Source organism: Clarias gariepinus, chromosome 6 (genome assembly GCF_024256425.1).
Source record: "Clarias gariepinus isolate MV-2021 ecotype Netherlands chromosome 6, CGAR_prim_01v2, whole genome shotgun sequence".
Lineage (NCBI taxonomy): Eukaryota > Metazoa > Chordata > Actinopteri > Siluriformes > Clariidae > Clarias > Clarias gariepinus.
In genome coordinates, this window is record NC_071105.1 from 3,577,337 (window position 1) to 3,649,425 (window position 72,089).

The 72,089-nt window shown below is 38.8% G+C and overlaps 3 protein-coding genes across 4 annotated transcripts in view; all 3 read right to left on the bottom strand.

Annotated features, from left to right (window-relative positions):
• traf3ip2l (TRAF3 interacting protein 2-like) overlaps window positions 1-16,343 on the bottom strand; it is a 19,199-nt gene extending 2,856 nt beyond the window's left edge. The window contains exons 1-7 of one of the 2 annotated variants that reach the window (XM_053498429.1): window positions 16,182-16,343; window positions 9,647-9,748; window positions 8,163-8,800; window positions 2,593-2,635; window positions 2,401-2,465; window positions 1,759-1,856; window positions 1,417-1,485 (exon numbers count right to left, since the gene is read on the bottom strand). In XM_053498429.1, coding sequence (XP_053354404.1) covers window positions 1,417-1,485; window positions 1,759-1,856; window positions 2,401-2,465; window positions 2,593-2,635; window positions 8,163-8,800; window positions 9,647-9,693 — 960 coding nt within the window. In that variant the 5' untranslated portion in view covers window positions 9,694-9,748; window positions 16,182-16,343. Of the gene's footprint in view, window positions 1-1,416; window positions 1,486-1,758; window positions 1,857-2,400; window positions 2,469-2,592; window positions 2,636-8,162; window positions 8,801-9,646; window positions 9,749-16,181 lie in introns of both variants that reach the window. The other variant, XM_053498428.1, reaches the window with a different exon arrangement.
• Window positions 16,344-21,405: 5,062 nt separating this feature from the next.
• chd1l (chromodomain helicase DNA binding protein 1-like) lies at window positions 21,406-45,160 on the bottom strand. The gene is made up of 25 exons (XM_053498427.1): window positions 44,996-45,160; window positions 40,548-40,660; window positions 38,808-38,914; window positions 38,587-38,698; window positions 38,458-38,489; window positions 38,297-38,378; window positions 37,676-37,838; window positions 36,949-37,104; window positions 36,433-36,525; window positions 35,899-35,995; window positions 35,466-35,539; window positions 33,139-33,249; window positions 32,905-33,019; window positions 31,526-31,682; window positions 29,181-29,340; window positions 28,923-29,077; window positions 28,116-28,279; window positions 25,718-25,923; window positions 25,476-25,574; window positions 25,327-25,397; window positions 23,767-23,881; window positions 23,447-23,555; window positions 23,044-23,302; window positions 22,376-22,453; window positions 21,406-21,807 (listed from the first exon to the last, which is right to left on the bottom strand). The coding sequence occupies exons 1-25, from the start codon at window positions 45,087-45,089 to the stop codon at window positions 21,685-21,687; spliced, it is 3,045 nt and encodes a 1,014-aa protein (XP_053354402.1). The 5' UTR covers window positions 45,090-45,160; the 3' UTR covers window positions 21,406-21,684.
• A 552-nt stretch (window positions 45,161-45,712) lies between these two features.
• Window positions 45,713-52,436, bottom strand: sft2d2a (SFT2 domain containing 2a). Its single transcript, XM_053499231.1, has 8 exons — window positions 52,253-52,436; window positions 51,853-51,942; window positions 50,215-50,300; window positions 50,055-50,136; window positions 46,946-46,981; window positions 46,725-46,783; window positions 46,589-46,618; window positions 45,713-46,314 (listed from the first exon to the last, which is right to left on the bottom strand). Exons 1-8 carry the CDS (start codon window positions 52,319-52,321, stop codon window positions 46,263-46,265), a joined length of 504 nt encoding a protein of 167 aa, XP_053355206.1. The 5' UTR covers window positions 52,322-52,436; the 3' UTR covers window positions 45,713-46,262.
• Between the last annotated feature and the right edge of the window lie 19,653 nt (window positions 52,437-72,089).

Here is a 72,089-nt window from a genome sequence, read left to right on the forward strand (position 1 = left end):
CAGACTTCAAAAGCTTATGGCTTTCAACTTGATTGAGAATTCAAAGGTTGAATCAATGACTCAACTGAAATATAGAAGCGCATGACTCAACTCAACTTCAATGCTTTGATGACTCAGACTTCAAACTATGACTTATAACTCAAGTGACACTGCAAATTATCCGACTCAAAACATAACCCTGATTTGACAGTTTGTAGCTCTCACCAGATATTCAGTCCTTTAATATATATAACTCAAATTTCAATTTATTGAACTCTCTTGTAGACTCAGACTTTAAACTAATTCTAATTCATTGTTTTGTGATTTATTTTCTACATTCTAGAACAATACTGAAGATTTGAAAACTATGAAATAACACATATGCACCTAGGTAATTAAGGAACAACAACATTAACCAACAGTCACTTGTTATTTTAAGACATTAAAGTCAGTTGTTCCTGCAAGAACAGTCTTGTCAAGTGCATTTGCAAAACCCATCATGCACCATAATAAAACTAGCTCTTATGAAGATCATCCCAAGAAAGTACATTTCAAAGCTAATGATTCATAACTCAAGTTAGACTTCGAAACTTTTGATGTAACTCAACTTGGACCGGAAGCATTTTTACAGTGTTTTAAATGACAATAAATTAGCAACATCAATAGCACGACATTAGCCAAGATTTTGGGCTTAGACTGCAAAATACAGTAAGTCCCCAACATACGAACAAGTTCCGTTCTGAGAGCTCGTTCGTAAGTCCAATTTGTTCTCAAGTCCAACAAGCATTGCCTACGTACTAGGATACTAAGGCAACTGGCTGTATGCAGTATAAAACTAACACGTTTTTTGATCTTTAGAATCGGGCCGATGGTTGAACGATTCAAGTTAAAAGAATGAGCGATGTCTCCATTGTTACAGCTTTTTTACGACATCCTGGGTTGCACGCTGCAAGCACATGACAATGTAGACTGGACATGTAATCCAACTTCAGCGACTGAATGCATGTTTGTAGCTTTGAAAATTTGTATGCGGAGAACTTACTGTAAAATGAAAATGTTGTGTATTATATGGCTATAGTTAGTCTATAGCTTGTAGCACTACTATGACTCACAACTCAAATGTCAATGAGTATGAGTCACTATTGGGCTCAGACTTTAAATTAACTTTAATGAACTCATAACTTAACTTGGACTTGAAAGGCTTCTGACTTGGAACTCAACTTGGACTTACAAGAGGTTTCATTTTCACAACGTTTGAACAGCAGTCGGCCTGCATTTGACTGAGCAATAAAGTGGGAATGTTTCGCGTCATAGCTAGAAACTTAAAGTAAACAGCACAGAAAAGTCACCAAAACAGGGTTACTACTAGTTATAATTAGAGATAAAGTGGTGCAGAAGTGATCGAGTTGCTGTAAACTGAAAAATGACTAAACTTACCTCAGTTATGTACCGTTCCATGAAGTCAATCTTACTTATGCTTCTGAACTGCTGCTCAAACATGTCAATCTGCACACACACACACACAACTCTGGATTCACACTACTTTTCTTTGTAGGAATTAAATAAAAATAAAAAAAAACTGTCATAAAGTTAGTCCAAGGTTAAAATGTTCTTTTAAAAAAATTATTTTGCAGCCATCGTTAACTTAATGCTGATGCAATCTGGAGAAAAAAAAAAAATGACCTCAAGTATAAAAGTGGCTTCTGTGATGAAAAAGATGAATTATTCCTCATTCCCCAGCTTCACACCACTTTGAACTCTAAAGTGGTTCTCACTTACGTGGGTGTAGAAGCCGTTGTGTCTCAGCAGCGCCACAAAATTGATGACCTCCTTAACGTGGTTTTCGTTGTCGGCTTCGTAAGTCACAAAGACTTTCCCTGTAACGAGCAACGTGGAAAATATAACAACAACAAAAAGGGTTTACAGAAAGGTAAAGACACTCAACCCTAAAAAAATATATATACACACACACACACACACACCTCCATCAATCATTCATCTCATTTGTGTGTGCTGATTCATTTTCTACACTCGGTTTATAACAATTATTAACTCGCTTGTACTCGTGATTATTCGTATCGCTTGAGTGTTTTTAAATTAACTTCATTTCTCTTAATCTCAGACGATTCGCGGTGTGTTCAAGAAACTTTTTTCTGATGATCCGTCCTCAGACATCTACATCAATGATAAGTGAATTCAGAGCGAAAATGGGTTTCCTGTTTGTTTCTTAGTGCAGGAATTATCTGTGGTAATCTCTCTCACACACACACACTCACACACTCACACACTCACACACTCACACACTCACACACTCACACACTCACACACTCACACACTCACACACTCACACACTCACACACTTCACATTAGACTGAAAATCGCTTTAGCTTCGCTCTTGTTTAGAAGCGTAGAGACACTCACTCTGCTCTAATGAGAGGGGCGCGGTGCTGGGAACGCTCTTCGGCTGCGGGTGAAGCGCTTCGTGTCTGCTTTCAGAGGGAAGAGCGCAAAGTGATCACAAACACACAAAAGGGTCACGGTGCATAATGAATAATTACGCTTGCAGAACATGATCTACTGAGGGATGGATTTACACACGAGGGAAAACGTTACCTAGGAACGAGCTCGGGGTCAGACAGCTTGCTGTTACTGGTGCCTGGGAGGAGGAACAGAAAAACAAAAACACAATGGAATATGTGTAACACAAATAAACACCGAATGTGATTCAGAAAAAACTTTTGAAAATAACTCCAGAGCAGCTTTATTACACCTGATCATTCATGCCGTTCTCTAATCAGCCACTAATGACACCCAACAGTGACATAAAATAAAATCTTACAGATACAGGCCAAGAACTTCAAGAAAAAAAAAAAAAAAAAAGCAGATTTTTGGCAAACTGGCGTCAATTTGGATTCAGATTGATTTAACCAACAACACATCGAATCAGATTTTTGCAAATCGGATTCGAACCACATCCACATGTGGATCCGTGCAGGAAGTCGATGGACTGCATTTAAGCCAGGTGATCTTTCTGAAACCACGATTCATCAGGATGCACAAAAATTCAAGGGCGAGGCTTTTACACACTTTACGGTAATAAATAGCGGTCTGCTTTTTTATTTGTTGACTTGTAAGTGAAGTTCTTGGCCTGTATCTAAGATTTTATTTTATCTTGCACGAGTACAGGCAAAGCTAAAGGGAGTGAACAGAAACAGGGTGATCATAGTTGAGGAAATATCGCCTCTGGCGTCGTTTCCATGGCAACCAATGCAGATAGGTCTGAACAGGGCCAAATCTTAACTAACAGTGTGAATGGTCCGTCTCAAAGATCAGATTCGTGAAACAAATCGGATTTGCTTTCCGTCTAAGCGAGGCTGTTGTTGAGAGAAATCGGAGGAGAACAATCGGGCGTGTTCGAGATGAAAGGAAGTCTGTAGTAAGTTGAATAATCATCAATAACCACCGCAGAAAGGCAGTTCAGAATGAGCAAAACACTAAACCTGGAGGTGGATGAGCTACATCATCAGATCAGCACGTACTTCATTCTGATGTCTGATCTAAACCTGACGAGCTCAAGACCACACCCACTGGCTGATTAGATAAACGAGTCGCAATCTTTGAATAAACAAGCAGATAAACCTACAGGTATAAAGTGGAATCTTCCCATAAACACTATGTTTAGTTTACGAGTTTAGAATCACTGTGGCGGCAGAAAGCACATATTGAAATCTGCATTTTGTTCAGGTTGTAATTTTGTTTTTTCAGCTCCAAAAGGACAGCATGCCGATTTACACATTTAAAAACCGGGCAAGAGCGCACCCATGCTGGTTCTCTGAACCCGAATCAAAGGACTGGGGACTGCACGCTGCACTCGCTGCAGAGGAGCAACGTGTTAAGACCACAGTCAGAACTTCACGCTTCATCTCAGCTGTTACACACGACCTAGATTGAGAGTCTGATTTTGTGTTTTTTTTTCCCCCTTAAAACTGAATCGTTGCTTTGATTCCTTCAGGCACGAGATCACTGAAATCTGGTTCCCACAGATGTGTCGAAGCAAAAGGTCGTGTTTGTCGGTTTGGCCCCGGGATCGAGCGCCGCGTTTCTAACTGAAGGCATTGTTTCTACATAAATAAAGCAAAAAATAAACAAATAAAAGCAACGTGTGCGGTTATGCAGTGGTTTGGTATCTATAACCTGCGAACGTCAGTAAAAACATTTTGTTCACACTTTGTTCCTTTTCAGGCCTCTGTGGCAGTTTAAGGTTACACGAAATGACATTTTGAGCAACACACAAGCACGTGCTGTTAGTTACATCCGTGAGACTACGTACACACACACACACACGTTATTACGTCATTTACCAAATCATGCATTAATCCCGTGTTCTGCAACCTTTATGCTCCAGAAATACGTTTACTTTTGATATACATTTTGATCAGTTCAGAATTTAAATTGAACAAATGCTAATAAAATGGTAAGGACAGCTTTATTATTATTTATTATTATTTATTTTATTATATTATTATTTTAAAGCATAAAACTACATCATACTGTTTATAATAACCTGCAATCCCATCCAGAGCTTTATAGAATTTGGCACAGTACTATATGTGGCAAAAGTGTTGACACCCCTAAAAAGAATACTGTAATTAAATAAATACTTGTATGTTCTGAATAATTATTTCACTGTTTCCGTTCCTTACTATTTAATACAGCATTTTTATTTCAAATAAAGCAAAAAATAAACAAATAAAATAAAAGTTTACACCCTAAAATTTCCTTTCTTGTTATTTTGTGCCTTGGGGTAGGGCTAAGCGATGATATAATGTAATACGGAGGGTGTGGTGGCTCAGAGTCCTGTTTTCTGACAAACCCATCATTGTAAGGAGATTTAATGCACGATTTAATAAATGAGGCAATTTAAATCGATCTTTTGTTGGTTTCAATTTATTGAATCGGTAGGTTGGTTTTTTTCAATTTGAACTTTTTCAATTATTGAGGTCAACCTTCAAAATGTTAAATGTTCAAAAAGTGGAAAACTAAAGCACTAGCAGAAAATAAACAGCTTGCATCTTACGTAAATACTCATGTTTTGCAGGATTATAGCTTCTTTATCCTTATATAGTTTAGGGGCAGTTACCGCCACCTGTTCGAAAAAAGATCCTGACTTCGTACTAGACATTTAAACCCCTAAAAATACTAGAATACTAGAACTGTGACTCGCAGGTAGACTGTCGATTCAATTCAGGGTGATTTTCTGAGTATTGAGGTTTTCAGTTCAACAGCACCAATGAGTTCACTCTGGGGTTTTGTCCCAAGCGGCGGTATCCCGTACAGAATTTAAACTTATTAAAATCTACAAAAAAGCATCTAATACAACCTGAAATGCTGTTTAACGTGTTGAGTGTTTACATGTCATGTCTCATACCAAGCAATTATCTTCTTCCCCCAGGGGGTTTTGCACCGACGGCTCAAAGACTCCAAAAATACTCTCACGGAACATGGAAGCGGTTTGTCTTTTCTGCAGCTGTTGTGGTGGATTTCAAAGGAATTCGTCCATTTTAGAAAAATTTACATTTTAACATTAAAACAGACTCATGGGGACAACTGATTAAATTGATCTCAAAGCTCTACAAAAGACACAGCATTTTAATGATTATTAAATACTTCGACTTGTTTTTAGGTGCTTTACACATTATAAGGCCGTGGTTGTCAAAGTGTGTGGCGCCCCACTAGTGGGGAACACAGACATGACAGGTGGGGCGCAATGAACGGGAGGGAATTAGTGGAAAATAATACGGATTCATGTCTTTTCTTTATTGACACTAAAGATCGGACACTCGAAACTAAACAATCACACGCAAAAAAAATGGATCATTAATACAAGTAAATTAAAATAAAATCTGATAAAAAGTGGAACCATAGTGCAACAATAACGGTTTAACGTCGGCATGTTAATTCCAGAGGAACAATATATAAGGAAACATTCGGTATTATATATGTCATTTCATTTATTCCAATGTGTATGCTGATGTTTCTGTATTTGTGTTAAACATTATTTTATCAGGCAGTACTAGTCTGGCATTTCTAGTTTCCGGTGCGGCAACAAAGTTACTTTTTGATCCTTCAGGCGCTGAACAGAAGGGAAGATCAATATCGTTCTACGCTTTTTGTTGCTGTGCGGCATTTTGCGATGATCCCTAAATCATTCGTTGCGCCGTAGAGAATAATGGTGTTTATGCTTTTAAACATGTATAATTTAAGGCGGATGGAGCTTAAACACAATGTAGAGATGAAATATATCTGGGTATCTTATTTGCTGGTTTATTTACGCAGCTATTGAATTCGGAGATGAATATTAAACTAACTTTACTGCCGTCACAAACCGGGTCAGTAGCGTACTGTATGTAGTGAGCGTAATAACGTCAATGGATACATTTGTTACATGGACCACAAATAAGCAGGTGATTCAGCATCATCAGCCTAATTAACCAAAAAGCCAGCCGAAAGGAAAACATGGTGAAGCCCACTGTATGTTACGATTGTATTCATGGTGGGGATGGTGAGGGCAGAGGAGAGACCCGTGTGTGTTTTGTGTCTTAAATCCCTGGCAGCAGACAGCATGAGACCCAACAAAGTATGAACACACCCCAGTCACGTTAATAAGCCACTCGACTTCTTTAAAGGAAAGCTCTAGATAAGTGACGAAGTACGCCTGTTATAACAACTCCACGTGTATTTTATCTGTTTTGAACTTGGTGTTATTTGATCTTATTGGTTTAGAAATTGATAGTTCAATAAATAGTACACTTGGCCGTTTTCGTTATCATTTTCTTGGACAAGTGGGGCTTGAAAATTCGCCCACCGCCTTAAGTGGGGAACGACAGAAAATGTTTAAGAAGGAAATTAGCTGCTAAAGACGCTCTAAAATGAAATTAAATCAAATTCACAATTCGAATCAAATCCACAACCTAAATATGTTTCACAGCTCTATTTTTTTTGTTTATATTTTTTTCTTAATTGATAATAAAAATAACCATAATAATAATAATAATAACAACAGATACAAAATGTGGAAGGAACTGAGTTTTAGAATTATTAAGCCTTTAAACAGAACATTTTTATACTTTAAACCCCCCTCCAGACAAAAAACACAAATATCAAACTTTTTTGCTAAATCAACACTTTCGCTAGTTTGTTATCAAATCTGTAAATGATGATCCGTTATGTTTAAAGGTGGGGTTTGTATTTATTATAAAGCTGGTGGTCTGTAAGATATTTTTAAAACCCCCGTATCTCACACCTCCACTCATTTGGGTGAAATGTGTTAACCTCAGAAACAAAAACTAATCTGAATAATCTCAACAAAGCACCTATACACGAAAACGTCATTCGGTGCGTAATCTGATTCTGAATATGAGAAACTTTCCCTACATGAATATTAACTCAAGGGTTTATTTTGGTGTAAATTTTTCAAAAGTGCAAAATGTTGAGCAACATCAGTAACCATGGAGATGTTTGTGTTACAGACTTTATCTAAATAATGCAATACGAGGACACTGTTACTGTTAATAATAATAAAACACATTGTTTTATGGATGCAGTGAGAGCGGACATGAAGTTGGTTGGTGTGAGAGAAGAGGATGCAGAGGATAGGGTTAGATGGAGGCAGATGATTCGCTTTGCTGACCCCTGAAAGGGAACAGCTGAAGGACAAAGAAGAAGAAGAAATCAAACACATTCACTGTATTTTAAAGATGATGAACAGACTGGAAGCCAAACTCTTAAAGGCCACATTATAATAGCGCGCCTCCCAGGAGGTGCAGGAGAATAAAACAGGGATGGGTTTGTTTGAACTCTGCTCCTGCTTTTTTTACACTATAATTAACTTGACAAGGATCTTGGCGTTTACTATGTGAAATATGTTGTCTAAAACGTGCAGTGTTTTATCTGAAATCAACAAGAACGATGTGATAATCAAATACGTAAGCATTGCTAAATATATTCATCAGGCTGTAATCTTAAAATGCCTTTTTGTTTTTCACTCTTTATCGCTTCATCATCAACATAAATAAACGAATATCTACTGTACAGCTCCATAACGGACTTTCAAGCTGTTTGTTCCTCAACTTTTTTAAATATATAAATATCCAACAAGAAGAAGAAGAAGCATCTATACTTACAGGAAGACGAATACGGCACATGGTACCGCACATCTGGGATATGTGGTCTGGGATTCATCCAGAAGGCATGTTCAGGCCCTGGGCCGCAGCACGGCGCCCCGTGTGAGGCGCAGGGGGGCAGGTAGTAGCCGTGTGGCGCTAATTCCATAGGGATGGAGCGCAGCGAGCGAGGCTGCTCCAAGCTGGCAGGGTCAGAGCCGTGGCTGTCCGGCATCGGGTGCGAGCAGCAGGCCTTGCTCTGATAAGAACAGTAATCTCCAGACACGAGGCAGGACGGCCGTCCGTTGCTGGAGAACCCTCCTGAGAAAGAGCTGGCGTGGAGCCACTGGTCCTTCTGAGGCTGCAGAGTGCTGAAGGAGCTTTGGGCCTGACTGGGGAAGGGCGTCTGGGCGCCGTAGCCAGCCGGCAGACCCAGGCGAGGCTGGTAGGCTCCGTATACGGACTGCATGCTGCCGCCGCTGCCGCACGAGCTATCGCTGAAGTCGTGGAATGAGCCGCTGGGAGGCGACCGAGTCGTAGCCTGAGGGTCAGCGGCGCCGGCCTCGGGGGAGCGACCTGCGCGGAGGAGGGAGTCATCGTCGCTTTTACTCATGGTTTCGTCGTTCTCCTCCGGGAAGTTAAGTGACTGGAAATGAGAGCTGCAAAAGTCGACTAATTAATATTGTTGTTGATGAACACGTGTTATGATAATTGCGTCTCTTTTATTTCTTTAAATCTCTCTCTCTCTCTTTTGATTTGATGTTCTTTCCTTTTATCGTCACCTCCCTCTATCAGGAGGTTCTCCAGGAAGGGCCTGAGTGTGTGTGTGTGTTTGTGTGTGTAGGATTTCATTCCATCCAACCAGAAGACACACCTTTAAAGCTATTGAAAGCCAGGAACCACTAATTAAACAGGTGTAATCTGGTGTGGCTTCTGCTTGAGGGGGATAAAAACCTGAACACACACACACACCCTCTTTCTGCAGAATATTTGACACGATCGCGTTACAGTAGGAGCTCTAAAGAATAAAAATAAAATGGAAGACAATAATTAAGATCTCATGACATTACCACTAACAGGATGAACGAGTTTAAACAAAAGAATGATTTTACGCTGGTGAAATAATTAATTGATTAATTGATTGATTGATTGATTGATTGATTGATGTGAACAAAGCTTGCATTCTTGCATCTGATTGGTCAGTAAGGTGCGGCTTACTCTCGATAACAATCCAGCTGGAACAGAAGATCTGTAGTGAATGCACACGTTCTGATACACCCTCGTGTCTATTCACAGTGACTTTTACACGACCTACTTCTGAACTATTACCTTCAAGAGAGTGCAAGAGAAAGTGGAAAAATAGAGAGAGAGATTGTTGAAAAAAAAGACTGTTTATAGATATTTTAACGTTAAGTGATCACTGCTTCGTGACGGACATTCCCTCCTTATATCCTGAAAAAAAAGCAAATCCGTCAATTAATCAAGTTGAAAGCGACAGTCTGTACCTTGGGTTTATTGCCGTGGGCGAGAAGAGCAGATTGCGCAACATCATTCTGCCGGTCTCTAAATGTCCGACGCCATCTCAGGGCCTCGTTGGAGCCATGAACCTGCACACACACGAGCACGTTCCTGCATTATTTAAAGATCGGGTTAAAGTTGTGTTAAGCTTAAGATCTTTACTTACACCAATGTTTTTAATTTTAAATGACAGTGTAGCACATACGGTATCAGACTTGGGTGTCCCAAAGAATAAGATCTGAGGAATCTAGACCCTGAACTCTTTGCATGCGACACGGAGCACAAAACTGGTCATGAATTCATCTTTACACAAAATTTTGACAGCAGTAACAGTTCCATTCGCAAACCACACATGGGTATGTTGATTCTTACCGCTGATTGGACGAGACATCTGCCACTCAAAATATACAGGACGTCCTGCTGTCTCATGGACATTTAGATGTATTTTCATTTAAGGATTCATTTCAGTATTTTAGGATTATACAGCACTTTGGTCAACTAAGTTGGCTTCACTTGACTGTACTTCTCGTATGTCTTGAGTGATTGATGTCTCTTGCAATCGCGTTAAGTATTTAATTCGCCAATTATACCTACCTTTTCCGCTTTGACTGAATTGTCGTTTCTCTGATTTGCTATTTTGTATCTGGGTATGTTGTTGTGTTTTCTGATACTGTATGTTACTTTGTTTTGCACTTCTCGACCCCCGTATTCTGACCAATGTGAAGACAAAACCTTTCTTTTCTTTAAATAGATAATAAATGTCAGGTGAATTGATATTTTGTGCTTGATTGGTGTATAAACTATATGCAGTGCATCTAAAAAATTAAATAATTAAAAAACAAAATAAAAGATCCCCAGATTCTACATTAACAACATGCACAATAAGCCAGGAAATAACATTCATCAATGTCACAATTTAACATGCAAAGTGAAATATTTGAAGGCTTATTTAGTTTTAATTGAGATGATTACGGCTCACAGATCATGAAAATATAAAATTTATACTCTCAAAATATTTGAATATTTGCTAAGATCAATTAAAAAAAAAAAAAGATACATTGACACTACAAAACTTGTTCATTTACACACTCAGTATTTAGTCGAGGCTCCTTTAGTGTGAATTACTGCATCAGTGCAGCATGGAGGAGCAAATCATTTAGAAAAGCTTAGCAAGCTGGGTTTTCACGTAACTTCGCCCCGATATTTAAACTAATCTTTGCACACAAGCTAAGAACAGGCCTAACCCAGATTCTCAACAAAGCAGGTCACGTAACAATCAGAGGATACTGAGCAGAAGTGTAGAGCATCAAAGCAAACACAGTGATAAAGTCACGTATTACAGAGAGTCACATTGGTATAATATGATACGAGTTTCTGGAGCCGTGAAATATCAGTATTGTCGCTTTGAGTATGATTCGTATCAAAACCTGTCACGGCGGATTCGGTGGTTTCATCAAATGTCCAATAGTTTCCTTAAGAAGCGAAATTATATAATTGAGAAGACGCATAACAGAATCTTAATAAAAAATTTCAATGAAAGAAATTTTTGTAAAAAGTGTAATTAGATTAAAATAAATGTATACTTAGAAATGTTATGCTTAGTTTGTAGAACATAAAATATTTTTAAAAGATTAAAAACATTTTCTAACCGAACTGTACGGTGACAGCTGCAATAAAATACAGCTTAAAAAAAAAAAAAAAAAAAAAAAAAAGGTCTACATATATTACATTAAAATTATATGTTTTAAAATATAGTCAGAGGTCCAAATATAATAAACAGAATTTTAGGAGTAGAAAGGTAAAAATAAATAAATAAATAAATAAAAACAATAATAAATATACAGTCAGCAAAAAAAAAAAAAAAAAAGTATACATAGAAAAGAAATTTATATTAAATTCATTACTTTGCATTTTTATACTGTACTGTATATATACATACACATAATATTTCATTAAATCATTATTAAATGTATGTATATATATTAATATAATATATTAATACATTACAGATATGCTCACTGAATATAAACCTAACAGACCACTCAGATCGTTAGGATCGAGTCAGTTAGAAATACCAAGGGTTCACACAAAACAAGGAGAGTCTGCTTTTAGCCCTTATGCTGCCCGCAGTTGGAACGAGCCTTCAGAAGAGATCAGATGTGCTAAAACATTAGTCACATTTAAATCTAGACTTAAAACTCATCTGTTCAGCTGTGCATTTATTGAATGAGCTACGTCTGAACTGACTGCACTGAACTTTACGTTTATCTAACCTCCTAAACTGTTTTATTTTTATTTTAAATTATGCTTTTATTAGTTTTAATTAGTCTTTTATTTTTATTTATAATTTAATTTTAATTTTAAGTTTTGCTGCAAACTGTTTTTATTTTAATTTTAAATGAAATTTAAAAGTTTTGTTAAAAAGTTTTATTGCTAGTATCTTTTGTCATTTTATTTACTTCTATGTAAAGCACTTTGAATTACCATTGTGTATAAAATGTGCTATACAAATAAACTTGCCTTGCCCATATACACAAATGGAGTCGTAATCATTGGCCGATAACCTTCAGGCATGCGAGCAGCTTCACTTGACCTTTCTCTCGTACAGACGGGAAAGCAGTGAAAGTGATGTGAGTGAAAACTGATGAGTGAGTGGGGCTGAGGGGATTTCTCTCCCTGCTCTGATCTGCTCTGCTTCTAGCGCGTGATATCAGAACAGCTCACGACGCCGCTGGAAAGCACCTCGGGTTGAGTGGAAACTCAAAGGTGACATTAAAGCAACATACAGTAACAGCGTGTTTCAGGAACACAGAGCGTGAACACTGTAAACAGGGTCACCGGGGCCCAGGAGAACATGAAGCCTGCATCGTTTAAAGAAACTTGAGAGGGAACGACAGTCATGATGATTTTGACAATCCTCAAGATCGGAGCAGATTAATATTTGGTTGGTCGTCCCGCTCTTCCTAGTGACCGCTTACTGATCACTGGACACTTAGTGGAGACAGTGTTATGGTCTGGGGTCGCTTCAGTCGCTCAGGTCGAGACTCAGCGACGTTATGGGGCAAAGCAATGAAGTCAGCTGACCACCTGAATGTACTGAATCACCAGGGTATCACATCTACGGAGCCATTTTCCTGCACTCAGAGTGAGAGAGTGAGAGAGTGAGAGAGAGAGAGAGAGCAGCTCTGGGAGCACGAGGAATCATTTATCGTTTTCACACATGAACTCGACACCACAGTGTCTGTGTGTGCTGTAATCAAAGCCAAGGACGGTCAAATGTGATATTAAAGTGCGTGATAACTTCTTTTTTTTTTTTTTTTTGTATGTACTCACACACAATAATACACATTATAAGGAACAAAAGTAAAAAACCTGTTTTTCCATCTTCCGTCTGTCTGCGTCAAAGCAAGAAAACTATATTTAGAAAGAAGTGTCACGCTTACGCTCCGCAATATTGTGCGCATACAGTAGTGCAAAAGTTTGCACACCCTCACTCTACAGCGGCATTATCATCACATGATATTTTTAAGACTCGTGATAAGACTCGTTTCTCTACCGTTTCTGAATCTTTGGTTTTATTGTTGTTAAACGCTCAGATTGATATATTTTTTTATCTCCTACTTTGTCCGTTTGAAGAGTAAAAAAAAAAAACTCAAATTCAATCACAAAATTTTATGACACAGCTGTTACCATAACTTTTTTTTTTTTTTTACATTTATTTGTAGTATAATAGCATTTTATTATAATTTTTTTTAGTAGTACTTACATGGCCATGTTTGTAAAACAATTTGAATACGAACATAAATAAGGCTGCCTTTGACCTTTTATGTTTTTTCATACAGGATGCGTTTTGGTGTTTGCTTTAAGCACACACTTACAGGAGGATGGAAAATGGGTCACTTCACAAAACACGAAAAATTCACCCCTTTCCTATACCGTCGTCCTCCTCTGATAAAATCAGAGGTTTGCTCACTTCTTAGTACGCCGCAGGTTTTTCTTTAAAAAGATAAGAATCCGTTTCTGTGAGACAGTGCCGTACACCTACACAAAACGACAGGTCTTTCACTTTTATTAAAAAAAAACACACATATGTGTGTGCACACATATTAAATTAGTTTTCCCAAAATCTGCACCTGGGTACTTTAGGCTACTTTTTCCCCAAAAACAACCAAAGCAATTTTTAGCCAGAGACAAAGAGTTGCAACGCAACTGATTAGCACCGGTCGCTAGTGCTTGTTTTTTTTTGTCGGCAGGTAACAAGGCCTACGGTATATTTGTAGATACTCAAGTATGATGGATAAAGTGGTGCATAATAGAGACATAAATGGGGCGTGGTCGAATTTAATTTGCATGATTTTGCACAATTTTTACTCTGTCCATGTTGCTAGAAATAATATGTTTATTTCACAGTGAATATCCTTCAACAGAAATAAAAAAAGGTGAGAAAATCCTTTCTTTGCTGTTTAGTAAAAGAAAGAAATCTTATACAGCTGGTTATATAAATCCGTTTCCACAACCCCAGTGTGATGTCCTTTTAAATAAACAATACAACTTGTATATAAATAATAAATAAATGAATGCATTATTTTATAAACAGACATCAGATGAAAAAGGTTTTTGATTTTGCATTTAAACTGTTTTTGTGGGTAGGGGTAGTTTTAAAAATATGAAGTGGTTCAAAGTCTTTCCGTTCATGTTAGTGTGAATTATACGTACAAATAGAGTTTACAAAGGAAATCGTCATGATACCGTGATGATGCGGACATGTAAGGAAATTAAATTTCCAGCAATATATGTCGGGAAGTCTCCGTAAAGTGGGTGGAGCTTAAATCCCTCAAAGCTATTTGCATAATAATTTAGTACAATTTTAGCTCTATGATTAAACAATGATGTCATAACTTGATCCAAAAACCGTGCTTTGCTTAGATGCATAAAGCCCTGAAAAGTTCGGATGTGATTTCTCGAGCTCAGTCATAAGTCCTGGTATTAAACATGTTCTCTGTGGTTGGTTGTTCTGAAATTAAAGGTTTTTTTTGGTTTGTTTGTTTAACCATTTTATTTCAATTACTACTATAGGTAACCCTGCTGTGATTCCATTTGACTTATAAGGGGGCGTTCAAGTCAAACCGGGACGCAGTAGGATGGTGAGACTCTAAGCTCTCAGCTTAACTGCACACACAATCATTCACTAACACCACTTGCGCGTTACAGGAACTCGGCTGAGAGTTATTGCCACATCCCCTGTACGGTCCTGACCTCGCTCCAAGCCAGTTCAACATGGCCGTTAAAGGAGTTCCTGTGAGGCCGGTGTTTCTTATTATTATTATTATAATACCACCAATAGTAAAGCCTGTGTTATATATTTAATATGTAACTTTCACCTGAAAAAGCTGATTACAGTCGATTATTAAAATTACCTTTTGGTTCTTGAGATGGCTTTGAATTATTTAGCCTCAATCTTTAATAAATATATATTTTACATAAAATGAAACTATTATTATTATTATTATTATAGAAAAAGGTTTAATTCCTTGAGAAAGTGTTGTATATACGCATCAGTACTACATTTTACTTTTACGAAATTTTTACCTTTAAGGTGTATTGATATGCACCTGGAGATGTGTGTGCACAGTAAAAGTGGGTAAAAGTACAGTACACACACACACACACACACACACACACACACACACACACACACACACGTCTCCAAGTAGAAGTGAACTTTTCCTCCTTCACCTGGATTGTCCGGTTACTTTACCTGATGCTGAGAGAACATGTTTAAATACTTTAGTATACGTGTGTGTGTGTGTGTGTGTGTGTGTGTGTGAGGGCTGTAATCAATACAATGTGGCAACAATGTAACGAGTTGTTTCTCTGTTTGTTTGTTTTTCTGAGAGTGTATTATTGAGCCTCTCTGTGAGAGAGTAAATCATTACTGAGTGTGTGTGTGTGTGTGTGTGTGTGTGTGTGTGTGTGTGATGATCTGAGAAGAATGTGTTTGGACCTGAAGACTGAAGCAGGACGAACTGGTGTATCAACATCATCATCATCATCATCATCATCACTCGGTCTTATGATCAGTCACACTACACACTACACCAGCTTCCGCCCGCACGAGCCTTCCACACACACACACACACACACACACACCTGTTCACGCTGCCGTTTAACCCCAAACTCATTAATTACTGTCATTAATTCTAATCCGGAATCACACACACACACACACACACACGTAAAAGAACAGGAGTTAAAGTGTGTGGGCCAGGGGTAGCTTAGTGGTGGGCCAGGGGTAGCTTAGTGGTTAAGGCATTGGACTACGGTTCAGAAGATCCCAGGTTCAAACCCCACAACCACCAAGTTGCCACTGTTGGGCCCTTGAGCAAGGCCCTTAACCCTCAACTGCTCAGATGTATAATGAGATAAAAATGTAAGTCGCTCTGGATAAGAGCGTCTGCCAAATGCCTAAATGTAAATGTAAATGTAAATGTGTGTGTGTGTGTGTGTGTGTTACACTCTTACCGCTCAGCTCATCCACACACACACACCGCTCGAAACATCAGCGCGCGAAGTCCGGACTCCGGGAGTGAGATCAAAGCAGATCAAAGGCGAAATCCGGAGACAGAGCTACAGGTCCGACCGGGGAACACACACACACTATCTCACACACACACTATCTCACACACACACTCTATCTTACACACACTCTCATACTGTCTCTCTCTCTCTTTCTTTCTCTTTGTCATGCGCGTGCTCTAATTACGCACCACCTGCACTCCAATAGGTCCCGCCCCCTGAGTCATGATTGGCAGGCGCTCTGTCTGTCCAATCAGAGGCGTGTTTGTTGTAACACCAGACTTCAAAAAAAAAAAAAAAAAAATTCAGTTCTTAGGAATATTTATATTCTGGTTAATGCAACTCCTACTAATACTAATAATACTAATAATACTAAAAATAGTGGAATAAACAAAACAACAATTACAAGAACAAAAACAACAACAATAATAATAACAATAATAATAATATTATAAACGACAATTACAACAAAAACAACAATAATAAAATTAACAAAACAACAGCAATAATAATAATAATAATAATAATAATAAAAAGAATTAAATTATTGTTGCATAATATTATTATTGTTGTTATCGAAACATATAATAAAACTGTAAATTTGGCGTGTCTGATTCAAGATTCAAGAATTTTATTTGGCACATACAGTACATGGTTGTACAAGTGCAACAGAAGTGAAATTCCATTGCAATAAACTCCAGACTGTGCAGATGTTTAATAAATAAATTAATAATGAAGAAGAACAAGATGAGTAATAGAACACACCAAGATGTTTTTTTCCCAGAAGTTTGTTTGTGCACGCGTCACATAAAAACTACTTTGTTGTATTATTAACAACAACAATAATAATAATAATACAGTAAAACAACATAATTAATGAATATATTTGCAAGCAACGATAAGCGGGGCCAAGCACCTGCACCATCACCACCATGGCGCAAACACAACCATGTTAAGACCTTCAAAAAGGCATCATTGCACAAGTGAACCGCACAACCTGTGAGCCTATTGAGCACACTAAGACTTCTAAAAAAATCCCCAGACACTGATGTCGCTTGATATGATGTCACTCAGAAATCATGAGCCATTTTTCAGCATAGGTTTTAAGGCATGGTCATGGCTGGAAGTGTGTTTCTTGTCTGTCTAAGCAGCGGTAACTCATGTACTTGGACCCAAGCACCTGTGAGATTGCTGCCTGGATGCAACCTACAACCTGTGTTCCTATTGAGCATATAAAGGCATCGAGTCGAATCAAGCAGGCTTTTACTGTCACTTCAACCATATACGGTTCAAGCATGGGGAGAACATGCAAACTCCATGCACACAGAGATGGGAATCGAGCCTGGTAAAGTGGTTATGAGGTAATGAGTTGAGGTAGTGGGAGGATTGTAAAAAGAACGTTTACAGGTTGGTTTGTACAATAGTTTGTTAGTGTTGATCAGTGTGTTTGCGCGTGTGTTAATTTATCAGTTTGAGGTAGTTGAGTTAAACTGAGTGATAATGTGTGTGTGTGTGTGTGTGTGTGTGTGTGTGTGTGTATTATCAGTCTAGTCCCTTTTGTGTGTGCTGGAATGCTTCGGTACCCTTTTCCAGCTGGCAGAAGGGTGAAGAGTGTGTGTGATTGGTGTGTGTTTGTGTGTCCGATCAGCCACAATGCTGGTGGTTTTGTAGATGCATTGTGCGGTGTAGATGTCTTCGATAGAGGGAAGAGAGACCCCGATGATCTTCTCTGCTGTCCTCACTATCCGCTGTAGGGTCTTGCAGTCTAATATAGCACAACTCCCAAACCAGACAGTGATGCAGCCACTCACTCAGATGCTCTCGATGGTCCCTCTATAGAAGGTAGTGAGGATTGGAGATGGAAGCTGGGCCTTCCTTAGCCTTCTCAGGAAGAAAAGAAGCTGTTGGGCTTTCTTGTGCAGAGAGCTGGTGTTGAGGGACCAGGTAAGGTTCTTCTCCAGGTGCTCTCGCAATCTCCACAGGGGAGCCGTTGATGCTCAGCAGAGAGTGGTTGCTGCATGTCTCCCTAAAGTAAACAACCATCTCCTATGTCTTATCGACATTCAGAGACAGGTTGTTGTCTTTACACCAGTCCGTTAGCTTCAGCACTTTCTCTCTGTACGCTGACTCGTCGTTCTTGCTAATGAGACCCACCACGGTCGTGTCATCAGCAAACTTAATGATGTGATTCGGACTGTGTTGAGTCAGCAGTGTGAACAGCAGTGAATCATTACGGCTGAACCATTTGAGATATCAAAAACCTTTTTACAATTTTGCATATATGGGCCAGGTTTGGTTACGATTGTATAAATTCAGTAGGCGGAGTATATCAGAATCCATTGCATGCATTTTAAAATATCTGACTTTTTGTTAAGTTGAGCCCATGACATGCATAGTGAAAACTGTTTAGCTCCATGAGATCATAATCACATGAGTTTACATGTATACATGCAAGTGGATGAGCTATGCAGGACTATGTAGGACTATCCAGGACTCAGACTCTCAGTCGTCCGAACACCACCAACGTTTTTTTTTCTGCCTTTAAAGTAAATTAAGCTTGCCATGTAACTGATTTCCTAAAGCAGCAAGATAAAATGTTTGCTACTTGAGACTCCTTTCAAAAATGTTAAACAATCGTCTTCCAAAAAACATATTAGCATCTTTTATAATGTTTATAATTTGTTTAGTAATGTATAAAATCCATCCAGTCCTTTGGATGAGTTGGTCTTATAAAAACATCTAATCACCTTCTCCTTAATAAAAGTAGATAATAACAGCTGACATATTAATGAAATATTCCATATTGAATAATAATAAAAAATAAATAAGCTTAAATCAATGATGGGTTCATATGTTTACATTTCAGCCTTGTGAGTAAGTCATTGTAGTCGACCGAGCGTGAAGTCCTAAAGCAGATCTCAGATCTTCAGTTTCGGAAAATACAGCAAGGGAAAAAAAGTAGGACAAAGAATTGCAGAAGCAGCAGGTTTTAATGATAAAGAGACGCTGGTTTGATGATGCTGAGGTTGGAACAGTCTGAGCAGCTATACTCAGGAAGGAAAAGAAGGTCAAAGAAAAGCTTTCTGACGCCAACGAGAAGAAGATTCTCACACTGAGATAAGTGATTTGTGATAATTTATTATACATTCATGAGCAGCAGGTTCTCATGCGTCACCGCAGATACTCTAGTCAGATTGAGTGAATTCTGAGCTTTGGCCAGTTTTTCAAAAACATAGCAGGTCTTAAGTTATGCAAGTTGCCATGCTTAGGTAGTTTGTTGTCCTGTTGGAAGGTTTCTAGTAACTGATTGGTGCTTTTTACAGAAATATTCATTTTCCAAAAGATTTTTATGAGATTTGGTTCTTGTTTTTATTTATGATATACACTGATCTGTCTTAATAAAACCACTGATAGTGGAAGTAAAATACACTGATTATCTCCTACACCTGTCATGGAGTGGGATTTATTATGCAGCAAGTGAACAGACTGGGTCCCCGAATTTGATGTGTTAGAAGCAAAAAAAAATGGGCGGGCAGAAGTATCTGAGTGACTCTGACACCAGCCAAGATATGATGTCTATATGACTAAGTCAGATCAAGTCTAAAACAGCAGGTCCTCTGGGTTGTCCCCGGTCTGAAGTTGTTAGTACTGACCAAAGGTGTTCCAAGAAAGGACAACCGGTCATGAGCACTGAAGGCGCACTGATGTGTGTGGGGATCTACATCTGCCCCACGTAGACTCTCTACTGGTGTCCCGCAGGGCTCAGTACTTGGTCCTCTTCTGTTCTCCCTCTATACCCGGTCTCTTGGTAAGGTCATATCATCGCATGGACTTTCATACCATTGTTATGCAGATGACACCCAACTTGTTCTCTCCTTTTCTTCCTCCGACACTCAGGTTTCCACCCGGATCTCAGCATGTCTGGCAGACATCTCATCCTGGATGGCTGCTCATCAGCTGAAGCTCAATCTCAGTAAAACTGAACTGTTGTTTATCCCTTGTAACTCATCCCTATGTTAAGACCTTGTGATGTCCCTGGACAACAACCAAATCATTCCTTCAACCACCGCCCGCAATCTTGGGGTTACCGTGAACAATCATCTGTCATTTTCCCCACACATCGCTAACCTTACTCGCTCTTGTAGATGTCTTCTTTACAGTATCAGAAGAATTCGCCCATTTCTTTCTTCACAGGCTACTCAGGTGCTTGTTCAGTCCCTTGTTATTTCAAGACTGGACTACTGCAACTCACTCATGGCAGGGCTGCCTCGGTCCACGATTCGTCCTCTGCAACTGATCCAGAATGCAGCAGCACGTCTCGTTTTTTTACCTTCCCAAGTCTCACACCACACCACACCACTCCTCCGCTCCCTGCACTGGCTTCCTGTAGCTGCTCGCATCAAATTCAAAACGCTGATGTTTGCCTACAAAGCTAAAAATGGCCCAGCACCCACTTACCTCTCTGCTCTAATCACACCAGCCACTGCACCACGTTCCCTCCGATCCTCCAGCTCTGCTCGCCTCATCCCACCATCTCTCAGGGATGGCGAGCGGCATTCATCCAGGCTCTTTTCTGGTCTGGCACCTAGGTGGTGGAATGAACTTCCTCTAGATGTCCGTACAGGAGAGACTTTAAACGACGACTGGGTCTGATAGAAAGGAGTCAGAAGACACAGTGCATCATAGTTTGTTGTGTACAGGGCTGCGTGGCCCCAAACCTGATCCATGCTGACCCGTCTTCTCCACCAGGAGCTTCTATAATGGGCATGTGAGCATCAGAACTGAACCTGATCTGATGAATTATAATGATGGCTGGGTGAGGGTGTGCGCGTAGCTAACCTGGGTAAGACATGGCACTAGGATGCACTATGGGCAGAAGGTGAGCAGACGGATGTTGTGTGATGTCATGTTGGGAAACCTTGGGTCTCGCTCTTCATGTGAAAGTTGCTTAATCTACTTTAACATTGTTGCTGACCAAGTTACATCCCTTCCTGGCAACAGTGTTACCAGATTGAAGTGGCCACCATCCAGAGGATAATGCGCACATGGTTTAGGAACGATTTGAGGAACACAATCTTGAGTCGACCACGCAGCATAACATCACACATGGTCCTATGCAAAACTATTGGCTTATAGTAACACAAATAATTCGATTAATTGTACACCTGGGACTGTTTTATAGCTTTATTTTAACGTTTTGTTTTCCAGCACTCCAAAACTATTGGCACCCTCACAAATTATATACTGTACATGATGTCTGAAAAGCCAGTAACCAATGAAAAGCTCTAATATCCAATATGAAAGTGTACATAAATGAGCCAAGTGTTGAGAAAACAGAAGAGAGAGAAGTTTATAAATGTTTGATTTAATTTGTCTTTTAAAATCCAAGATTCACCGGCACAGAGGTAATTACATTTTGGACTTGCCAACTTTAAAAGAATTTATGTATTTATTTGAAGTGATGAATGAACTTGGAAGCTCCGACTTTTTTCTGGTTGGCGAAGCAAGACTCGAGCCACTTCGTCTTCACAAGGAGCGCATTAGGATACTGCTGACACAGATCCTGTAATTCCTACAGGGGAAAAAAAAAAAGAGAGAGCAAACGACGAATGCATCAGACACTACTCCGTCAGTGCTGAAAATAATGGCACCCTTGGTAACTCGTATTGACAAAATAAATAATCAAATAAAAAACATACAAATATCTTATATTTCAAGATGTTGTTAACAAACCCATGTGTATCATACTTACATACCTACTGACACCCCTTTATTTTGGTTTTTCAGTTTTTTATTGGATTATATTATATAATATTCTGTTCTGCCCCATTTAAGAACATATTTAACTAAAATAAAAAATAATAATAATTTATGTCACTCCTGTGAACATTCAGAGAGTGGAAGCACTTGAATCTTGAAAATTGATGGATGACGTGTCTAAACCTATTATTAATTCTGTATTAATAATTTGCTCGTTATCTTACACTTTAATCAATAAAGTGTAAAGTCAGTAAAGGAAACGTTGCCATTTCCTGTTGTTTTTAATCTGTAAATAGTGTTATGATGATTAAAGTTGTTCGGGAAAAACTACAATAAAAGTTGAAGTGTGCCTCAAGAATTAGTTTTAAACAGCTTTGTACCTGAATATGAACTGGAGTTTCCACTTCAGCCACAATGTGAGTGACCTGTGAGCACATGAGATCCTCTTCATCGCCGTCATATGTACAGAGGGGTTAAGGAGAGGAGTGGAGGGTAAAGTTCCTATTCACTGCTTAGTGAAAGATCCTAACACTACTAATTGAAAAATCCTAAGCAAGACAGTTTATATATAAAATTACACATAAATACAGTATATATTTTTTAAAAAGTAATGTGGTAGATTCACACTGTGGAGCCAAAAATTATTAAATGTAATTAAATTTAATTTGATCACCTTTGGCTTTTGTTGCAGCACACACTGTGGCATCTAGTTTATGTGTGAAAATGATTCCTCACGATCATAGAACCACTATTTCACATGATGTATTGCCGTCCAATCAGGAAAGAAAAGAAATTAATAGATGTGATGTCAGTCAGAAACCTGGTCGGTCAGGACACTCCGGTTGTCAGCTGACAATCACTGCATCGTTTTCAATGAATCTTGTTTATCGGAGCTTGTATTTGCCGAATACTACGAGCTCATACCAATCAGATGATTTTTATTATACTTTTACCCAAAAACAGATGAAAGAAAAAAAAAAAAAAAATCGCACAAGTTTAAAAAAAAACTCGATGTCTTTTAAACAATAAAAGAAACAGATTTTGAAGGATATGTAATAAGGTATCGTGTAAGTGTTTTTTTCTCCATTGCGCCGACGTTGTAGAAGAACACGTGGACTCCTCTCATAAAATCGTCCAAACCGGAAGCTTCTCCACCCTGCTGTGACGTGCTTGGACCTTCTGGGGACGTGGGAGGACTGAGGGAACACGAGGAGCCGGGAGAGACTTGTGCTGGGGGACCGGACCCTGAGCCCGAGGTAGAAGGGACCGCCGGAGTGGGGTGAGAAGTCGGGCGCTTGAAGTAGTAGCTAATGCTAAAGTCAAGGTCGTGTAAAAAGAAAAGTTTTCTAGACACAAGCTAGGATTGGGGTCGGACACTGACACAGACTATGCTAGCTATTGAAGCTGGAACTAAATCACATTTGATCTTATGGCAGTGTATAGAGGGATACATGAAGGTGGGGACTCCCCGGGAGGCCAAGTGCTTGCGTATCAGTCTCTCTGTGCCGTACCAGTTGAAGCCCTTGGTGGCATGGCCGATTCGGGGAAGGTGGACGCTTGCTGGAAATAAAAAACAAAACAAACAAAAAAAAATTAATAAAACCACCACCAAGTCAATACTCTTCCTGTTCACTCGAAACATCACTGTTCTCTGTGCCGCCAGGTTTTTTTTTTTTATACTTTAGATGGATATCTGTTTTTTTATGATAACATCAACTGAGAGTCTGTCACAAGAAGTATAAAAAAACAAAAAAAGAAGCTGGATCTTTACCTTTTTTCTGCTTGGCAGCTCTGTAGATCTTCTTGAGCCCCTCGTCCAGGGCGGTCAGGTAAATCCCTGACAGCTTGTTGGCTTTGTCTCGTTTCTGGGCGACTATCAGAGCCAGCTGCACAGACATGAGGGAAATGTACAGATCTGTTAGGACTGACTGATGCTTGAAGATATTACACAGTATTATTAAAGAGTGCAGAAAAGGATTGAACAAGCATGGTCGAATTTCTGTATTTGAGGGATGTTTATACTTTAAACTGTTCACGACAAAAATAAATAAATAAATAAATAAATCTATATGCATATTAAATTTGCACGGAATTAATTAAAATATAAAAATTCTACATTAAAAAAAAGATTATATATTTAAAATGTACAACTATATATTGTATATAAAAAGTATAACAATAAATTTAATAATAAAATATTTTTACCAGTCTTCTTTTCCTGTTTTTTTTTTGGGCTGACTCTGTATATATACACACTGTATATCAATGTCACCACTGGATTAACCGACTGTTTAACAAAAGGACAGCTCACTGGTGAATAACTTTACTGTTTATACAACAAAAGACAAATGGAAAAAAATAAAAGACAACTGTGGTAACTGTGTCTGGTTCTATAAATAAAGATGGGTGTGTTCTTATGGCCACAATACACACACAAAACTCCATTATACTCCAATTGCAATATTATACATGCGTTATTATAAGTGCTTGCTGTAGAGGGTGTGGCCTTGCATGTTGCAACTGATCATGACAAAGTCACATGACCGTAACACGTGTACTCGAACCTTGGGACCCTCGCCAGCACACTTTTCAAACCTTATCTGTATTAAGTTATTTGCACAATTTAAACTTCATTTTGGATTTGGTGAGAGAAACATGCAACGAGTTTCTTGTAGTGTGTGTGTGTGTGTGTGTGTGTGTGTGTGTGGTTCTGAAGAAAAAGCTTAAAACCTCTTTTCTCACAGGAACATAATCAAATCTTAACCAAATCGATCAGAGTGATAAGGTTCAAGATAAAGTTATGGTTAATTTTCTTTCTTGGGACCAAGTCGATTATCTTGCGAGTACAATTTATTTATCTCATAAAAACGTTATTTATCTCATGTGAACAAGTTGTTTATCTCCTGGAAACAAGATTCATCCCTTGGGAACAAGTTTTTAATTATTTTTTTGGGGGGAACAAGTTATTTATCTTTTAAAAACATTTTTATCTCGTTAGAACAAGTTGTTTATCTTGTGAATATGTTACTAATCTTGTGGGTACAAGTTGTTTATTTTACAGGAACAAGTTATCTATTTCATAGGATCAGGTTCTCACTTGTTTCAGTAAAATCCTAGTTATTGCACAATATCCTTATGAAAACATCATCTCTCTTTAAAAGAAACGCAGTTCTTGAACCCTGAGCAGCTGAGGTGAGAGGGTGTGATTTCAACCTTTACCGCAGACTTATTTTTATTCTTATGGAAAAGGAAACCAACATACAACTAACACACTGAATTCTTCTCTTAGGAGTTGAGATTTACTGTAGGAGCCGGTAGAGTTAGCACTCACATAGTCTCTTCCGCTCGGTCTCGTCAGCTTGTCGTCAATGGAAAACAGCAGCACGTTCCCGAGCTCCAAATCTGAAACGGGGTTACGGACGCTTTAATCCGGAAAAAAAAAAACCATAAACAATCAGCTGCTGATGGATCTGGACTCACCTTCCATGTCTCCCGCAAGTTCGTACTGTTTCTTCGCCTCATCTGTTCGGATCTCCAGAGCCGTAAACAATCCACCTTTCCCCCAGTGTCCAGAATCATCTGTACACACACACACACACACAAATAAATAAATAAATAAATAAATAAATAAATAAATAATCAATCCTATTGATGACTCGTAATGCTCTGATGCATTGTTGTTTTCAGCATTTTTTGTTTGTTTGCTTTTTTTGTTAACATACCCACACAGTGTACAATAATGGCGTCTTTGCGGTCGGCCTGAGGTTGTGTGACGTCACCGAGGACGTAATGAATCGCCGCGTCATCCGAGTCTGTAGAGTTCACACTGCTGATGTCATCATCATCTTCTTCATCCACATCTTCACCTTCACTATCAGCAGAGGGCAGGCACAGCGATTTATACCCAGATGATTCCCACCAGGCCATCCTGACACACACACACACACACACACACATACACACGACAATTTGCATTTATTGACATACGACCTGGTGTGTACATACACACACACACACACACACACAGTATATATATATATATATATATATATATATATATATATATAAATGACTGATAACAGTGCAGTAGTTAAATACTATATAAAACACAAACACTACACCTCACCTACCAGCAGTACACAAACCAAAATTAATGTAATTAATTGTCTCATATACATTACAGTACAGAAAAATTCCTTGGGCCAGAGTGAAGTCATGTGACCTGGGCAAAATTTAAGGCCCCAACAGTGATACATCGAACCATGACCATCTGCTAAGTAACCCATTTTCACACGCATTTCCCATAAATTTTAATTTTTTATTATTGTCTCATGTGCAACTTATCTTAATTTCTTTCCTGATAAAGCTTGTTCCAAGATATATTTTGTATTTTATATTATTTTATATTTTTCCGTTTTCAGAAGTAAAGCTACTTAAATTCATTATTTTAAGAGCACCCTTTACTATTTCATTTGTCTTCCAGTTATAAAATTATCTTATGGCAGAATTTTCATTATTTTCTTTTCCTCAATCTGAGAGATGTTAAGTAAAAGGCATGTTTTAGGTAATTATCACAAACACAGCATTCAGTATGTCCTCATTTTCTTTCAGGAAAAACAAAAACCTGTAAAAATAACAAATGATCTCACGCTGATACAAGTTTTCCTTTTTCACAAAATTTTGTTTTACTCATCATCTCAACCATCTCCTTCGTTTTCTCATTTTCTTGCAGAACAAAAAAATGTTGTGAAATAAAAGTTCCTTCTTTCTCACTTTTCTCTAAAGTGAAGAACGCAATGATAATAGGTAATATTTCATGCCTATCACTTACTATCATGTTTGCTGTAAAAAAAAATAAAAAAAATGACATTCTACTACTATTATTATTACTAAGAAGATAAACATAAATCAGAGAAGGAAAAAACGAAGCTTTCTACTCAGTCGAAAAAAAAAAGGTTTTAAAACAACAAACTGCATAATAAACCTAACTCCGGCCTGTACTTGCCTGATGAGACGCCTGTGACTCCTCCTGCCCCCTCCTGCCCTTTGCACACTGTCTGATCCATCCTTCTGCTCTACTTCTGCTTACCTTCACCTGAAAATCACTTTCTTCCGCTGAAGACTTTTATGAGAACGCTGTCTTGTCTTGACCTGAACAGTAGGGATGGGAATCACCAGGGACGTCCCAATACGAGATCATCATGACACCTCATGATTCGGTAGGTACTACAATTTTTATAAATATCCTGATTTTATATTTTTTTTCTATGTATTTTTATATATTTTTTATCTTGATTTTATATTTTTTTCTGATTTTGTTACAATTCTAAACAAAGTTAGCAAATAATTTGTTCCTACCACACAGGATGCTGTAATGTTTGAACGGTTTAGAGCGTACCACCTGTAGGATCATATAGGAACAGCAACATTTTACCATTTCACATGAAAACGTGTAAACTTCTAAAAATGTCATTTTAAAGTTAGTTTTTTTGGTTAGTGTGGCGATAGATGAACCGCTATATAAAATGATCGCAAAATGTACAATAACTAAGTTCGCTGTCAACTTTTATGTCGAATATATATTAAAAAACTATTATTTATTCTTTTAAACAATCTTTTTTTGTAGATAAATAATATATAATAATAAATAATATTTCGGTTTTACTGCACATCATTCACATTTGCCAGTGATACATTAGTCCCATCGGTATGGCGTGTACTCTCAGGAAGGCGCTCCGCAAAGTCAGGGGAAAATCTTTATAAACCAGGACCTCGTTTCTGCTATTTGAAATATGAAGATTGTTGTAATTCCTGAATGTTTAATGTCACACTTTTCTCAAACAGCTGGAATTAAAGCTAAACGTCTTGACATCTTTTCTCCTCCTTTGTTCCAAAATTTATGGACCTGACTGTAGGCTAAGTTCAGTGGAATAAATGAAAGAATGATAGCCTAACCATGTCCAGGTGTCCAGTTTAATTCTCGCTCTATCACTCTATCTATCCAAGTAAAACAAAACAAAACTGAGGTAGAAACTGGAATGTTTGTGTTTATATAGCGATTGAGGAGAAAGAAAGCTGCTGCACTGATTTAACAGAGCGCGTCCTTAACCGGACTCTTACTTCCTCTTGTATTTTTTCTCCTCGCGCTGTTTCTTCTTCTCTTCCTGCAGCTTGGCTCTTTTAGCAGCAGCTTCCTCTCTCTTCCGGCGACGCTCTTCCAGCTCGGACTCCGTCAGCGGCCTCTTGGGTCTCATTGGCGAGGGTAAAGGTAGAGGGAATAAAACCTACAGGGTGATAACTAATCAGGTAGTACTGGGTTTATTTTTTATTAGACCGTAAAATTGTAAAAATCACTTTCTATACTATTTCTAAAAATAGGAATATGATATATACATCATATTACAAAATCACTATAACTGAGGTGGAAATGTTTTGTATATCTTTTTTATTAAAACAATTACAGTTTTTAAAAAAGTGGTAAAAATTAAATGAATAAATAAAAATAAAAAATGGCAGCGGGGGGAAAAAAAGAAAAAGGAAAAAAGGTGCTTAGCTAAGGGGTGCGTATACTTATGCAACCAGGAGATTGTGAACGAAATGTTGTCTTTTTATCGACCGTATACAAGGTTTCTATCTGCTTTTTACTTGAATTCTAATGATCACATTAAGAGGTGTTAAAGGACGTGACGTGTTTAATCTTGAGTTCATTTTCATACAAAAGAAACATTCTAACAGGGGTGTGTAAACTTTTGATGTCCACTGTCATAGGTATAGATATAATAGATAATTCAATCCAACTCATGACAAACACTTTCCAGTGATACAGACTTACACACTGCTCCTGTTCTCTACATGTGCTCACTACTTAGGGTATAACAAGGACCCTATGTAGTGTACTAGGTTTCTGAGAGAGCTGAAAGGACTCACTCCGACTTTGTGGCGAAGACTGCGGCCTGCTTTCCCAGCATGCTCCTGGGGAGCCGAGTGCTCCTGCACCATGAGTTTGAACCTTTTCTCGTCCTCCACGCTGGGGATTTTGGAGTAGTCCTTCCCCTCGAAGTAGTACATGTGATCTGGATGATCTGGAGAGGACGGGACAATAAAATAAAGAAACGGTCGGAGAAAGAGAAACAGAGCCTCAGTCAGGAGAGCTAGCGAGCTGTACTGCACTCTGCCTTCCCTCACCTTCATCCTCCTCTTCCTCAGCAGACCTGACGAGCTCCTCCTTGATCACCCACTTGCCGTCTCGTGTCTCTCCCAGGATCTGCGCGACGTTCACTTGCTGAATCGAGCTCTCATCTGACGACAGCAGCTTGTGGACTCCAAACCTCAGGATCTCACTTAACTGTGTGTACACACACACACAGCTCTGATAAAATATACACATTCTCACATGACTCTGCAGCCAAACCTGGACAAATGAGTCTGATTTGTGCTGAAAGTGAAACGCGAGTTGGAATCTTTGACACGATAAACTGAAGAGAGAGAGAGAGAGAGAGAGAGAGAGAGAGAGAGAGAGTTTCTAGCACACCATCTATTTCTCCGACTTTAACAGCTGATCATCAAGTCCCTGATCATTATGTCCCTTCAACAGGCTAAGGAAAGAGAGAGAAGGAAGGAAGAAAGAAACGTAACATATAAAAAGTAAAAAGGTGAAAAAAGAAAGAAAAAAAGAGAGAAAGAGAAAGGACAGGTAGAATAATTGAAGAAAAATCTAAAGAAAGTAAGAATAAATATAGAAACAAAGAACAAAGACAAAAAGGAAAACCAAAAAAAAAAAAAAGCCTGGAAAAAAGCATAGCAAGTAAGAAAGAAAAAGAAGGAATAATGAGAAATAAAAATCATAAAAATAATAATAAAATCATATGAAAAGAAGGGCGAAAGAAAGAAATAAAGAAAGAAGGGAAGAAAAAGAATGGACAGAAGAAAAAATAATCCATTTCAAAAATTAAATCGTAAAAGTGAGAAGATGAAAAATAAAAACAAGAATAAGGACATGAGAAGTGGTTTTATGCCTAGAAAGAGTACAACAGATGCAGTATTTTCTTTGAGGATGCTGATGGAGAAGTACAGAGAAGGTAACAGAGAGTTGCGTGTCTTTGTAGATTTAGAGAAGGCGTACGACAGGATGCTGAGAGAGGAGCTGTGGTGTTGTATGAGGAAGTCTGGAGTGGCAGAGAAGTATGTTAGAGTGGTGCAGGACATGTACGAGAGCTGTAAGACAGTGGTGAGATGTGCTGTAGGTGTGACAGAAGAGTTCAAGGTGGAGGTGGGTCTGCATCAAGGATCGGCTCTGAGCCCCTTTTTGTTTGCTCTGGTGATGGACAGGATGACAGATGAGGTTAGACAGGAGTCTCCATGGACTATGATGTTTGCAGATGACATTGTGCTTTGTAGCGAGAGCAGGGAACAGGTGGAGGAAAATCCAGAGAGGTGAAAGTATGCTCTGAAGAGCAGAGGAATGTAGGTTAGCCGTAGCAAGACGGAATACATGTGTGTGAATGAGAGGAACCCAAGAGGAACGGTGAGGATACATGGAGCAGAGGTAAAGAAGGTGCAGGACTTTAAGTACTTAGGGTTAACGGTCCAGAGCAATGGAAAGTGTGGAATGGGTGGAAAAAAGTGTCAGGTGTGTTGTGCGATAAAAGAGTATCAGCGAGAATAAAAGGAAAGGTGTACAGGACAGTGGTGAGACCAGCGATGCTCTACGGCTTAGAGACAGTAAAGGCACTGAAGAAAAGACAGGAGGCAGAGCTGGAGGTAGCAGAACTGAAGATGTTTAGGTTCTCTTTTGGAGTGACAAGGATGGATAGGATCAAGAATGAGGGACAACCCATGTTAGATGTTTTGGAGATAAGATCAAAGAGGCCAGATTGAGGTGGTTTGGACATGTTTAGAGGAGAGATTGTGAATACACCGGTAGAAGGATGCTGAGGTTGGAACTGCCAGGCAGGAGGTCTAGAGGAAGACCAAAGAGATTTATGGATGCAGTGAGAGAGGACATGAAGTTAGTTGGTGTGAGAGAAGAGGATGCAGAGGATAGGGTTAGGTAGAGGCAGATGATTCGCTGTGGCGACCCCTGAAAGGGAACAGCCGAAAGACAAAGAAGAAAAATGAAGACATGAGAAGAAGTAGTGTAAAAGAAAGAAAGAAAGAAAAGAAAGAACGAGAGAAGCCAGTTACTCTAACCCCCAGCTGTGGTGCTGCTGGATATGAGATGGAGTTATCCAAGAGTTTAGTGCACTACAACATTCCAGCCTCAGTAGTGAGCACATATAGTGTGGTGTATCAGAGCTGAGTGTGAGTACTGACTTTAAATGATCATCACACTCTACAGAACTAGAAGGGACATTAGTGGAGTGTAAAATGAACCGTCAGGTGAAGGTCTAAGATTATGATTTATCAGACTGCATGGATGATGGAGCGCCAACATGGAGAGACAGAGAGAGATAGAGAGAGAGAGAGAGAGAGAGAGAGAGAGAGAACACACAAACAGGAGGAGTGAAGTGAAGTGAAGGTGAAACACAGACCTGCATCTGATCAGCAGCGGCGGCCTGACGTTTGTTCAGCAGAGAGAACTTTCCCTCCTCGATCACAGTGTTGGTGAGATTGAGTTTGGAGACAGCGCGAGAGTAAATGATCTCCTCCACCGTGTCTCTCGCCAGCAGCCGGATGACTTTCACAGGCCTGGACAGATCGCGTCAGATGAACACACACACACACACACACACACACACACACACACACACACACACACACACACACTTAACCTCAATCTCTCCTTTTAGGGCATTTCAGCATAAAAAAAGGTAAAATAAATAAATAAATAAACAAATAAAATAAAGAAAAATTTTAAAAGGTGGAAAAAAAGAAAACAAGAAGAGGAAAATAAAGATGGAAATAGAAAATGTAGAGTGGTAAAAAAGGCAAATTTCAATTGTAAAATAAAAAGAAAAAGCATGGAAAAGAAAGAAAGAAAGAAAGAAAGAAAGAAAAAAAATAACGGTCAAAGAAAAAAGTAGCAAATGGCAAAAGAAAGAAAAATAAAAAAAAAGTAAAAAGAAGAAAGCCAGAAAAAGAAAGACAAGACAAAAAGTGAAAGAGGAAAAAAGGAAAAGTAAAGAAAACACAATGATAAAAGAAAGATTTTCAAAAAGTTGAAAAATTTTAGAAAAGAAAAAAGTTCAAAAGTTAAATAAAATAAAAAAAAGAAAGATAACATTGGATGACAGAAAGAAAGAAAGAAAGAAAGAAAGAACAAACAATGTAGGAAAACTAAAAAGAAAGAAAGCAAGAAAAAAAGAAAGAAGACCAAACATAGAAGAGTGAAAGAATGAAAGAAAGAAAGAAAACATTAGAAAGGTAGAAGACACAGAAGGAGAAGGACAACTCTGGGACTCGGTGCAGGTGCTGCTTTAATACATTGTGGTTGCTATGGTAACTTAATAACGGCACAGACTTTCACAATCCCTGCATCCTTAGTTAACTGATTGATAATTAGTTAGACGGCGTTACTGATACCGATGTTGTTGTGTTTGCTCTTAGTTTCACCCCATAATAAACTAAACGTGTGCAGAGATGAAGAGCGCTACGATGCTAATTAAACATGGTGGAGTTTCCCTGCGTAATGAGCGGTGAGGGAGGGACTGTTGTCTTCTTTACTCCGACAGGGTGGTGTATCATGAACACTGGTCTGGTGTGAACGTGGGGTATTGTGTTAGAATAAAGATTTCAGTTCTCTATCTCTCCAATACTGATAAAAGCTGGTTAACACGGAACTGTTGACATGGTAAAGTGTGTGTGTGTGTGTGTGTGTGTGTAAGGGTTGAGGAAGGAGTCTCCAGTGTCAGTGCTGGGTAACAGCGAGAGGTGAAGAGGGTTTCTGCTGGTGTTATTCTCCCTGCAGTACCTCTTCTGTCCGATCCGGTGCGCTCTCGCTGCCGCTTGCACGTCGTTCTGCGGATTAAAATCGCTGTCCAAGAAGATTACAGTGTCGGCTGCTGTCAGGGTCAAACCAACCCCGCCTACAGAACACACACACACACACACACACACACAATACACACACAGAGTAATGCGACAGTGAGCTCCGGCTCGCTGTATTTGAGTAATTGTTTTTAGACGCACTTCATTAGAAACCCACCAGCTTTAGTGCTGAGCAGGAAGATGAAGACATCTTCGGCCTTGAAGTTGTTGACTGCGACAAAGCGCTCCTCTCCTCGCACCGAGCCGTCCAGACGCTCGTAGCTGTAACCTGAAAGGAGTCAAGAGCGCGCTTATGCACACACAAGCGGAAAAACAGCCCACAGGATGTGATTTTAAACCACAGCTACTTGAACTCGATAACAACACGAGCACGACGGAAACGTGTGCCGCGTGACACGACAACGCAGAATCTGAGAGAAAAAAAAAAAAAAAAAAAAAACACACACCTGGCACTTCAGGTATGATGTGGAACTAACACACGTTAAACAAAAACCGTGCAGAAACTGTGCAGAAAGAAAGTAAGAAAAAATAAAGCAGCTCTGTGAGCGCACTCTCATTGTGTACAATCCTACAGATGTCAAACACACACACACACACACACACACACTACCTTATCTCTGGCTTTTACAAAGCAGAGGAAAACTCTTCTAACTGCTTCTCACTTTACAGAGAAAGGTTGCACCAAGCTCATGAATATTAAAGGGGTGTGTAAAAGGTCTCAGTGAAAAGAAAAAGGAGAAAAATGCTGTTAAATTATTAAAGTACAAGTTTCCAGACTGATGTGTAAAATTTATTGCACCACCTTTAAGTGCATTAATTCTATGTTTTTGTTTATAATATACAATATTTATACACTTTCCCTTTGGGACTAATAAAAGTACTCTATCTATCCATCCATCCATCTCTCTATCTAGAATCATCTGATCGTAGTTTGGCAAATGCAACCTCAGACAAACGACTATGTATAATTTTTTTTCATCATGCCATTATTTATTAAACAAAAATGAATCCAAATGAAATTTGATGGCAGGAACGTAACAGAGCTGTGCATAAGCGAATGTTTAAAATCTTATGAAGAAGAATGAGCCAAAACTATGAGAGAGACTGATAAAGTCATACAGGAAACCATTAGTTCAAGTTCTTGCTGCTAAAAGTGAAGGAATACATGATACAAGTTAATCATGGATGGGGGCACTTAGTTTTTTTTTTTATTCTCCTTCCCCACGTGGCTTCATTTCTGCTGAATAAATAATGGCACATAAAAAAAAAATCTCATTGTTCGTCTGAGGTTGTATTAAGACCTGTTTCGATCAGGTGATCATTATTATCCTTTTAAACACACAAAAGAACAAAGAATTAAAAGGGGGGCACTAACTTTTACACATGACTGCATTAAAGGGTAAAATACTGCTTCATGAATATTCATAAGCAGCGCACAAGTCTAAGTGATAAAAAGAGAAAAAAGTTGATGACAGACAATGTCCAGTATAGTATTGCCAAAAGTATTCGCTCCCCTGTCTGCACAAGCATATGAACTTGAGTAACATCCGATTCTTTATTCACAGGGTTTAATATGATGTTGGCCCTTTGCAGCTTCCACACCTTTGGGATAATTTAGAGCAAAGACTGTGAGTCAGGTCTTCTCGTCCAACATCAGTGTCTAATCTCACAAATGCACCATTGATCAAAACTTAAAAATAATCAAAAATGATTCCAGATTCCCATAAACGCACTCCTAAACTTTGTGAAAAGCCTTCTTAGAGGAGTTGAAGCTGTTATAGATGCAAAACGTCCAACATCATATTAAACCCTATGGATTAAGAATTGGATGTTACTCAGGTTAATATGCATGTTGGAATACGGCTTTATGAATATTAATTAGCTGTGCTTCTCTCTTAGTAAAAAGACTGATTACACATATCATTTACTGATAAATACTGAAACACTACTTTATGAAAATTAATTAACAGAGGCTGGATCTCAGAAAAAAAGACTCAAAAAGGCTATACATAATATAAATATATTACAATATAATAAAAAAAATACTAATTAAAATATTGCTTGATGACTTAATGCAATGAGCAGTGGGTGTGTCTTAGTGAAAAAAAAGAAAAAGCCTTTTAAAATTGATTAAAAAAAGTTATAAAAAAATGTAAATATTGCTTTGAAATATTATTTAGCAGACGTCAAGTGTTGGTGGAAAATAAATGAAAAATCAAATAACAATGTTTGATAAAGAAATACTACATTTACTAATCCACTAATAAAAATACTGCTTTATGAACATTAACGAGAATTGAGCAGACGTCCTTTTAAAGAAACAGATAAAAGGCTGTTTAGTGATTTACAAAATATTTTTACAAAAGGATTTAAAATCCAGACTTTTCTGGAACCTTGGATTTGACGATGTTCAAACAAAACCCAGGAATGTGACCGTGAATTTGGGATGGTCCGTGTGTGTGTGTGTGTGTGTGTGTGTGTTACCTCGGTACTCCAGGTAGTCCTGCACAATGTCCAACATACTCGTCATTTGAGAGAACAGCAGAACCCTGTGACCCCTGAAGTCAAACGTACACACAATTATTATTATTATCATTTTATTTTAGACCTACTTTTCCACAGATTATTAAATCTAGCTCATGGTGTCCTAAACGTTATGGCTGTACGTCTGCGTATGAGTGCTCGCTAAATTAAACTGTTCTAATGCGCTTTTCCTGCTCATCACCAATACCTTTGGGCGCAAGGTATTGTGTTCAAACTCCTACATTATTTACATTGAATTAGGACAGTTATAAAATCATGATACTAAAAGAACTGCAAACTGCAAATAAGTATTTAGTACCATGTTGTCCAAACATGAAATAATTATTGTTCTAATATTAAGAGAAAATGTAATAATTCAATGAGAAAAGCTTACTCCTTGAACAGGTGGGCGAGCATAGGGTCGAGCAGGGTCAGCTTCCCACTCGCCTCTACCAAGTGTTCACCAATCTCAAAGGGCTCAGGCTCCACACCTTACACACACACACACACAAAAAGAGAGGAATATTTTTAGATTTTAAACGAGCAAACAGTTAAAAGAATGGATAGTTAGTGCCCTCTGGTGCCCATAAGCTGCATATTAAATGAATTAAAGCCTTTCTTTCTATTTTAACCACTGTCCTTTAAGGAAAATGGGCGGGGCTAAGCAGCACTTAAAGTTAGCAGAAGTTCTTTACACTTAGCATCAAAACTTTTGTCTCCCTATTAAAAAACAGTACATGTTTTGTTTTTACAAATCTGGATATGGCAATTACATTTTTTATTTCACCTATACAACACAGCTGTTAGTTTTTTTTTGTTATTATTATAATAAAATTTTCTATAAAATGAATCACAGGCTTTAAGTATGGCATAATAATAAAAAAAAAAGGAAGAAAAGACAGCAATATGAAGTTAGGTTGGTCATTACCCTTGAACAGGTAGGGATGAGCCACACACTTCCTCAGCTGCATCAGGATGTTCAGTAGACGGTTCTCATTGCCTTGATTGCTCCCGAACACAGCTGAGAATCAGAGAGTCACTTCAAAAAATATTTCAAACAATGTCATTGTTGTTTTTAATGGATGCTGTAGATAAAATCCTCAAGTTGTTGTCTCGGCATTCATGTTACATCAAGTTACTACTGCTTAGAGCCTTTACACGCACCCTTTTACACTCCACAACAAGCATTTCTACTGGGTTTACATAAAGATAAATAGTTTATGTAATACTAATTCGCGGGTGTATAATTTCCCAGTGTGTACCGGTGCCTTACATATGAATTACTGTCACAAATTAATGAGTTTTGTCGTAATATTAGATCTTTAAAAGCTGAAAATAACTGGAAATACAGTACTTTTTATTTTAAAATGAAAAAATTATCATGAATAAATGCTTCACTGCTACTCTGTTTTTTGCGCCTGTTGTGCATGTGGGCATGTCTTACTCAGATCCTTCATCAGGATAGCTTTGTAGAACTTCTTTTGAAGTGCAGACATCCCGTGATAAACCACCAACTCGATTTTCTTAGGCAGTTCCGTCTCCACCTCTGCCTTCACCCTGCGCAGCAAAAAGGGCTGGAGAACCTGGTGGAGCTCCTTAGCTACGCACACACACAACAAAATAAGAAATATAACATTCATTATCATGCTGTAATAAAAAAATTCTCACTTGTGGATTAGTGCAATCAAGTGGAGTTACTTTCCTATAGAAGAATGGTTTGAAGTGTTTTATTCTTCTTATACCAAAGAATTGTTAAATAATTAAACATTTACGATTAAATGCATTAAAAAATAACAGACTTAGAAACAAACAAGAAACTATTTATAGTATCACAGTATAATGTTATCCTAACGCAGCTTGAATTTGACTTACAAGGGGCATTCAAGTCAAACTGGGACTTGTGATTAAATTTCTGTTTAATGAATGTTAAAAAAAAAAAAAGCAATTGACATTTACAGATTAAGTCATTTTAAAGGAAGTTAAACTTCTGCAGGTTGTTCCTGTGAACGTTTATCGAGTGGAACGTCTGATCCTGGAATATCGACAGAATAATGCGTCACCAATTTTAAAGAGGAGACACATCTGTGTGTGGGAACTGTACACGCAATCATTCACCAAAACCACTTGCACATTACATATTTGCACATTTTTGTTGAATGATGGTGTAATACCTGTTGAGCTTTGAGTCTGTACATCTGTATAGGCCCTAACAAACTCTGTTGAAGCGTCAGGTGGGAAAACATCAGGCTGGATAAAGCTGAGGAGCGAATAGACCTCCTGAAGATTGTTCTGGATGGGAGTTCCAGTTAGCAAAAGCCTGAAGCCCAGAGAGAACTTGTGACAGAAGAGGGGGTAAAAAGCGAACATTATTAAATAGTATACACGCATTTAAAACAATTGGCTGAAGTATTGTCACAGACAGAATGTAAAATGCAATAAAGAAAAAAAGTCATGTGTTTTAGCCTGTATGTCTTTAAGCATTTCAATAAAAAAATAAATAAATGATGATAATGCTGATCCTAAAAGTTTCAGTATCTGTATCATAAAAGAAAGATTGGCTTCACAGCATCTCAAGTACCATCATTTAGTTACATTGCAGAAGAGAAACATGCACCTCAGAGATGCAAACCCACCCTGTTATTTTAAAGAAAACATGAAAGAAGAAAACCATCACTAGAGGGAATGAGTAAAAAATAGTATCTTGATCTCTTCTAAATCCTCTAAAATAAGAAGATTAGGAAAGAGCGAAACTGACACACGGTCATTAGACTCCGATGCTGTTTCGTGCTCACCTCTGTAAGGGCTTGGTAAAGTTTAGAATTTTCATTTTTCAGTCGTTGAGCCTCATCCACAACCAGCATGTTCCACTTCCACCTGCAAGAAGTAACACAACTGAATTACACAACAAAACGAATAAAAAAAAAAAATGATTTATACTATAAAAAAAACAAACCTTTTTAATATTGATGCATCACTCTGGCATGTCTAGGGAGAGAGTGGGAAAAAATATACAGAAGAATAAAGACTATGAGATTTCAATTATGCAGGAGAAATAAAAACCCATCCAGGTTTAAATCCTGACCTGGTAATAAGTCAGGAAGATGTCAGGATGATTGTCCTCCATGTCCCTCTGCAGCTCAGCTCTTTGTTTTTTATCACCCGCGTAACACATTACCCTCAGACTGGGACAGATACTGGAGCGGAACAGAGAATAAGAAGAAAATCAGATAAATCACAATTAATATGGTGGATTTTATCTGAAACACCACAGCTACAAAAATCTAGCAGGAATTAACGAGTTACTTCTTTAGCTCTTGCATCCAGCTGTCCATTACTGTCAGAGGACAGAGCACCATGAAGGGACCCTTCACGCGGAGACGTCCTTGAGCGTATAACATCAAGCTGATGGCCTGGAGAAGAGGAGAACATGACTGATAGATCGTTTGAGCGGGATGAACAGTCAGGAATGTGTCCTTTACTTTTAACGGGCGGTTTGTAAATATATACTGTATATAAAATACAAAAAAAAGTTAAAGATGATGTTACTGTTATCCTGAAGTTGATGATTTTTCCCTCACATTCATGTTCATGTGCTTTCCCTAGCTAATAGAGATGATTCAGTTAGGAATTGTGATTCTTTTGTCTGCCGATTTATCTTACCTGACATAAACATGCAGATTTCAGAATACATTTTTTAAAATGATTTATTAAATTTTTTATAGACATGCACCGGGCGATCACCCGGGTGATTTGTTATGTAGTCTCAAGTAATGTACATTAGCTTTCCCTGTCTAGACTAAGGTGGTTTAGGGTAGCATTTGCTATGTGGTCTGAGGTAATTTACAATATCTTTCCCAAACAAGTCTGAGGTAATTTAAATACATTTTCCCTAACCAGACTGAGGTAATTTACATTAGCTTTTCCAAACATGGAGGAAATAATGAGGTGAGTACTGTAGCTAATCTACTAGCATTTGTTTTCTTGTCTGAGTAGATTTACTTTTTCTGAGGCATTTTATTTGTTTGTAGGTTTGTTTACTTTAGCATTCCTCATTCAAGATTCAAGATTCAAATAACTTTATTAATCCCAGAGGGAAATCATCAGCGGGGCTTTCCTTAGCACCTTAGCTAGTAATGTAGTGCAGTATGTAAACCAATGCAGGTAATTTACACTCACATCCAGCTAATCTGAGGTCATGTAGGTTTGTATTTGCTAGCTTGTCTGATGTCATTTACTGTACCTTAGCTTTTACAAGCTAGTCTGTAATGTAGATACGCATTGACTAGCCACTCACTCATCTTCTATACCTCTTCATCCTGTATCAGGGTTGCAGATTCACTAGCTGAGAGAATTTACATTAACGTTTACTATCTTGTCCAAGGTTATTTTTTATAAGCATTTAAAATTTAGTCTGATGGTATTTAGGTTGGCTTTTTCTGGCTAGTATGTTAGCATTTAAGATGTACAGAAGAATGGAGGTAATTTTCTTTCTCTTTTGCTAGCTAATCAGAGGAAGAAACTACTTTGGCATTTGTTTTAGCTAGTCTGACGTAACAGACCATTTTATCTGATAGCCGGCTTGACATTGTGATAAGTTGAGCATGATTAACGTAGCTAAAGTTGTACTAATTAGTTTAGATTAGCATTAGTTTAAGGGAATTCACTTTAGTGAATGAGTTAGCTCAAACTTGCTAATTAATCTGGGGTCATGATTAGTCCAATAACTGTTATAATAGAGAAATGAGGGTGATTAATTTAATGTTTATAAACAGGAAAGAGCAGAGTGATATCATCCTCAGAGACCAGCACCACGACAGAGAACCATGTTTGTTAGGCTCGGGCATAATGGAAGCTGGGATGGAGTTAAAAGGTGCACTGTCTGACCCCGACCTTGGGGTTTCTCATCTGTTCTGGTCTTTGATGCTGCAATACATAAGACAGTGCCCTCAGTGTCTACAGGTTTTCAATTACAGAAAATAACACAAGCCTGTGGGGTCACTGCTACAGAGGAGTCACTGCAATAAAAACAGCCTAATTACTGACCTGACATGTTTTACCCAAACCCATTTCATCCCCCAGAATGCAGCCGTCCAGAGTCTTCATACACTGAGCGAGCCAGCGCACGCCGTCCAGCTGGTACGACCTTAGCTTCACTCCTGCTCGATACAATACACACAATGGGGAGAAGAAAAAAAACATACCTTCTTACTTAAGTGTTGTGCGTCTTATCAATTTACATGTACATTTACAGTTATGGATTTAATATCCAACAAATGTTACCCCCTTATTGTATGTCACAGCACCTCTACACAGGTGCATTACCTCATCACCACACAGTATTGTAATGTTGTCGTGTTGTACATTTGCACATGCACTTTATGTTGTCCCTTTTGTATAGGAGTTTTTTGTTAATTTAAAATGTCAAACTGTTTCGTCTCAGCTAGTCAGTTAATTAGGGTTCTTAGTTAGCTTGTTAGTTTTGTTAATTTACGTTGTATGTATCACATTGGTCCTGGAAGAACGTTGTTTCGTTTCACTGTGTACTAAATTGTTTATGGTTAAAATGACAATAAAAACGTACTTAAACTTGACTTGATAAAACTTTCTTTTATTTCTCTCACTTAAAGTTAATACGATACAAACACACTGATAAAAATCTCTCATACTGACTTAAGAAAAATTATTAGAAAGTAATCAACAATGAGGTATTGAAATAAACCTTGTTCCACTACACCAACCCTTTTTGTTGATAATTTCCTCTATAACAGGATGTGTTGTTTAATTTTTCAAGCATTAGTGGTTCAGTGGTAGGTTTGCCATGCGGAAGGCCCGGGTTCGATCCCCAGCCAATGCCCTAAACCCCAGCCAAAGGATGCAGTGCCAGGCCAAAGCCCAGATAAAATGGGAGGGTTGCGTCAGAAAGGGCATCTGGTCCACTGTGGCGACCCCATGCCAGAAGCAGCCGAAAGACCAACACCACCACTCACCAGCCACTTCATTAGGTACACCTGTTCAACCGCAATTTAATGCAAATATCTAATCAGCCAATCACATGGGAGCAACTCAGTGCATTTAGGCATGTAGACACGGTCAAGCCGATCTGCTGAAACCGAGCATCGGAATGGTAAGGAAAAGTGCTTTAAGAGACTCTGAATGGGGAATGGTTGCTGGTATACTAGTTTAAGTATTTCTTTACGAAACTACTGGGATTTACAGACAGCGGGTTTAGAGACAATGGTCAATCAAGTGAGGGCAGTTCTCTGAGTGAAAAGCCTTGTTGATGCCAGAGGTCAGAGGAGAATGGTCAGGCTGGTACTAGCTGATAGAAAGGCAACAGTAACACAAATAACATCTTGTTACAACCGAAGTCGCTGAAGACCACACCAGGTGCTGCTCCTGTCAGCTAAGAACAGGAGACGAAGCCTAGAGTTCACATGGGCTTATAAAAAACGGGACAACAGCCTTTTTTTTTTTAAAAAGGTGCCTGGTTTGAAGGTTCTTGATTTCTGCTGCGACATTCATGTATTGAATGTAGGTTCTGAATTTGGTGTAAACAACATGGATGTTTAAACAAGCATGGATGTAATGGTGTGGAGATTATTTTCTTGCCACATTTTGAGCCCCTTAGTAACAATTGAGCACGGTGTAAATTCCACAGCCTACCTGAGCGCTGTTATTGACCGTGACTAACCCTTCATGACAACACGATGACAGGACAAGTCACAAAGCTAAAATTATCTCAAACCGGACCGGTCGAACTTGAACATGACAGTGAGATCGCTGTGCTCACACGAGCTCCACAGTCACCAGATCTCCATAAAAAAAGTAGAAGACCTTTGGGATGTGTGAGAACAGGAGACTCGAAACATGGATGTGCAGCTGAGACGATCTGCAGCAACTGCGTGATTCCATCAAGTCCGTATGGACCAAAATATCTAAGGAATGTTTTCAGCATTTTGTCAAATCTGTGTGTAAAGGATTAAGGCAGTTTTGAACGAAAAAAGAAACCCAAGAGTTGTGTATGGGTGTTTTAAAAAGGTCTTCTATTTATTGTGTAGTATTATTTATTTATTTCATATTTATAGCCGTTGAAATAATTATTCTAAAAAGTGGTGCACAAATATAATTAACATCTGAGAAAGAATCATAAATTGAAAACTTTTATTTATTGAAAGTTAACATGTGTTGCATATTTCATTCTCTTGTTATTTCATTTAGATTATAAAGAAACTGAAACCAATAGAACAGCCTGTGAACGAGTAAGGGCACTATATTGCAAGCATACATTTTTAGCATCAAGTGGCTCACACACATGCCAAAACACTTATCTAAAATTGCTACTGTCCTGCTATACTCACTAGTTATAACATGCAGGAACAATGAATAACAAATCAAATGTTTTTTAATTTTTAATGTTTTTAAATAAACACACAGTCAGTTTGTATTTGCCGAGCCGATCATGGCTACTCATTAGTAAGCAGCCATTTTAATATTCTATTAAATTCAATTAAATTTCATTTGTATGGCGCTTTTAAAAATGTTCATTGTCGCATTTATAAATATTAAAGGTTCTGTATTTTTTTTAAAAACATTATGTATTTTTATCAAGTTCCTGTATTTTATGTGATAATGGTTTTAGCCTATTTGCTCTCTGCAGAGGAAGGCTCAAGCTGTGTGAACATTTTGCACACATTCCCCCCACGTGGTTCTGCTTTAGAAAAAAACCTTGCATACTGCAAATTTGCCGTCTTTCAAAAGGACTTGGTATTATTCACAGACTCTCGACGGCATGCTGATGTTGCTGTCAACTCGAGTATTTTGTGTCATCACAATAGTATGGGTCTATGTGATCGACCAATTGAGGGACAACCGATCTGTAACAATTAAGTGATTATCGGCCAGTTGATCAGAGAACACTTACTTATATAATAAGCAAAAAACACTATTATATTCGTCACACTTCATGACTGCCATGAATATGACAGTTGCAGTAGATCAGATCATACTAGCCTTAAATAGCTAACACAAGCGTAGCTTTTTATTACATGGACTGGGGCTTTACATTTCTCAATTTCTGTTCATTTTCACATGAATGGATTTGAAAGTCACATGCAATGAAAAATTCTCACACTGAACACGAGTCACCTCCGGATATGATATCACGATACCGATTCGATTCAAATTGTGATTCTATTTCCCTGATTGTGTTACAATATTAAACCTTAAAAATGTAAATGTAAATGTAGCCTGTTCCTTATAACATTAGTTTTCTCTTTAACAATAGAACTTAAACAATAGGAACTAACCTAATACTGTTACTAATCAGCAAGTACCCGTCATACGACTTAACTATTACTTCTAAACAAACTTGGCAAATAATTTTCTCCTACCAAAAGAAAAGAAAATGTGTAAACAAATAAGAGGAGCACCACCTGCAGGATTATTAAAACAAACATCGCAACTGCCTCCAAAGTCTCAGAACTCAACTTGACATTGAGTGCACAGACGTGTGCGGGTTTTAAAGTAGGCATGTGCTTTTCCCCTAATTAGCACTCGCAGTTTTAAGAGACTGGTGAACGCATGTGTAATGACTGTGTTTGAGACTAATTCACTTACAGTATTTGGAGAAAAGGGCAGCCCACGCAAGATTTTGTATAATGTATCGCCATATACTGAAAACCAGCCGATTCTCATCACTGGCCGATCTGTCTCATCAACAACTGGCTCATCACTATTATAAACGTAAAAAAAAAGTTTTTTAATATGATTTTGGAGTCAGTGTGGCGGTACGTGAATCACCAGACGAAAAAAAAAAAAAAAACATGATTTATAACCGAACCGATGTTTGTTAATAGACAAACATAGGGTTTGATTAATCTCACCATGTACAGAAACTCATACAGTTGTGTTTTGAACACTGTTGTGTCCAAATGTGTGAATGTGGGTGGGTAATAACTGATCATTACAGAGTGTATAAGCCATATTTACAGTTTAAAGCTCTGACACTAACATGGTGTCTGTGTGCAGTCTGGATCAGTGTAGGTCACGTGACTGCAGGTGCACCAGAGAGAGAGAGACTGACACACAGAAACACACAGTCAGGACCGGATGCCACATTTTCTTATAAATTTATTATGTTTTATACACCTTTAATTATTTATAGTATAATTTCTTATATTTTTAAGTGTATTAGATAAACACCTACTGTCCCAGTCCTAAATGACTCCTTACTTCTTTTTTTTTTAAAGTGCACTTACTTCCAAGTGCACTACAAAGTGTGCACTACATGTCCATTACTGTACATGTTTGGGCTTCAATCTATATACAGATACTAAAGAATAAACTTTATGTTCATTCCAATACTGACAAATCCCTTATACTTATTATTGTTGTTGTTGCTTAGCAACTCGAGCAAACTATTGCTATGTTTCTGTTCCTGTAACTCACACACACACACACACACACACACACACACACACAGTGTCACACACCTGTTAGTCCACATTTCTTGAGGTCGTGCTCTAAAAGCTCCACTTTTTCTTTCTTCGGTAGATCATTCTGAACCGCTCGCAGGAACCTTGACATGATTCTCTCATTACTTTTCCCAGCGCTTCCACTTCTTTATTGCGCGCCATGAACGGCTTTACTTCCGCGTGTAGGCGTGGCCAAACAGAAACTGACCAATCACGTCTCTTTTTCTCTTACGTCGCTCATGAATAACGGCGGCTGGGACACAGCATGTTGCATTACTGCCACCTACAGGTCATGTTCTCAATCACAGTCTGGGCATTATAAAAAAAAAATAAAAAAAAAAGCTGTCTTTCAAGTCGTCTACACTTCATAGCTCTTGTAAATGTCAAATTCTTCTGTACATATTTTCAGCATGACTATATTATATGCTCATCAGTCTAAAATCCAGTAAAATCCCCAGTGTACTTTCACCCAGTGTTAAATGAACACCATACAGGCTCAGTGCTAGGGTTAGGTTAGATTGAAGGCCCTCACGTCATCTCTTGCCTTGACTGGATCCATTTACTTCTTCCCATTTTACAGCACGCATATCCCAAAAGGTTTTCTGCAACTTCCATAATAACCCGAACATCATCACATCACACCCTGACCAATCACTGTGCAGGGTTGTTCTTCAAGGACCAGCCGTGTAGTACTTTATTAAAATAAAAAAAAAGAACAGCATACAAATTAAGATATTAAATAAAGATCATTTATTTACACATTTGATTAGTAGACATTTCACATGCACATTTTTATTTTAAATAAGCATGCATTAAAGTTTCTATCACTGTTACCTAGCTAGGCCAAGCCCAGTCTCTTAGGCTAAAACGGTACCAGTGTAACACCATTGTAACATAAAATAAAGATGCATTTTTTATGTTTGTTTTGTTTGTATGCTTTTACAGTATCGCACAGCAGAATTTTACCAAGCGCACATCGTTTAGTGCATTAGTTAAACACTGGTGATATATTTAAATCTCACAAAGCTGAGGACGACTACAAAAAAAATTAGAACAGAACTAAAACATAAATACATTGTTTAACACAATTTTCAGTTCATGGGATTTACAGAATACGATGACGATTCCAAACACAATCATTTTTCTTATATTATCACCTTTAAAAAGATAAAATATTGAAACCAGAGGAGCATATATCAGGAGTTATCAGCATATTAGGGACTAGAGTCACAGGTCCTGGGTCGAACTTGTAAAGAAGAATCCTTAGGGAAAGTCCATCGTGCTCTTATTTTATACACATTTTGCACATCGTGGTAAAAAACTTTATGATGGCATCTCTATTAAAGTCAGAAAGAGAGAGAGAGAGAGAGAGAGAGAGAGAGAGAGAGAGAGAGAGAGAGAGAGGAAAATCATCAGTTTGTAGCACTGGAATTCTAAATTCAGGGTTTTTGCTATTAAATTGTACATAATGTGTAAGTTAAATTAAATAAAAATTCCTATTAATTTACATACAGGAATTAAAATTTCTATTTGGTTTATTTTTATAATAAAAACTATATAAACTATAATTATAACCGGTAATTTAGTGAAGTTATACGTATAAACACACACCTTGCAAAAGGGATGTACGAGAGTCCGTACCTGTAAGCAGATATGCACAGATTAATGTATTAATGCTCATCCTGTTACAGTATAATGCCGTAATAAACACTAAGAGATAAAACATTGCCAGACCTGAACCACTTACCAAGTAAACGCAATGACTTGCAAGATGACAAACACCAACGTCAGTGCGAAAATCTTCCACTACGGAAACGATGAGGCGTTAAAGACAATTCAAGGATGGAAAAACTTTGAATTTCTGTAAAAACTAACCGGTCTTAAGTCACGCTAAAATCAGCTTAATACATGCATGAAAATGAGTAGCTCAAGCTTGAGCCATTTTATATAAAGAAATAGTTTACTCACCCAAAATGCTGCACACAGCGTCAGCACCAGGCACACCTATGGACAAGGTACAAGATACAGACTGAGCAAAAAAGAATAAAATCCTTGACTGTGCACAATCATATCTTAAAAACTACATTAAATGGAAGGAGGAATGTTGCGGCATTACATACAACAATTAGTACAATTTGAATGAAGACATTAAATCAATGCTTACAGAAGACTTCAAGCAACAATTATTGAATGGAATGCCATGGAACTGGTCCCAGAAAACTTTCTACCTTTATGGTATTCAAGCACTAGTGAAACGCTGGGATAAGTGCATTAGTGTAGCTGGGAATAATAGAGAGAAATAAAAGGAGTTTTTAATCTTAGGACTGTGTTTTGTTATTCTGCGAGACCAAACGTCCTAGTTGGACTTGAACACCCTGGGTCTGTTTTTCATACTACGCTTGACACATCCGAGATAAACTGACACATCTAAGATCATCGTGCTAATTACGATCCGGCTACGAAGTCGGTTCTTCGAGCACACCTGTTGTTGATGATTAGTATAGCTGGATTGAGTTGTCTAGGATTATTGCGCGCTCGTGCGTTGGTTTAAAAGGCGATATGCATCGACAGTAGAAACACTGAAGCCCTCCGATTAGTTGACGAAATTGAAAAAGAGCGGCTCAATTTTTTTTGTAACACGTGTTATGCGCTGAAATGCCCCCCTGCCATGGATTGCCCACCCTACATAACCGCTATCAAATATTATATTAGAACATAAATTCATAGGTTAATGGTTTACAAATTACAAATATATGAATATTTGTTCATAAATAAATATGTTGTATATAAAAAAATAGAAATATTAATATTTTTTTCAAATACATGTATACTTTTATATTGTTTATTTTATAATAAAATTAGTTTCATCCAAGTTTTCACTATAATTTTTTTTTTTTTATTATATATAAATATTTATTTGCATATTTATGACAAACCCCTAAAAAATCACGAAGACGCAAGTCACAAAATAAACAATATACAAAAGTTTGTATTAATGGTCTTGACGGCTGTCTCGTGTCTAGGGTTTATTATAAGAGCAAAATCATATTTGATAATAATAAACCTATGAATTTATGTTTTAATATAATATTTGATAGCGATTATTTATATATATACACTATTTTTTTCCCCACATGATTCAGTCTGCATCAGTCGTGCTCTTTAACCAATCTAGGAGATTGACCTCGCCATTTCAACCAATCATAACCCGCCAGGAGCCTAAATCCTGTTTACATGAAATAAACCTGCTTCCGGGCAGGTTCAAGATTACGGACATATTGCTATGACAACAAATGCGAAAAGCGCATTAAAGAACGAAACAACCCAAGATCAGGACAAATCCACAAAAATCAAATCCAGCTAACGGAGTTAGCGGCGTACAAAAAAACGGACCCCCTGTGTATAATCTGCGATAAACCATATTTCTGTGCTTAGCATAGGTTTTGTGCAACAGTTGGAATCAGGGAAGGAGTTTATGCTCATACTGTATGTAATAAAAATTAAATAGATTTTTTTTTTAATTTTCATTTTTTTCCCTAAGAGATCTTTGACTGACAATGGTGCTTAAACTGTTCATTGGCTGAAGCATAAAGTATCTGGTTGATTTGCACAAGCTCCGACCCAAAAACAAAAACTTCTTTGCATAATGAACATGCTAAGCACTTCTGGGTTTTTCTTAATTTGACTCATCTGTCTGATAAAAGTCATGTTCCTACCAGTAATAGTACAAGTAAGCGATGTGTGTATTATTGTTCACACATCGCCGTGTCTGTGCTTAGGTAAGAATTTATCCTGATACAAAAAGCAGGGAAGGTTTAATCGAATGGTGTTTACAATCAACACCACAATTTACACTGGACGGTTTGCATTAGGACCTCGTTTCAATTCCTGTGTGTTAAACAGCATTTCACTCCACACCACTGAGGTCAGAGGAGCGCTCAGGGTGCGTCAAACCCGACCTTGTGCGCCACAATACTCGCTTTACACTTTGTCTATTTTAGTCATTCGTGTACAGGAGTGAAGCGTGAACGCTATAGAAATCACTGAAATTATAAAACGCTTTTTCTATATGCTGTGTGTCTACAGTAGGTTGTATTTAAAATCATAATCAACAAAGCAAACGGTAGCTACATTGCAGACCGTTGGGCTCCGATACTCATCCAACAGCGACGTGAGCAAACAAAACAAAAACAAACACCGGTTATTTACTGTCTCGCTCTCTCACTGCATTCTTTTTTTCAGCTGTCAGATTGATGCAGACTAAATAAACTCAGTAATGAAGGCTCAGGAGTAAACAAGCCTTAGCACGGTGATGCATTTGAGTTTTTTTTGCTTATGTGCAGCACAAATTTAATAAACAAGCCAAGTCTCTCGATATATCAGGAAAGCTTTTCCATCTGTTCTCGTCTCAGCCGTTATTGCTTTTCCAATTAAATCAAACTCTTAAAATCCTTCTTGATGAATGAAACAGAAGTGTTCCGCGCTTGTTTTCTCTTTTCTCTTTGAGCTAATTACATAACCCTTCAACTTTATCTGTCAATACAAAATGCAAAGTCGTGCAGTAAAGAGGTCTCTGATATTTTAGAACCTTTATACTGCAAGTTAAAACATGAGATTTTACTAAATTAATGAAAAACTATTAGAAAATACTGTATGAATGCCATTCAGAAAGCAAAATGTGGAGCTTTGATTTGTTGCTTTCCAATTAATCTTTCATTATTAATCCTCAAATGCCTGTTCAGTTTTTATACATAGATTTAACAGTCAGAAGAATCCCCCCCCCATTTCAAACAGAAATACTTTCCTGCACAGATAAACCTCTGCGACTATTTTACCTTAAACTGTACGCATTACGAACTTTCATTGCACGCATAAAATGCTTTATATATATCAAATTTTTAAACAAAACTCAGACATCCTAAATACACCGTGGCATTATTTTGTTCTAAAGGGCCACAACCTTTTACATTTAACCACATACAGATTTATATATTTAAAAAAAAAGGCCTGCCTAAGCAAAGTTCTAAGATTGATTAGAAGACATTCTGAGGAGGTAGAGTGATGGAAACGAACTCACCAGCATGACCACTGTCGCGACAACTCTGGTTTTGTCAAACATCCTCTTCAGCTGCTTTACTGGTCCCATCAGAAACATGGTGCTGTAAAAGAGATCAGATCAACATTGGTTACGTTAACTCCAGGTTGACGAGCGGGTCTACGAGTAAGCGTACACTCACCTGGCTAAGGAGGTGATGTTGCCGAACGTGTAGAAGACGATGAAGAAGATGATTCCTATCTTGGGGATGAACAGGCAGCACACACCCTGATGCACACAAGTTATTTCTCACTTCAAGGCATTTTTTTTAACACATTTAAACACACCATGATGCTTGACAGTTAGGATTGGACAGAAAGTTTTTGATTCATTTTCTATAACAGCAGTTCTGACAGTAGCGCAGATGTAAATCATGGATTTATATTAACGTTTTATAGTAACAGGTCGTTCAGAGCGATGTGCATTATGAATGTTTTATGTAAACACAATATCTGTGTGCAAGCTTTCTGTGCATTTACTTATACCTATGGAAGGAGTCTCCAGTGTCAGTGATTGTATCAGTTAATAGGCCAAAGCAGAAATAATGTCAGTCTTAATTCTAATAAATTATCAGCAAATTGCAGCAGTAGAAAAGGAATTAACACATCATGAATATGGTTTTATAAAAACAAAAAAAGTCACTGGCCTTCACCTTGGCACAGCATAATGTCAATATACAGTGATAAGTCTACATGATTACTCAATTACTGACATCTGATTTGAATCCTGATCAATCTCTTGAATTTTTATATGAACACTGACGTGATTTTATTTTTATTTTTTTTACAATTTTGATGATGATCTACCAATAATACAGGAACCTAAACAGGAGCAGCTTGCAATTTTATTTTAGCATAGATTAATTGCTTTTATCAAACATTTGAAAAGGATTATTTCTGAACAAAGCTCAAGAGCACCGTTAACAATAACTGTAGGAACATGCATTTAAATTCTAGTCCAGACCATCATATCAGGTGATTACACACAGAGTGACGGGTCTGTAACACATCCTCAGCAGTGATTAGGAAAAACAAGAATTCAACATAGAGGCATAACGATTGTAAATTTGAAAAAAAAAAAGTTGAGCAATGTGTGCAGGATATAAGAGATTGGATGCTAATTAACTTCCTTCTGCTTAATCCAGATAAGACGGAAGTTCTAGTCATAGGACCGCATACAGCTAGAAGTAAGATTCTAGATCACACTGTAACTTTACAGTTCTTGACCGTTCGACAGTTCAGGACTGGAACTTCATACAAGTCTACCTGAGTTTTCAAAAACTAACTGGACTCCATATTAACATCAATTAACATCAACTGTTATGCTGAACTGCCAGGACAAACTAAATGTAAACAGGTTTAACACCATCTGTTAAAGAACAAATTACTTAAAAGGACAGAATAAAACACACACACGTTTTTGGACTTGTTGATGGAAAGCGGGAAACTCCCGGAAAACCAAAAAATACAAGAACTCAAACTCTACACACATACACAGAGTGGAGGCGAGACCCGAAACCTTCATAAAAAGATGCATTTAAAAAGAAACGATTCATGAAGTGAATTAGTGAAACCTTGCATATCTGAGTGCATTCCCCCTCTCTCTCTCTCTCTCTCTGTGGCATTCCTGAAAGCTGGTCTAACCAGCAACACAGCCCTGACTGCCTCACACTCAGCGAAATGTCAGAGTGAAAATCCTGCTTCAGACTGCTTTACTTAAGCAACAATAAAATAATCAAATCAAACCAAAAACCAAAAAATATCTATCTGCAGATACAAACCAGGATCGAGCAGAAGATCCCGATGCCCATGCAGACAGCGAATCCTCTCACCCTCGTCCTCCATGACAATGTGGAGGCTTCATTCGCTGCCTAGAAAAGTCAGAGGACTAGTTTAGGTTTATAGATAAAGAATAAATACAGGGTTCATCCTTAGAATAAGAGGAGGGGTACACTTTTAAATATTGCTCCCTTGGCAGAAACAAAAAATACCACCACAACAGTATATGGGAAATGTTAATATAGAATGCAAAGCATAGAAATATTAAAGCATCTTACAGAAACTTGGAGAACTCCCCCCCCGGTACACACTTTGATCAATATCATTTCTCCAGTTAAAACCAGTAATAATCAATAATCAGGCTTTTCCTACACAGGTCTTTTGGTAATAAATAGTTTGTACCTCGATGATATTCGGTGTGCTGTCACTGTTTCCGTCTCGGCCGCTCAACACCGCCCTTAATTTATCCATAAACCTTATTTATGGAGGTTAATCTCCAGCACGCGCCCGTTTATTACTCTATAATTTCTCCTTTGAACTGGGGAGTCTTCGAACTGTTTGAAAGCCAGACAGATAAGGATGAGCATGACGATGATGGTGATGACGACACGCACTACACCTGAAAAACGACGACAAATCAACACGTCGCAAGCACGTGGCGCCACACAGCTGTAAACGGCGGGTAGCGCGCGCATCCAGGTGCGCTCCTCACCTGCGTCACTGCTCGCAAGGTTTCTACCTGGAGGAACCCAGTTACATTCATTCATTATCAAAAATAATGAATGAATGTGAAATCTAAACTGGGTTCGTTTCAACTGAATAATTAATTGTGTTATTAAATGTGTTTCCTTTTATCTGATAAAATATAAATGTGTATTCTTGTTCTAGCATTGCACATCTATTTTTATACATCATCATTGGATAAACATCAATTTTAATGTGTACAATTAGGTTAAGATTAAAACAGTGCACGAAATGAAATTTTCGAATACCCGTTATTGCTTGTGATGAAAAAAATAAAAAGGCCACATGGAACAACAACAACAGCAACAATAAAATAAAAACAAAAACATAATTCCTTTATTTATTACATTTAAGGACCAGAATAAATGAACAATTTTAAATAAAAAAAACAAAACAAAAAAATAATGTTTAGAATGTATTGTGCTTTTATAATCATAATTTATTTCTATATCTACTAATTATTAATTAATTAGATTTTAAGACAAACGACACACAATTTGCTAGGTGTGATGCTCAACCAAACCACTAGATGGCCATAAAAGAGCACAAACACAAACTACTCAACTTTTCCCACTTATTTTCCTTTTTTTCCTTCTTTCCCTTTTACTTTTTTAACAAACATTTTAGCAAATCGTACCTTTTTTAAATACCTTTTTTTTATACCCTTTTAAATGTGTAACTTACAAATAAATGCTAAATATGAGCTAACTTGTTTATCAAGCCAAGAAAAGCTATGCTTAAAATAGTAAAATGTATAAAAATTGGTCTTTACAGTCTTATATTTGGTAAACTATATCATCTTTAGAATAAATTGTACAAACATTTGACTGGATTCTAGATGTTACCACTCGCTAAGATGTTATTAATTAATTAATTTATTTATTTATTTTTGTGTAAACATTTGATAATGTCATTTCAAAATGATTATCACAATATATATACACAATGCAGGATACACTCTGTACAGGGTGCCAATCAGTCACAGGGTATAATGTACCAAGCAAGCAAGCACACTCACACACTACTGAGCGTAAGCCTGCACTGTAAAAACTAGACTAATGTTTAATTAATAAATATTGTATTGTTGGCCCAACTTCTTACAGTGGTATATGTTGACTCACTGTGTTCTTGAAAACTTTGAAGACACAGACCAAATAAATTAGAGAACCATGTGATTTACAAGACCCCACTCAACTTTTTGGAGCTAATGGAGGAGCCTGAACAAGCTGTTGAAGTTTTGGTAGCCTTTGAGGGCCTGGTTGACTTTGCAGCAGTTTTAGGAGTGATGCCTGTGCTCTAATTATTGAATTCTAAAAGGACTGAATGGACATCTATGAAGCCATCCAAATGAAAATTACTGGACTTGAAGAGACACGCAGATTCACATGCTGGGAAACAAACTCTTGTTTGGAGCAGACAGACAGGCTAAACCAACCGTCTGCTAGCTGAAAGATAGTAGAAAGACTCAGAAAGTCTGTTTTAGTAATTTAATTAATATAGACGCCGAAAATTCAAAACAGACTAAATACACAGCTGGCACCTGTGGCTAAGACTGTTAAATATTAGATCTCTCGCATCTAAAGAAGTTATTGTTAATGAAACCATCACAAACCAGGAGTTTGATATATTATGTTTAATTGAAACCTGGATTAAACAGGATGAGTATGCAGCTCTAAATGAAGCTAGTCCTCCTGGATACAGCAGCCTCGACTAACTGGTAGAGGAGGAGGCGTCTCAGTTATTCACAATGATAATTTGACTATCGTACCAAAATACGGATTTAAATTTAATGCATTTTAAGTTTTCTATAGTAACATAAGTGTAGCTACAAATATGAAGTCAGCTCAGTCGATCCCACTAATCATCATTTACAGACCTCCAGGGCCGTACACTGAATTTCTTTGTAAATTTGCAGATTTCCTCTCAAACCTAGTCGTTTCTGTAGACAAAGCGTTAATTGCTAGGGACTTAAATATTCATTTGGGGGGGCGCTAGAGAGCACCACATGGTGTGGACGTAAATTTAGAGTGCTCCCTCAAAGCCTCGACAAATTTGTGTTTTTTATTTTATTTTCATCGTGAAAGCTTGCTTGCCATTATATAGTAGTAAAATGAAGAAGGCCAAACTCAAGAAAGTTGATTCACCAACTTCCTCAGGCAAACAGCCGGCCGAGAAACCGCCGTCTAATGACGGCAAAGGCAACTGAGACTGAGATGCAGTTGGATCTCTCAGGTATTCCAGTCTTCTTTCTCATCCAAGGCCAGGGGGGTAGCTATTTTAATTCGTAAATCTGTTACTTTTAAGCACATATCGACTATCAGTGATCCTAATGGTCGTTATGTGATTGTCTCGGGCTTACTTTCCTCAACCCATGTCACATTGCTGAATGTGTATGGACCTAATTTCAATGATCCCACTTTTTTTCGCAAAGTTTTTAATCTTTTGCCTACTACTGTAAACACACATCTGATAATAGGCGGCGATTTCAATTTAGTATTAGACTCTTTTTTAGACAGATTTCCTTCACGTGCTGATATATCCCTGACTAATTCTGCCATTGTTCTTAATGATCTGATGGCTTCCCTTGACCTTGTTGATATCTGGAGATTAAAATATCCAACAGACAAGCAGTACACCTTTTTTTCACAGGTTCACAAATTATACTCTAGGATAGACTTTTTTTTAATTGACTCTAAAATAATTTCATGTGTTAAATCAATTAAACAACATAATAGAATCATTTCTGATCATTCAGCAGTGACACTTTCCCTAGATCTGTCAGAAATTAGGCCCAGTTATAATTGGCGGTTAAATCCTACCCTGCTTTTGGACTTCGGTTCCTGTGAGCATTTAACAGAGTTGCTTGCTGAGTTTCTCAAATTTACGATATTATGGGAAACTCTAAAATCTGTCATGAGAGGACATATTATTTCTTACGAATCCAGTCTTAAAAAACAAAGAGAGAAACGTCTCCTAGAAATTGATAATCGTCTTTCGCAGTTAGAAGATGCATACAGAGATTCTACAGATTCTGACTTACTTAATGAAATTGCTGCACTCAAATTAGAATATAACTCAATTCTTTCAAACCAAGTTAATAACATGCTGTTAAAAGTTAAACAAAAACAATTTGAACTTGGCGATAAACCAGACAAATTGCTTTCTCGCCAGCTACTGTAAGAGGGCTTCAAGCCAGTAGAGCAATTCATAAAATCAAAAACAACGAGGGTGTTTTTTTAACAAATCCCACTGAAATCAACAATACATTTAAAGAATTTTACAAAGAATTAAACAAGTCGAAGGGCTGCTCTGACCCCTCAGCATTAAGTAATTTTCTTCATTCAATACATCTTCCAAAGTTAGGGGGTGCAGAGAGGACAGCTTTGAATGCTGACATAACAATCGCTGAAATACTAGATGCTATTAAATCTTTCCCAGGTGGGAAGGCACCCGGCCCAGATGGGTTCGGTATTGAATTTTATAAAAGATTTGCACAGACACTCTCCCCTTTGCTGTTAAGAATGTTTAAACACTCATCTGGTAAACATCACCTTCCCCAGTCCTTGTATGAGGCAAATATCTCCTTAATTTTAAAAAAAGGAAAAGAAGAAACAAATCCATCATCATATCGACCCATATCTCTTTTGAACTCTGATCTTAAAATCTTCACTAAGATTCTTGCCAACAGACTAAATAATTGTATTGGGAAAATTGTTTATCAGGACCAGTCTGGTTTCATTCCTGGCCGTTTCTCCTTTTTTAATGTTAGGCGATTAATGAATATCTTGTATACTAGGTTTGAGCCTCAAGATAGTATTGCAGTTCTTGCCTTGGATGCAGAAAAGGCGTTTGACCAAATTGAGTGGGACTATATTTTAGCTGTGATTAGAGAATTTGACATGGGTGATACATTTGCCTCTTGGGTGAAAATGTTATACGCTCATCCTAGAGCTTCAGTTTTAACCAATTTTAATAGATCATCTCAATTTTTACTACATAGAGGCACCCGGCAGGCCTGTCCTCTCTCGCCTTTGCTTTTTGCAATTGCAGTTGAACCCCTTGCCCTTGCCATTAAAAAGAACCCTTCAATATTGCCCCCAAATTTAGGCCAAATTAATCATCATATTTCCCTCTATGCAGATGACATTATTTTGTATTTCCGCAACCCAGAACAGTCTGTACCACCCCTGCTAAATTTACTGGAAACATTTGGTAAATTCTCAGGATATTCAGTAAACTAGCAAAAAAGTGAATTTTTGGCAGTGACTAACAATATGAAATACAAACAGTCTGAAATATCTGGGTCTTAATATATCTAGAAACCCTGAAGATATATACAAATAAATTTTTTACCTATGCTAGAAAATCTGAAAAAAAAAATAAAACAGTGGAGGACCCTGCCATTATCAATGATGGGGCGGGTGAATGCCATTAAGATGGTGATATTACTCAGATTTCTCTATCTTTTTCAGAATCTACCAATTTATTTGCCAAAAAAATTCTTCAAAACTTTGGATTCCATTGTACTGCCATTTATATGGGGCTTTAAAACACATAGAATATCTAAATTGCATGTGTGTAAGCCTAGGTCAATGGGGGGGTTAGGTTTGCCAAATTTTCAACACTACTACTGGGCTGCTAATTGTAGAGCCTTAACTTTTTGGCAGGACCCATGCCCCGGCAGTCTTATAGCTGATCTCCCTTCATGGCTTGTGATTGAGCGTGGTGCTTTAAACTCATCTCTCTCTTCGTTGCTATTTACTGCCCCAGAGAAATCTAAAGTTGCAGTTAGATCCCACTTCATAATTAATAACTCTCTCAGGATACGGCATCAGATTAGTAAGACATTTAAACTGCCAGGTACTTCCTTTTTTGCTCCTGTTTGTCATAACATTTACATTTACATTTACATTTAGGCATTTGGCAGACGCTCTTATCCAGAGCGACTTACAAAAAGTGCTTTAATGTTTACAACATTGGATACATACTTACACTGGGTTAACTAGGTTAATAACTAAGTACCATTAGTCCAACACAACTGAGTTTTTTTTTTTTTTTTTTTTTTCGGGGGGAGGGGGGTTAGTCCAAGTACTGGAGAAACAGATGCGTCTTGAGTCGTCGTTTAAAGATAGTCAAAGTCTCTGATGTACGGACATCTAGAGGAAGTTCATTCCACCATCTAGGTGCCAGAACAGAAAAGAGCCTGGATGAATGCCGCCCTCGATCCCTGAGAGATGGTGGGATGAGGCGAGCAGTGCTGGAGGATCGGAGGCAACGTGGTGCAGTGCGTGGTGTAATTAGCGCAGAGAGGTAAGTGGGTGCTGGGCCATTTTTGGCTTTGTAGGCAAGCATCAGTGTTTTGAATTTGATGCGGGCAGCTACAGGAAGCCAGTGCAGGGAGCGGAGGAGTGGGGTGGTGTGGGAGAACTTGGGAAGGTTAAAAACGAGTCGTGCTGCTGCATTCTGGATCAGTTGCAGAGGACGAATCGTGGACAGAGGCAGGCCTGCCAGGAGTGAGTTGCAGTAGTCCAGTCTTGAAATAACAAGGGACTGAACAAGCACCTGAGTAGCCTGTGAAGAAAGAAATGGGCGAATTCTTCTGATATTGTAAAGAAGAAATCGACAAGAGCGAGTAAGGTTAGCGATGTGTGGGGAAAATGACAGATGATTGTCCACGGTTACCCCAAGATTGCGGGCGGTGGTTGAGGGAGTGATTTGGTTGTTGTCCATGGATATCACAAGGTCTTGACCTGGAGATGAGTCACAAGGGATAAACAACAGTTCGGTTTTACTGAGATTGAGCTTCAGCTGATGAGCAGCCATCCAAAATGAGATGTCTGCCAGACATGCTGAGATCCGGGTGGAAACCTGAGTGTCAGAGGGAGGAAAGGAGAGGACAAGTTGGGTGTCGTCTGCATAACAGTGGTATGAGAATCCATGCGATGATATGACCTTACCAAGAGACCGGGTATAGAGGGAGAACAGAAGAGGACCAAGTACTGAGCCCTGCGGGACACCAGTAGAGAGTCTACGTGGGGCAGATGTAGATCCCCTCCATGTTACCTCATATGACCTATCTTTAAGGTAAGAAGCAAACCATTGCCACGCTGTTCCACAAATTCCAAGGCTTGTAAGAATAGATAATAGAATCTTGTGGTTCACGGTGTCAAATGCAGCTGACAGGTCCAGGAGGATGAGGACAGATGAAAGTTTAGCAGATCTAGCAGCATGGAGCTTCTCAGTGACTGACAGAAGGGCAGTCTCTGTGGAATGTGCCACTTTGAATCCAGATTGGTTTGGGTCATTAAGGTTGTTCTGTGAGAGATAAAGAGACATTTGATTATAAACCGTTCTTTCAAGAATTTTGGAAATAAAAGAGAGCAGTGATACCGGGCGATAGTTGTTAACTTCTGATGGGTCCAGGCAGGGTTTCTTGAGGATGGGAATAACCCTCGCCTTCTTAAAAGCGGCAGGAACATGACCAGATGATATGGATTGGTTGATGATGGCTGTGGTGAAGGGAAGGAGGTCTCGTGAGATGGCCTGGAGCATTGTGGAAGGGATTGGGTCTAATGAACAGGTGGTGGGGTTAGATGACGAGATGATCTGTTGAATCTCGTCAGATGACAAGTTGGAAAATTCTGCTAAAGGAGGGAAGGAAAGGTCCTGAGGTTCTGCCGTAGGACTTTGGTTGAGAGCGAAGGACTGGCGGATTGCTACAATCTTCCCATCGTAGAATGTGGCAAAATCGTCAGCAGTCAGAGAGGAAGGGGCAGGAGGAGTCGGTGGGTTGAGTAGTGAGGAGAAGATGTTGTGGAGTTTGCCAGGATCATGTGCAGACGCTTCCAACTTTTGTCTGAAGAAGGTAGTTTTGGCAGAAGTCACATCACATGAGAATTTGGAAAGAAGAGTCTGGTAAGAGATGAGATCTGCATCAAGCTGTGATTTCTTCCATCTTCTCTCCGCAGTTCTTAATTCTCTCCTGTTGTTGCGCAGTACATCAGATAGCCAAGGAGCAGGACAAGATTTCTTCCTTGGTTTAGATGACAGCGGGCAAAGGAGATCTATGGATGAGGAGAGAGAGGAGAGGAAAGTTTCAGTCGCAGTCTCTAGTGGTAAAGAGGAGAAGGAGTCTGGGTCTGGGAGGAATGATAGGGTGTATGAAGACACAGAGGAAGGGGAGACAGAGTGAAGGTTTTTGCGGGTAAAAGAGACATTTTGGTGGTTAGGTTTACATAGAATGGGAAGGGTTATAGTGAAGGATACCAGGTAATGATCAGATTTATGAAGAGGAATAGTAGTGATATCTGTGACTGGGGAAGGGCGGCAGAAAACAAGGTCGAGAGAATTTCCTGCCTTGTGTGTAGGAGGGCAGCTGTTTAGGGTTAAAGAGAAGGAGTTAAGGAGAGGGAGAAGGAAAGAGGATTGGAGTTTATCAGATGGAAGTTTGAAATCTCCTAGAACAGTGAGAGGAGTGTTAGCAGAAGGAAAAAGACTAAGAAGCATGTCCATTTCATCTAGAAAGTTTCCTAGAGAGCCAGGAGGACGGTAAATAACCAAGATGTGGAGGTTAATTGGAGAGGTTACCTTAACTGCATGAAATTCAAATGATGAAAAACTGAGATGAGACAGGGTGATGGGCGAGAAGGACCACCTCTTGGACAACAGGAGACCCGTACCACCACCTCTACCAGTTTCTCGTGGAGTGTGAGAGAATACATAGGCAGAGGATAGGGCAGCCGGTGTAGCTGAGTTCTGAGGAGATATCCAGGTCTCAGTTAGTGCCAGAAAGTCAAAAGAGTAATGAGTAGCTAGGGCAGAGATAAAGTCTGCTTTATTTACAGCAGATTGGCAGTTCCAGAGCCCACCTACCACCAGTGCAGGACAATGAGACAGTACTGGAGGGTAGATGAGGTTTCTGGGAGATCTGCCTCTGCTGTGTGAGTAAAAGCATCTTGGTCTGTGAGAACTGACAGAGATAGGTTGAAGACACATGCTAGACTGAGGTAACTGTCTATAAAAACTTGTAACTTCTTGGCAAACAAGAGTTTAAATCAATTCTCTGTGCACTACCTTTGTTGCAGGATATTCTTATTAATATATTATTAATTTTTTTTTTTTTATTGAGACACCTTCAATATATGTAGCTAAGCCCTGCCCACAATTCACACCTTAAGGAAGCCTGAAACTACTCTTGATTAATTACCTGAGAACTAATTGCTTTAGACCTACTTCAATCACACTGCAATCAACACTACCAAACAGCAAAAACTAGGTACAGTATACAGTATGAACCAATTGTGTTTTCAAAAACAGTACAAAAGTTAAAAACCTACCTTACCAGTGGAGAAGAATCCAATTTAGAAAACTAAAGCACACTAAAGTATGAGCTAGATCCACCTTCAATATATGTAGCTAAGCCCTGCCCACAATTCACACCTTAAGGAAGCCTGAAACTACTCTTGATTAATTACCTGAGAACTAATTGCTTTAGACCTACTTCAATCACACTGCAATCAACACTACCAAACAGCAAAAACTAGGTACAGTATACAGTATGAACCAATTGTGTTTTCAAAAACAGTACAAAAGTTAAAAACCTACCTTACCAGTGGAGAAGAATCCAATTTAGAAAACTAAAGCACTAACATCGCCTTTAAACCCTCATTATTAGACCCAGTGTTCGCAGGTTGGGCGAGAAAAGGAATACTCACTCTGAGAGATTTATATATAGACAACAATTTTCCTACTTTTTCTCAACTAAAAGAGAAATTCGACCTTCCTGCTTCGCATTTCTTTAGATACCTACAAATTAGAAATTATGTTCGTTCCACTATGCGGAACTTTGAAACTCTGCCAGCTGATAATGAACTACACAAACTACTTACTTGCGTTCCCAATAACCCAAAGTTAGTCACAAAATTTGTAGATTTTTTTTACAAGTCAGTTAGATGTCTCTACCAACCATCTGAAAAACGATTGGGAAAAGGAACTGGATATTCATGTTTCTGAGGAAGACTGGGGAAAGTGTAAAAATATATACACCTGCTCTATTAATGCTAGGCACCAACTGATTCAGTACAAGGTGTTACATAGATTGCACTACTCTAGGGTTAAACTTTACACTTTTTACCCCACTATTTCCTCTCTTTGCAATAAGTGTGAATCTGCTGAGGGTTCGCTTGGTCATCTTTTTTGGGGATGCCCCAAAATCGGTGAATTCTGGTCAGAAGTTTTTTAATTTCTTTCAGAGATTTATGCTTGTGAACTTCCCTTAGACCCTGCAACTGCTCTTTTTGGCTGGTCAGTCTCCTTGCCTATACAGTATGGTATGATGATCGCAAAAAAATCTATTCTCTGCATGTGGAAGAATAAGTCAAGGCCACTATTCAAGATTTGGTTGTCTGAACTTTCTTCCACCCTTCATGTAGAGAGGCTTAGATATAGTATGTCTGGAAATATAGATCAATTTGAAGTTTCTTGGCGGCCTCTTTTTAACTACCTGTTAAAAATCTCAGATAATCGCGAAACTACTTGAAACCTTGTAATCGTAGTGTCGGTTTTAATACACCATTTCTTACTGAAGGAGATACTGTTCTTTTTTTTCTTTTCCTTTTTTTCTTTTCTTTTTTTTCTTACACTTCTGTAGGTGTGTTTTGTCTGGTTTTGTGATTGTGTTCTTTTTGTATGTCTGAAAATCAAAAAATTAACACAATAAAAAAAAATATATATATATATGTTTATTTAGAAAATCCAGAAGACCCTCTGAGAACAGCATTTATGTTTATACTGGACTCAGTAGGAGTAAATCAGTGTGTTGTAGGACCCACTCATAAAGCAGGTCACACTTTAGATTTAAGAATATTCTTTAGATTAAGTATAAGAAATATAATCACAACTAAAGTTCTCTCAGTTCACTGTCTAGTCTCAATTAAAGTGTGTCATGGTAATAATGTACGCACAGCGCCGCGCTACCACTTTAAATGTATATTCACATCAAATACCACACAGAGCTTTATCAATAATCTCCCAGAGTTATCAACTTTGATTGGATCGCCATCTGACTCCACAGAACTCGATCAGGCGACTGAATATTTAAAGTCGATGTTCCGTTATACCTTAGATAATGTAGCTCCAGTTAAAAGGAAAATGATTAGAGAAACTTGCTCCTTGGTATAAGGACCACACACGCACTCTAAAACAAACCGCTTGAAAATTACAACGCAAATGGCGTCAAACTAAATTTAAGTAATCCAAATAGCATGGAAGGAGACCACCCTTCTTAAAAAAAACTTCTCAGTGCTGCTAGATCATTGTATCTCTCCACTCTCATACAACTCTCAATAACACAAATAATACTGTTTAATACCGTAGCTAAATTAAAAAAAAACAAGACCACTGCAGAAATCTCCAAAAAGGCAGCGTTATGAGCAAAAGGATGATAAACGCGTGCGATTTATCGATACCCCCAGAAATACAACAAAAAAAATATCTAGGCAATATCCAACGCGCCAGCGCGCTCCGATGTGAGCCGATTTGTTCAAGTCATGATATTCATAATATGAATAAAACAGTATTAGACACAAATATATGATATGGTAGTAAGTGCAATGAAAAAGCTATTTACACATGAGTGCTCAAATTTAAAGCGAACACAGTTATTAATTTATTGTGTTTATTTAACTTTATTCAGTTGTTTAAATTATATGAAAAATATAACGTTCCTACCAGCCCACTATTATTTTCTTTTCCAACTTAAAGATGCCTGCGCGTGTGTGCAAAAAGTTGAAGTACAACAACAAATATATAGGCTACTCAATAGATAAACGACTGTCCATACAGTAAAAAAAAGAAAAGTCCAACTATTAAGTTTGATTTAATTGCCAACATTAATTATTTTTATTAATTTTTAAAATCCATTTTATGTTTTGCTGGGAAAATAGAATTTAGGCAGAGACATCCGCAGAAAGAATTCCGCAGACTCTTCTAAACCAATGCTTGCTCTGAAGCACTATACTCGACAAGAACATAGAGGATAAGAATTATATTTATAATAAGATAATTAACTAAATGATAAAATTATATCAAATAAGGGCTTTATCTAAAAGCCAGACCGATCAAATTTCTCATTTACTGCTGAAGTAGTTAAATATGCGTATACTGTAGATACCTAGGTTACATTTACATATTTTAAGCGCAAAAATAAACACGTTTTATTTTAAACTTAGAATATCAGCCTAAAAATATAGTGTGGCTTGGGCGGGGCAGCGGCTGATGATCGTCATGCTTTGCGGGGGTTCTCTATGTGTTCACCCTGTTGGGGAAGGTTGTTTGGGCTGGGGGCTTCGGCCATGTTTGTGTGTATTTAGTGTGTGTGACCTGTTGAATGTGCTCCAGTTCATGCTTAGGCTGAATCTGTAGGTCTCGTGTGAATGTGCTGCTCATGCTATATAGTGCTGTGTAAAATAAAGTACTCCCAGCCATTGCATTGGGCAGCAAGCAAGCTCACTTGTTCTTCAAGATCCTTCCGGCGGTAAAACGCTACTTAGGTGTCAGAAGTGGGATGGAGATTAACGAGCACATCAGGTTAGCGGCACCAGCTTCCCTTTCTGAAGCGCTACGCGAGGCGGAGCGCACAGAACCTATAATGGCGGAACCTCACGGCGAAAGAGCCAAGCGACCTCCCGCAGCTGGGGGGCGCTCGGTAGGTGAATCTAGTCGGGGACAGGGCTACTCGTCACAGTTAGGCAACGAACAGGTCTCCGGGGTTTTGCGGCGATGCCGAGGCACAGAACCTCAGGACTACCGTTGCAACGTTCTTAGGCCTGAGGGACAGCATACCCCAGCAGCTGTTAAACTAGCTCCGTGGGGCGCTAAGGGGAAACCGCCTCCCACAGCCGTCCTTGTTCCCTCAGCTAGTGGATTCAACTTCCGGTCGGGGCGTTTAGGAAATCGCGTGGGAATTTATGTGAACTGTGTTCTGGACGACGTCGTACTACGTACTATGATCTACGGTTTTGCTGTTGCGCTGTGGATTACTGGGACAAAGCGAGCGCGTTTGCAGACTGCCTGATCCAACCTTCAATGTTCGCACCGTTTCTGGGAGCTATGTGCCGATACGGGCACGATTAAAGTCAAAATAGGTGTGCGGACTCATTCTCATGTATTCCTTGTGGGAAACTTCGAGGATGATTGCATTGTGAGTTAGACCTTTTAGAAATATGGGGTGCGGTGTTAAATTTAAACAACGGAACTCTGCGTGGTAACTTCGGGTTAGCCAGGTTGCAAATACCCAAACCACAGCCAGACATGTTAGTAGCACACACCCGGGGGGGCGGAACTTCCGGTAGTCGCGCCATGTAAACATCCAGTAGCAGGCCGAGCGGGAAAACTACACGCTAACGCCATCGCTTTATCCCGACGGCCAGGCAGCAAAGTGCGTGGTTGGTACTGCAAGCGAGTTGAAGAGCGCGTGTGCGGTTGCGACATTGAACCCTCGACTCAGCCGTCTGAGCCGGCGTGCAGCCGAGTTACTGCGTCACCCAGAGCGCCAACTGTAGTCGTCTCGCCTGTGCCACAGCTAGACCATGATCGAGTCATTGCCGAGCAGGAGAAGGATCCGGTCCTGCATAAGGTACTGGGTTGGGTTAAAGCGAGCCTAAGACGGGATTACACCGCAGTCGCTCATCTAGGGCGAGAGGTAAAAGCTCTTCGCTCCCAATTTACTCACCTAGCATTGCACGAAGGGTTACTCTACCGCTGCTGGAAACGGGCGTGCGACGCGGGCGAATGCTTTCAGCTGCTGGTACCAAGAGCTTTGCGGGCATGTGTACTGGATTTGGTGCATGGACATTCCGGTTCGGGACACTTAGGGGTGACTAAAACTCTGCGGCGTTTGCGTGCTCGTTTCTACTGGCCAGGTTGTCATACCGACAGTAAACTCTTTGTCCACCGATGCGACCTCTGCACGGCAAAGAAGGGCCCCACCCAGCGCTTGCGCGCACTGCCGCAGGATTTTCGGGTCGGGGCACCTATGGAGTGTGGGCGTGGACACTCACAGCCGGGGGCGAGACTTTGCTACTGGAGAGCAGGTATGGGTGTATTGCCCCGGAAGAAGAGGGGGCTCTCACCCAAGCTTATGTCTCACCGGGTGGGCCCCTGTACGGTAACTGCTCAGTTTTCCGATGTCATCTACTGGGTGCAGTTGGCCGGGCGGGCGCAAGTGGTTGTGCTCCACCGAGGCCGGACCACATCAGGACAATGTTTGCGCTTCTCCAACATAAGGACCCCGGCGTTTACAGCGCGGATCACCTTCACGCCTCCAAGACTGAGAGAGTCATGGTGACCGGGGACGGTCACAGCTCGGGTGGGGCAGTGTGGCGTGGGTGGGGCGGCGGCTGATGACCGTCATGCCTTGCGGGGGTTCTCTATGTGTTCACCCTACAATATCAAAATAGGAGCACAGCTCCAGAGCCGCAGCAGAGGCATGAAAAAGCCGCATGCGGCTCCGGAGCCGCAGGTTGGCGACCCCCAATCTAGGCTATATATTTAAATATATGCATATATATATTAAAAGAAAGATTGACACACGCACCCGACTTTGCAACTAATCTGAAGCACTACTATTTTAATGTTATGACTTTTAATAGCTTTTGTTTTTAGGTTTTTACAATAAAACCTCACAATATAAATTTATGATATTAAAAACTGTAAATATTACAGTAAATATGATTTTCACACATTAACTTTGAACTTGAGAACTGCTACCTGAAACATGACTGCCACCTACTGGTCTGAGACATGGCATCTCTTGAAAGATGCCAGAGGAACAACCTCCTTCTAAACGTCAGTAAGACAAAGGAGTTGATAGTGGACTTCAGCACTAAGCAGGAGAGGAACTACCAGACCCCCGTCATCAACGAGAGCCCAGTGGAGAGAGTGGACAGCTTCAAATACCTCGGTGTTCACATCACGCAGGACCTGTCATGGTCCTGTCACATCAACACCGTGGTGAAAAAGGCCCGACAGCGTCTCTACCACCTCAGACGCTTCAGACTCCTGCACCAAAGAGAGCATCCTGATGGGAAACATCTCAACCTGGTTCAGGAACAGCACCATGCAGGACAGACGAGCTCTACAGAGGGTTGTGTGATCAGCTGAGCGCACCATCCGCACCGAGCTACCTGACCTGCACTTAATCTACAGCAGACAGTGCTGGACCAAGGCCAGGAAGATTGTGAAGGACCTTAGCCATCCCAACAATGGACTGTTCTCTCTGTTGAGGTCAGGAAAGCGATTCCGCTCCCTGAAGGCCAACACAGAGAGACTGAGGAGCTTCTTCCCACAGGCGATACGGTCTCTCAATCACACCACCACACAGTACTGACCCACACATATGTTTTTTACACACACACTGGACATTCTGGACATTCGTTTACACTAGTGGCCACTGCACAACTACACCTGGTGGTCATCATATCACTCTGTCACAAGTCACTTTAAATAAATCACTTTTAAGCATATTTGCACTGCACAAGACACTTTAAATATGTGGACTGCACAAACGCTGGACATTACCATTCTTTCATTACCCTTTATTCTAACTCCATTCCACACAAAAATTACATAAATATATACCTACCCGTTCTGCTGCTCTTATTGTTCTATATTTCTTCATAGATTCTTCAAATATTTTCTATATTGTGTATTTTTGTCAGACAGTTATTTTATTTTTAACTTAAATTTTTATATTTTATTTTATTCTATCCTAGTTATATTTACCCTTTATTTAAATTTTCATATTTATTTCCTATTACTATTTATAGTCTTCTATTTTTAGGTCACGAGCAGTTGTCTAAGCATTTCACTGCATATCGTACTGTGTATGACTGCGTATGTGACTAATAAAATTTTAATTTGATTTAAAATCTTGCGCACTGCCGGGAGTCGCCGTGAGATTCCTGTCCCTCTGATGCACATTTTTTACTGCCCCATCTGTAGTAACTGTTTTGTGAGGTTGTGTTTGAGTTTTCCGACCCCTGCATAACTTGATGTGTTAATAGCCCTACTAATATTACTGATTTTCTCATGAAAAGAAGGAAGGAAACTCATTGCATTTGCTGTTGGAGAGGATTTCAATATTATCAATAACATTCCTAACTTTTCAGTTGAAGGAATCAATCATAAAGGATCATGTGTGTGCCCATGCTGAATCAGGTCAAAATTGTTTAGAACACTTAACATTTTTTTGTAGTATTAATTTCTGCATTATCAATATGAATATTAAAGTCTCCTGTTATAGAAAAACAGTTTAACTCTGAGAAAATCATTGATAGCAGTTCTGTGAACTCTTCAATAAAGTCTGGAGAATATTTTGGAGGTCTGTAAATAATAATAAACAAAATGCGTGGAGCACCTTTCAGCAAAATCTCTAGATATTCAAAAGACAAATACTGACCAAATGACACTTGCTTGCATTGATAACCATTTTTAAATAGAGCAGCTACACCTTCACCTCTCCTAACAGTTCTGCAGACACTCATGAACGTAAAGTTAGGAGGAGCCAAGTTTCATTTAAAAATATAAAATACAATTTGTTTGCGGTGATCAAATCATTGATTAAAAATGATTTATTTTTTAGTGAGCGACTATTTATAAATGCTAACTTTATTCAAATCAATTAAATTTATTTGTATAGTGCTTTTAACAATTGGCATTGTCCCAAAGCAGCTTTACACAATCAAAAGAACTTTATGACCTTTACTTTTTTTTTCTTAGTTTGATGCATAATAGTTCGTAGATTAGATGAGTCAGCTGTACGTATTGAGAAGGCCTTAGACTTTCTATCACGTGTTAAAACAGATTTAGAGAGAGCTACAGGAACACTGGGTTCCCACTTGTTCTGTAAGCATTTGTGATTGTTACTGCTACCATAGCGGAGACCCGACACACATCACTGAGAGCTACTATCTGTTTGTTTTGTTACACTTAGACCCGATGGAGAAGGGGGGTTTGAGCCCTGGCGCTGTGGCAGGAGTCAGAGAGCTCTCACAGGAGGGGACGGTAAGCTGGGGCCACAGGCCTTGTTGGTAGTGAAATCCGCTGTTTTTTACTTGGCATCTGGGGGCTTGCAGCAAAAGAGTGGGAGAGTTTTGTCCCAGTATACACCAGTTCCTTCATTTTCTGTGAGAAGCTTGGAAGTGGAGATGCTGGAGAGATGTATGTGTCTGGTGAGATGGTCTCTGATTCTGGTGTTTCCGGTGGCTGTAGTGAAATTTCCTGAATTCCCTGTCTGTTTTTCCAGAAAGTTATCTTGGAGCTATTGTAGTATGTCACAGTCTGTCTGTGATGAGCTCTGTCGGCAGGACTGAGCTGGGATGTCCATGAGGAGTGGTTGTTTTGGCTGCGTGGTGTTATCAATGTCCCTGTGGGATTCTTTAACCACATGATGACTCAAAAGTGCCCCATCTGACCACTGTTTGTGGTCACTCAAACTTTGTCCAGGTGTGCATGTGCCATTCAGGTTGAGAGGATTGGCACATTCTGCTGAAGGATGATAAGGGGAGAAATAAATATTTACCTTTAGCACTCTTGCACCAAGTTTGTTTGGGTGGAGACCATCCAGTTTAAACAGTTGTCTATGACCCCAGAAAAGATTGAAGCTGTCGATGAAGTTGACTCCTTTCGAACTGCAGGTTCTTTGTAGCCATGTGTTCAGCCCATACAACCGTGAGAACATGTTAGTTCCCTGTGTACATCAGAGATGGTTGCTTGAGGAAAACAGCATGAAGTTGTTGTCCTGCTGCTGATGTTTCTGATAGTGGAGTCCCCGATTATCAGAGTCCTGACCTCGCTTTCGCTCTGAGCTGAATGCCGGTGTCTGCTCGACTTTGAGCTCCTGTTGGTAGCGGCATTAGCTGCTGGTTGATCTGATCCTCACCCACAATAATCAGTGCTTTGAATCTGTTCTCAAGATGAATGGAGGTGGCAAAATACCAGTGTTTGCAAGTCTTGTCACAGCCATATCTGGGGAAGAGGATGCTATTGCAGCAATATGAGATACTCGTGACAATCTGATGTCTCGAGTGCCTTTGGGTCTTGCTCCCTGTTTATACCATGGATTGATCTGTTGATCAATTTTGTCATGTTCCTCTACACTCAGTATAAACTGTTGAGATTTGCTAGATTCACGAGACTCACCGGCTGTATGCTAAAGAGGTCCATGCTGACGATCTGCTGATTGTTCTGCCTGTTTTGTAAGTCCAGCAAGTAACAAAACTTTTGTTTCAAAAACTGCAATCCTTTGTAGAAGTGTGTGGTAGGTCATACAGCAAGTAGATTCCACAAAAGGCATTTTTTTTTCTGTTTGAATGTAGGCAGCTGTGGTTTCCCATCTCTGGAATGTAAGCTGCTGGCAGCGGCAGTAAAAAGTCCCCTTTTTCGTCTAACCCTAAAAAGTTTTTAGTTTAATGTTTGTGCCAACAACATTTTTTTAAACACTGTGCTGATCTGAAATAAACATCTTAGAGAAATCAGAGAAAAGTACAGATATAAAGAGCAAAGCGCAGAGCAGTAAGCAGGAATGTCCGAACGGTAGCGAAGCCGGAAGCAGTCCTTTTTCATGGCTTCTCTCAAATTCACTGCTTTGCCTGTGCTAATGCTGCGGGTACCATCCTTCTAGCCTGTTGATACTTAGCAACTCTTTCCAGATACCCCTGACATAACAATTTTTTTTTAGGCAACCAGAACATTGACACGACTGCTCACAGCTACAACATCAGCAATTTTTTCCTATCACCTTTCACATTTTTATTAGTTTTACATTGGCATTGTAACAACATTTTTGGAAGACGTTACAACCACCAGATTTGAAATTAGTGCATATTTTTCAAAAACAATTAAAGTTACATGGTAAAGTCATCATGTGACTCAAAGTTTTTGTAGAATTTTCAATTTAGTACAAGGTGAAGAGCCCTCACAGTTGACTCATCTTTGGTACTGTACATACTGTTGTAAGTAACTGCTTTTTCTGTTACAACTGTTGTTTTAGGGCGAGTGATGTGCTTAGACATGCCTAAGAATAAAAAAGGCTTAAATAAATAAACAAAATGTTTTTTGAGTGCAGAGTGTTTGTAATTATATTTTTCTTCCCTGTATATTGTTCTTTGTTACATACAATTCCACGTGGCAATGTTATATCTTGCCAGGTTACAGCACAATCCTGTATTTATGGTTTAATACTTCTGGACCAGTACTATATTCTTCACCACCATGAGACTATTACCAACATGAGAAGGCCCTCCCTGCATCATACAACCAAAATTCCCAAAATGTTGGGATAGTATGAAAATTGTCATTAAACGCTGCATAAAGTTACTTGTATTCTTCCCCAAATTTGTGTCTCTACAAATAATTCTCTTGCTCTTATGGTTTTGTTATAACTTACATACGTCTCCTGTGAGACCTTATATAAACGCGTGCGCGTGTGTGCGCCTCTCCTAATTGTTCAATAAATTTAATTAGGCACATGTGGACTTCGATCAAGTTGTAGAAGCATCTCAAGAAACATTGATAGGAGCAGGATGCATCAGAGCTCAATTACAATTATAATAACTTGGAGTCTAAATACTTATGTATGTGATATTTCAGTATTTACTTAATTAAATTTAATTGAAGGAAGGTAGCTAGAGCGTTTCGCATATCAAAAGGCCATAACGTTATACTGCAAGAAATTATCTGGCGTTACAAACGCGGAGATATCTGAAGCACGCTGCGTAAGTGGCACCTGCCAATAACCTTTTAGTATAACCTTTTAGTATATAGTGCTCTATTCAAGTAACGCTTTAACATATTAACATGACACACACAAGTTTTCTTTCTACGCTCAGGAGTGCGAATTTGGTAATTAATTTTACTCAACTTCCTTTCCACCACATAGGGTCCAGAAAACCTAGATTGTAATGATGACCCTGGAAGAGGAAGGAGGACCAACACTAAATCTCCTGGCTGAAAATTTCGTGAAACAGTCTTTATGTCAAAACATTTCTTAATTTTCACTTGTTTTGAAGATAAATTTGCTTTTGCCATTTCCCACACACGATTTAAATGTTGGCGCATTTGAGCCACATAATCACATACCGTCACTGTTTTTTTCTCTGTCAATAAAAACTGTTCTTTTAAAAGTCTAAATACTTATGTATGTAATATTTCAGTATTTACTTAATTAAATTTAATAAATTAACTTCTTCTTCTTCTTTGTCTTTCGGCTGTTCCCTTTCAGGGGTCGCCACAGCGAATAATTTGCCTCCATCTAACCCTATCCTCTGCATCCTCTTCTCTCACACCAACTAACTTCATGTCCTCACTCACTACATCCATAAATCTCCTCTTTGGTCTTCCTCTAGACCTCCTGCCTGGCAGTTCCAACCTCAGCATCCTTCTACCGATATATTCACCATCTCTTCTCTGAGCATGTCCAAACCACCTCAATCTGGCC

Bases quoted from the DNA above. Each gene is read 5' to 3' on its own strand.
- sft2d2a (XM_053499231.1), bottom strand. From the start codon at position 52,321: ATGGATAAATTAAGGGCGGTGTTGAGCGGCCGAGACGGAAACAGTGAC. The intron at 51,943-52,252 runs GTACAAACTATT...TGACTTTTCTAG, and splicing joins GCACACCGAATATCATCGAG to GCAGCGAATGAAGCCTCCAC. The intron at 46,784-46,945 runs GTGAGTAAACTA...TCGTTTCCGTAG, and splicing joins CGCTGTGTGCAGCATTTTGG to TGGAAGATTTTCGCACTGAC.
- chd1l (XM_053498427.1), bottom strand. From the start codon at position 45,089: ATGTCAAGGTTCCTGCGAGCGGTTCAGAATGATCTACCGAAGAAAGAA. The intron at 37,105-37,675 runs GTATTACACCAT...GTGTGTGCGTAG, and splicing joins ACAGACTCAAAGCTCAACAG to CTAAGGAGCTCCACCAGGTT. The intron at 23,556-23,766 runs GTAAAGATCCAG...TTTTATTTCCAG, and splicing joins AGCTGCCAAGCAGAAAAAAG to CAAGCGTCCACCTTCCCCGA.